Genomic DNA, 71015 nt, shown 5'->3' on the forward strand with positions numbered 1-71015 from the left:
TTCTCTGCCCCTGCTCCCGCTCACAGCCCACGCAGCCAGAGCCATTGCCTCGCCACCAAAAAGCACCCAAGCGGCTCGAGCATTTCAGTCCTCTGCACTTGACAGCTCGCAGAGGGCTGCTGGCCCTTTCTCTCCCCGCCCCTCACCCCAGGACCCAGCCGGGGGAAGCAGCACAGGGAACCTGGTCAATACCTTTGCCTTGGCTCGGCTTTTTTGCCCCCAGAGTAAGCCCCCGGGATTGCTGGATTCATCTGCAGGTGGCATCAGGGGTGGGAGAGTGACACCAGCGAGCCAACAGACCTTGGAGAGATTTTATTAAAAAAAAAAAAAAAAAAAAAAAAAAAAAAAAAAAAAAAACGCGAGGAGATACTGAAAGCTGCCGCCAGCGAGCACGGCGCCTGCGCTTGGCCGCCTGCAGCGCGCCAGACTCGGGAGGCTGGAGGGGCTGGTCCGCCGAGGCGGCGGCTGAGCCGCTCGCTTCCTTCGGCTGCCTCATTTGCCGCCTTCAAACAACCACTTCCACGCTCCCTTTCTTTGTTTCAGACCCCTCTCAACATCTCCTGGCCTGCAAGCCATTTGCAGCAAGCAACACGGCTGAAATACCGTGCTGCTAGAGACCTAGCTGTCATCTTGCTCCCACGTCCAAAGGCTTTGGGAACCTGAACCCCCTGCTTGTTTTGGCATCGAGACTGCGAGGCGAGAAACGCGCCTGGACTCCAACAAGCCAGACGCCTGCCCCGTCGCTCAGCACAGTGCTACGCGGCTGCCCGACCGACACCTTCTGCCGCTAAAACCAGAGCGCGGTTCCCTTCTGAAGAGCCGCCGGCAGCGCGGAGAGTCCCTCGCCTTTCCCTGCACCAGGTCCCCCGGGAACAGCGTCTCGCTCGGACCGGAGCGTGCGGCAGCCTCCGGTCGTCCCAGCCCCTCGCCCGTCCAGAAAGCGCCTGCCTGTAGCAGCGGCAGAACCGCTGCTGCCCAGGGGGGAAAGGAACGGCTCGGGGTGAAGCTCCCCAGGCTGCCCGTGGCCCGTGCGGAGCTGGGGGTCCAGAAGCAAAGGGGTTAGGGGAGGGGTGGAGCAGGGGAGCGGGGGCGCGAGACTGGAGGGCAGGGGACGCGGGGGGCACGGCCCAGGGAAAAAAAAAAAAAAACCCGCACGGGGGGAAAAACCTTGTGTGGGGGGACGTTCGGGTGGAGAGCACTCGGGAGGGCGGAGAGACACGCAGAGGAGGACGGGGGGAGGAGACGGACACGGACGGACGGACGGACGGCGGCCATGTGTGGGTACAAAGGTGCACGGGGGGACACGGGTGGGGATGACCTACACCAGGGGGTCCACCCGGCATAATCCACAGCAGATAACTCACCTGGGATAACCCGCAACGGATATTCCGCTCCGGAGAAGGAATCCACGCCAGATAATCCCCAGCAATGCCCCTCAAACTGCCTGCGGTTCACCCCAGATTTGGCCCAAATTGGTGCGGGTTTTTCGTTTGGGGTTTTTTTGTTTGTTGTTGTTCTTCTTTTTTGTTTTTTTCTTTTACATCATACAAAACTTGGGCGTTTCTGCTTTTCCAAAATATTCAGTTCTGGGGTTCTCCGGCGCTTTTCCACATCATAACAATGGGTCATTTTTGGTTTTCTGCGTTAAAATGCGGGGGGGCGTGGGGGGTGTGAGTGTGTGCGTGTGCGGTGTGGTGTGTTTGTGCTTGCTTTCCAGCTGCACAAATCCAGGCGGATTCAGCTTTCCTGGGAGCCCCAAACTGTGTTGCTCTTGGATATTGGATATTTTGCTCTTGGACTTGCATATTTTGACACTCTGATATCTTCGACTTCTCTCTTTAGACTTCGGTATCTACTTACAATCCTACCTCTTTAGACTTAGTTATCTGTTTACACTTCCATAGAACCTTTCCTTCGATTACACGGGATACCTACTTAGGCTTACTCGGTGACACAGGGTAAGCGTAGGTACCTCTACCTATCCAGACTGACTTCTGGTTTAAATTCCTTCACCTACATCATCTCTTTTTGCATTTTAAACTCCTTTATTTCTTAACATAGAGACAAGTTCTTTTTTATTTTAAAACCCTATCTATCTCCATTGAGATTTTTTAATAATTTCTATAACATAGCAGGTACAGGTTTGTATTTTGAAATCCTTTTACATATGTATATATATACACACATAAAAACGAATATTATTTTTCAATATATATATATATAAAGGCGAGAGATTTTTCTCTACTGCAATGCCTCGCACCCATATTTCCAGTTCTTAACATGGTTAATCACACACACACACGAGTTTTCAGGCATTTTGGGGCTGTGACCCCCCTTCTCTGGGGGGAAACCTCCCCGTGACACCTTCATCCCCCACTCACCTGCTCCTCTGTTTCATCATCACGCCCCCGCCCCCAGTGACGTTGGGGGGCCCCAAATGACATCATCACCCCCCAGGCCCCTCCACATGCCTCCACACTTTTTAATCACCCCCCCAAAAAAGGCACAAAACAAGGAAAACAGCTACTTTAATAATGCCATTTACATATGTAGGCGCCCCCCCGAAAAGGGGAGCTCCACCAGAACAATAAAATGGGGGCAGCCCCCCCAAACGGCTGCAGCCCCCCCCGGCCCCTGTCCCGCAAGCCGGTGGCTGCCCCACGCCGCGGGGGGAGCCTGCCGGGGGACGGTGCCGCACCTCTCGCTCAGGCTCTGCTCTGCCGTGCTCCCCCTCCGTTCCCGCGCTGGGACGGGCTCCCCGGGGCAACGAACCTCCCCGCTCCCTCTTGGCCCGGGACTCGCCCCACCACGCAGCCCTCGCTGCCGCACCCGCGGGGCACCCGCCGGAGACAGAGCCGGGAGCCTCCAGGCACGGGGCCGGCCCCTTACCCTCGGGACGCTTCACGACAGGCAGGCCAACCTGGGCCGGGGGGTACCTAGCGAGCATCACGAGACGCTTGCAACAAGACACCTGAAAAACAAAAAGCCCAAGCGATATTTCAGCATGTGAAAAAAATAGCACAGCAGCGAGTAGAAGAATTCAGTCAGAGCAAGGGAGAGGAGAGCAGTTGAGCTCAAGGAGGATTCGAGGTAAGCAGGTCAGCTCCAAATACAAGACATCCTTTAAAAGCTAGAGCGACCTGAACGCTTCCCATCAGCATTAAGACTAACCGGTACGATTCCAAACACGTTCTTCGCATACAAGCACACGCTCTTGCCGGCGTTGGAAAACGTCTCACCCCTTCCTTACGGCACGGCTGCAGGGAGACGACCCTGCGAGGCTGCAGGGCGAGGGCGTACCGCAATCAGAATCTACGCTTATAGGTCCGCCGCAACAGCTACGGCCCTCGCAGCTGCTGCTGCACATCTTGCTGGCTCGGTCGACAAAGCTGGAAGCGAAGCGTAACGCTTTCGAGGGGAAAAGGAAAAGCAAAGGACAAATCGCAGCAATTCGCTTCATACTAAAAAAGCTGTGCGTGTGTTTATAAACATCCAATAAAAATACTTCTGCTGGAGAAGGACTGGATTTTCCTTTGGCATTAATTTAACTTGCACAGCTGTGAATCGATACCAGTAGATTATCTGTCTCCAAGATACGCAGTTATCATTTGACCAGGGGTTTTTTGCGCCTTACGTCATTAGGAGCGACATCTGGCCAGCCGCGCCGCCCAAGAGAGATGCTGCTGAACTGCCAAGGAAACTGCTGAACTGCCAGGGAAACGCACCCTTGAAAGCCAGACAGAAAGTACTTCAGAGCACTCCGTCAAAAGAGCGGGGGGGAAAACACCCCGTAACGTTCAGTTGCCTCTCCTGGTCAACGTTTAGAACAAATACCTAACTGCTTAAACACACCTAAGCAATTGTACGCCGCAGCTAGTTGGCAGTTACAGCTGAAACAACGCAAGGCAGTTTGTAGATCCAATTTTAACTTTTTTTTCCTAAAGTTACATCTAGGAGAGAAAAATGCATGACAGAAGAGATCCCCCATACGGTTTTACTTTGGGGGCAGAATCCAATCCCCGGGGCTGCAACGCGTAAGGCTACCAAAAAGGACCGGCAGATTTGCTAACGCTTCTGGCTGCGCCGAAGCATGCAGAGGAACGCGTGTTGATGACATCTCGGCTGTTGCAACTGAGAACCAGCGATGCCATCAACTTCTGGAAGACGTGCTGTGCTCGGGTCTTCGGAAGCAAACGGACTTTTTTTTTTTTTTTTTTTTTTTTTTTTAAGAGAGTGGAAAGTCTTGCTGCTGCTGACTTCCACTGCCAAGCGCATCATCTCTGAAGATCCCCACTCTGATGGGGAGCTCATAAAACACAACTTCTTTGAATGAGAAAGATTTCCATTCTGGAAAATCTCTTTCCAGCTGAAGTAAGAAATCACACGCTGTAGGTTAAGAAAAAAGGATGCTGCCGAAGCAGTAACTCACCGAAACCACGTCAGGACTCGCTGTCGCTACTTACAAGGCTGGCAATGCTTCTTGGGAAAGCGACGCCGATTCCTCCTCTTTTGTCCACGTCTCTCCTTGGACCTTGATCGCTTTTAGTACGGACGCTAGTATCGCAGTAAGCTTTTCAAGACCTACTGTAAGATATTTTAAAAACTTTGTGACTGAAAAAGCACACAGCTTTTATGACAAAAACAAAGCCTGTTTCTTCCGAACACCTGAACTCTCACAAACATTGTCTTTCCTCTTTTACGATGCAATTATTTTCCCAATAGCATTTCCTAGTAAGCGCACAGAAACACAAGATTGCGCTTTCAGGAAGGCAAAATAAACGGAGGGAAGCCGACTTTACACAGGCGTTAACACGCTCCAGCGCAGACCTCCTTTGACTTTTAGTATCTGCGTTAAAACAGTTCCTAGAAAAACTACAGAAGGAAGGAGAGCCGGCACATTCTTGACGTTAACTTTGAAGTCCGTACTACAAGCGCCTTAGGAAAAACGCGGACACGCATCGCGGACGTACCTTGTACTCGCAGACCGCTATGGAGCCTTTCCGTCCGTCTTGCACTTTCACGGCAGAAGAAAGGGCGACCACGGTGAAACGGCGGCAGCTGACACTCTGCTGAGAGAGGAAAAAAAAAACCCGTAGCATAAAGCTGGGTAGGAGTCCCAAGCTTCCTGGTTTTGTGAAGTTTTGCAAAGACTACAACCGAGGGAAGGAAAAAATAGCCGTTTGGAACATATTGCCAAACAACATTTGGCCATAAAACTCGGATGCGTTTGACACGCGCCCATGTTTTGGGAACTTGCTATTTGCTTCGTTGCTATCGTTGTTCTTCCTTCAGAACCTCTGCTTGTAGCCAACTTGATTTGCTACCGGTTCAAGCGCTTCCCTTCCCGGTATTACTGGCACACGGACCCAGGCAAGTCACTGAACCGCTCTTCTGAACTTCTCCAAACGACAATTACAGCCACGAAAGAGGAGTTCAAGAGAGGAAAAGGAGAGGTCGGGCAGCAAAAGAGCTCTGCAGGCTGCCACCAGTCAACACTGCGCTCTTTTTTTTCTTTTAAATCCACCCCCCCCCCCGCCCCCAAATACAAACAAAACCAACCCCCACGACCTTGTATTTTTTGCCTTTGGAAGCTCATCCCTGTCTCAGCACGAAGCGCAGACGACCCGTATCCCGATTTGCACGTGACGAATCCGTGTTCGGAAGAAATAGGCCAGATCCGTAAGACTGGTGTTATTTTGCGGGTTTTAACAATCGCAACGCAATCGCATCGACCGACGCGTTTGTGACAAAACTCATTAACTTCTAAACGCAGCACCTCCTTGGGTAAAAAAACGTGTTCGAGACTGAAAACAAAATGATGATTCAGAGCTCCCACTCCTGATGGAGCCGTGGGGAAAGGAAGGAAAGTGAAGACAAACAGCAGCAACATCAAGTGAAATTCGCCTCCAATTCCGAGCACGTGCCTAAGAGACTCTGCAAGTCCACACCTCAATCCTAGGAGCGACTAGCCCTTTTCTGGAAGGACAAACTTCCTTACTTCAAAGTCCTAGACCGAAGGCTCCACGGAACAGAACGTGGACCGAGCCACAGGACACCGTGCCATCCACGCCCGAATGGCAAAGAAAAATCACGGAAAACTAAACTTAAGTATCAGTTCCCATCGAGCTTCATTCCTTACGTTTCCACTGGCACCTAGGTGCTCAAAAACGAACTCTACTGACACCGCGTATTACTAACAATTTACTTCTGCGTATCAAAACAAAAGGCTATTTCCAGCTCGCCCATCCAATTAGCATGACCAACCAGAAGAGAAACACCGGAGCCTAAAGAAGGGAACAGGCAGCTCTTCATTTCTCCTAGAGCAAAGTCTGTTCTTTTGCCTGGAAGGCAAACATCCGTAACTCCCAAGGGAGCACTGCAGGAACGAGGTGCGCTCTCTTACCTGCAGTTTGTCCTCGGCTTTTCTGCACGGGCAGCAGATTTGCCCTTCCTCTGGCTTTGATGTGGCGCACCCGTGGCGTCCTTGAAGCGGCAAGTGTTTCTCCCCGCTCCCGCAGCCCCAGATGCGCCATTACCTGAGCAGCGAGCGGAATCAAGCACGCAGGATTTTCTGCACGGGACGCAGAAGGTGACACTGGAAAGAAGGAGGCAAAAAGAGAAGCGGTTTGCCCGGCAGCCACGGCCGTAGAAACTACACCTCCCGGCATGGCCCGGGGAACCAACGTGGCCGACCAAAAGCCCCGGGCTCCAAAATGCCGCGAGACGCAGCCCTCCCTGCTTTTGGACCCTGCGGGGACACCGTTCCCTACGCCACCGCCGCACGTGGAAGCCCCGCCGAGCCCCCAGCGCGGCTCCGGGCAGCCCCCGCCACCGGCTCCGGCCGGCCCCCACCCACCGCCCGGCCCCGGAGCGGAGCGGCTCGGCGCGGCGCCCCCCCGCCGCGCGGCCCCGGAGCTCAGCGGCTCGGCGCGGCGCCCCCCCGCCGCGCGGCCCCGGAGCTCAGCGGCTCGGCGCGGCGCCCCCCCCGCCGCGCGGCCCCGGAGCTCAGCGGCTCGGCGCGGCGCCCCCCCCGCCGCGCGGCCCCGGAGCTCAGCGGCTCGGCGCGGCGCCCCCCCCGCCGCGCGGCCCCGGAGCTCAGCGGCTCGGCGCGGCGCGGCTCGGCGCCCCCCCGCCGCGCGGCCCCGGAGCTCAGCGGCTCGGCGCGGCGCGGCTCGGCGCCCCCCCGCCGCGCGGCCCCGGAGCGGCGCGGCTCGGCGCGGCGCCCCCCCACCGCCCGGCACAAGCGGCGCGGCTCGGCGCGGCGCGGCTCCCCCCCGCCACCCGGCCCCGGAGCGGCGCGGCTCGGCGCGGCGCGGCGCCCCCCCGCCGCCCGGCCCCGGAGCGGCGCGGCACGGCGCCCCCCCGGACCGGCTCCAGGAAGCTCCGCCCGCCCGGCTCCCACACGGCACCGCACCCTCCCCGCTCCGTGCCTCCCGCCGCCCTCCTCGGGGCTTTCCCCGCTCACCTCCTCGCTGCCTGCAGCCGCAGCCCAACGACCGCTCCGCTCCCCTCCGCCCCGGGCTCACCCCGGCCCCTCCGCGCGGGGAACCTCCGCCCACCGCGCGATTCCCGCCCCCGACGCACCGCGCATGCGCTGGCGAAGCTCCGCCCTCCCCGCGGCAAACCCCGCCCTCTGCAGCAAAGCTCCGCCCTGCACACACCACGCATGCGCCAGCGAAGCTCCGCCCTCCCCGCGGCAAGGCTCCGCCCCACGCGGCAAAGCTCCGCCCTGACACAGCGCGCATGCGCCCGTGGAGCTCCGCCCTCACACGGCAGCGCTCCGTCCCCCGCGGCTAAGCTCCGCCCCTGACACAGCACGCATGCTCGGCCAAAGCTCCGCCCTTCAGGGCAAAGCTCCGCCCTCCCACTGCAAAGCTCCGCCCCCCGTGCACTGCGCATGCGCCGGTGAGGCTCCGCCCTCACGCGGCAAAGCTCCGCCTTACCACCGCAACGCTCCGCCCCCCGCGGCTAAGCTCCGCCCCCGACACAGCGCGCATGCTCGGCCAAAGCTCCGCCCTCACATGGCAAAGCTCCGCCCCCCCGCGGCAAGGCTCCGCCCCCTACACACCGCGCATGCGCCGGTGAAGCTCCGCCCTCACATGGCAAAGCTCCGCCTTACCACCGCACGGCTCCGCCCCCCCGCTGCTAAGCTCCGCCCTGACACACCGCACGGGGTGGTCTCCAGGGGCGGGGCCTGTCGCTAGGGGTGGTGCCCTTCCCCTGCCGGGGAGCTCCAGGGGCGGGGCCCGTCCCTAGGGGCGGGGCCGCTCCACACCAGGACGGGGGCGTTGGCCGGGGCGGGGCTGCAGCGGAGGCCGAGGCGGCCGTGCCAGCAGCAGCCAGCACCTCCCGGGCGGCGAGAGCGGCGCTTCCTTACCGGGAGGCAGCAACGGCTGCGGCGGCATCGCCCCGCGGGCGCCGCGCTGTCGCATGCCCGGTACCGGCCACCGGCACCGGGGATCACGTGCACGCCACCGCCCCTGCGCGGCTCCCGGCCTGCAGTACCCGCTTTTGGACGCCAGGCGGCAGCACCGAGGCACGGCCAAAACGCCCCACCGCCCCCGGGCGCCACCCGAGCTGCAGTACCCGCTTTTGGACGCCAGGCGGCAGCACCACACCGAGCCCCGCGCCCCGAGCGCTCCCCGCGGGGACAAAGGACTCGCACCCCGGCCCGCCTTGGGCCGCCCGCAGCCGCCGCCGCCTTACGGGGGGGGGGGGGGGGCCACAAGCCTCGCCCTTCTCTGCCCCTGCTCCCGCTCACAGCCCACGCAGCCAGAGCCATTGCCTCGCCACCAAAAAGCACCCAAGCGGCTCGAGCATTTCAGTCCTCTGCACTTGACAGCTCGCAGAGGGCTGCTGGCCCTTTCTCTCCCCGCCCCTCACCCCAGGACCCAGCCGGGGGAAGCAGCACAGGGAACCTGGTCAATACCTTTGCCTTGGCTCGGCTTTTTTGCCCCCAGAGTAAGCCCCCGGGATTGCTGGATTCATCTGCAGGTGGCATCAGGGGTGGGAGAGTGACACCAGCGAGCCAACAGACCTTGGAGAGATTTTATTAAAAAAAAAAAAAAAAAAAAACAAAAAAAAAACAAAACGCGAGGAGATACTGAAAGCTGCCGCCAGCGAGCACGGCGCCTGCGCTTGGCCGCCTGCAGCGCGCCAGACTCGGGAGGCTGGAGGGGCTGGTCCGCCGAGGCGGCGGCTGAGCCGCTCGCTTCCTTCGGCTGCCTCATTTGCCGCCTTCAAACAACCACTTCCACGCTCCCTTTCTTTGTTTCAGACCCCTCTCAACATCTCCTGGCCTGCAAGCCATTTGCAGCAAGCAACACGGCTGAAATACCGTGCTGCTAGAGACCTAGCTGTCATCTTGCTCCCACGTCCAAAGGCTTTGGGAACCTGAACCCCCTGCTTGTTTTGGCATCGAGACTGCGAGGCGAGAAACGCGCCTGGACTCCAACAAGCCAGACGCCTGCCCCGTCGCTCAGCACAGTGCTACGCGGCTGCCCGACCGACACCTTCTGCCGCTAAAACCAGAGCGCGGTTCCCTTCTGAAGAGCCGCCGGCAGCGCGGAGAGTCCCTCGCCTTTCCCTGCACCAGGTCCCCCGGGAACAGCGTCTCGCTCGGACCGGAGCGTGCGGCAGCCTCCGGTCGTCCCAGCCCCTCGCCCGTCCAGAAAGCGCCTGCCTGTAGCAGCGGCAGAACCGCTGCTGCCCAGGGGGGAAAGGAACGGCTCGGGGTGAAGCTCCCCAGGCTGCCCGTGGCCCGTGCGGAGCTGGGGGTCCAGAAGCAAAGGGGTTAGGGGAGGGGTGGAGCAGGGGAGCGGGGGCGCGAGACTGGAGGGCAGGGGACGCGGGGGGCACGGCCCAGGGAAAAAAAAAAAAAAACCCGCACGGGGGGAAAAACCTTGTGTGGGGGGACGTTCGGGTGGAGAGCACTCGGGAGGGCGGAGAGACACGCAGAGGAGGACGGGGGGAGGAGACGGACACGGACGGACGGACGGACGGCGGCCATGTGTGGGTACAAAGGTGCACGGGGGGACACGGGTGGGGATGACCTACACCAGGGGGTCCACCCGGCATAATCCACAGCAGATAACTCACCTGGGATAACCCGCAACGGATATTCCGCTCCGGAGAAGGAATCCACGCCAGATAATCCCCAGCAATGCCCCTCAAACTGCCTGCGGTTCACCCCAGATTTGGCCCAAATTGGTGCGGGTTTTTCGTTTGGGGTTTTTTTGTTTGTTGTTGTTCTTCTTTTTTGTTTTTTTCTTTTACATCATACAAAACTTGGGCGTTTCTGCTTTTCCAAAATATTCAGTTCTGGGGTTCTCCGGCGCTTTTCCACATCATAACAATGGGTCATTTTTGGTTTTCTGCGTTAAAATGCGGGGGGGCGTGGGGGGTGTGAGTGTGTGCGTGTGCGGTGTGGTGTGTTTGTGCTTGCTTTCCAGCTGCACAAATCCAGGCGGATTCAGCTTTCCTGGGAGCCCCAAACTGTGTTGCTCTTGGATATTGGATATTTTGCTCTTGGACTTGCATATTTTGACACTCTGATATCTTCGACTTCTCTCTTTAGACTTCGGTATCTACTTACAATCCTACCTCTTTAGACTTAGTTATCTGTTTACACTTCCATAGAACCTTTCCTTCGATTACACGGGATACCTACTTAGGCTTACTCGGTGACACAGGGTAAGCGTAGGTACCTCTACCTATCCAGACTGACTTCTGGTTTAAATTCCTTCACCTACATCATCTCTTTTTGCATTTTAAACTCCTTTATTTCTTAACATAGAGACAAGTTCTTTTTTATTTTAAAACCCTATCTATCTCCATTGAGATTTTTTAATAATTTCTATAACATAGCAGGTACAGGTTTGTATTTTGAAATCCTTTTACATATGTATATATATACACACATAAAAACGAATATTATTTTTCAATATATATATATATAAAGGCGAGAGATTTTTCTCTACTGCAATGCCTCGCACCCATATTTCCAGTTCTTAACATGGTTAATCACACACACACACGAGTTTTCAGGCATTTTGGGGCTGTGACCCCCCTTCTCTGGGGGGAAACCTCCCCGTGACACCTTCATCCCCCACTCACCTGCTCCTCTGTTTCATCATCACGCCCCCGCCCCCAGTGACGTTGGGGGGCCCCAAATGACATCATCACCCCCCAGGCCCCTCCACATGCCTCCACACTTTTTAATCACCCCCCCAAAAAAGGCACAAAACAAGGAAAACAGCTACTTTAATAATGCCATTTACATATGTAGGCGCCCCCCCGAAAAGGGGAGCTCCACCAGAACAATAAAATGGGGGCAGCCCCCCCAAACGGCTGCAGCCCCCCCCGGCCCCTGTCCCGCAAGCCGGTGGCTGCCCCACGCCGCGGGGGGAGCCTGCCGGGGGACGGTGCCGCACCTCTCGCTCAGGCTCTGCTCTGCCGTGCTCCCCCTCCGTTCCCGCGCTGGGACGGGCTCCCCGGGGCAACGAACCTCCCCGCTCCCTCTTGGCCCGGGACTCGCCCCACCACGCAGCCCTCGCTGCCGCACCCGCGGGGCACCCGCCGGAGACAGAGCCGGGAGCCTCCAGGCACGGGGCCGGCCCCTTACCCTCGGGACGCTTCACGACAGGCAGGCCAACCTGGGCCGGGGGGTACCTAGCGAGCATCACGAGACGCTTGCAACAAGACACCTGAAAAACAAAAAGCCCAAGCGATATTTCAGCATGTGAAAAAAATAGCACAGCAGCGAGTAGAAGAATTCAGTCAGAGCAAGGGAGAGGAGAGCAGTTGAGCTCAAGGAGGATTCGAGGTAAGCAGGTCAGCTCCAAATACAAGACATCCTTTAAAAGCTAGAGCGACCTGAACGCTTCCCATCAGCATTAAGACTAACCGGTACGATTCCAAACACGTTCTTCGCATACAAGCACACGCTCTTGCCGGCGTTGGAAAACGTCTCACCCCTTCCTTACGGCACGGCTGCAGGGAGACGACCCTGCGAGGCTGCAGGGCGAGGGCGTACCGCAATCAGAATCTACGCTTATAGGTCCGCCGCAACAGCTACGGCCCTCGCAGCTGCTGCTGCACATCTTGCTGGCTCGGTCGACAAAGCTGGAAGCGAAGCGTAACGCTTTCGAGGGGAAAAGGAAAAGCAAAGGACAAATCGCAGCAATTCGCTTCATACTAAAAAAGCTGTGCGTGTGTTTATAAACATCCAATAAAAATACTTCTGCTGGAGAAGGACTGGATTTTCCTTTGGCATTAATTTAACTTGCACAGCTGTGAATCGATACCAGTAGATTATCTGTCTCCAAGATACGCAGTTATCATTTGACCAGGGGTTTTTTGCGCCTTACGTCATTAGGAGCGACATCTGGCCAGCCGCGCCGCCCAAGAGAGATGCTGCTGAACTGCCAAGGAAACTGCTGAACTGCCAGGGAAACGCACCCTTGAAAGCCAGACAGAAAGTACTTCAGAGCACTCCGTCAAAAGAGCGGGGGGGAAAACACCCCGTAACGTTCAGTTGCCTCTCCTGGTCAACGTTTAGAACAAATACCTAACTGCTTAAACACACCTAAGCAATTGTACGCCGCAGCTAGTTGGCAGTTACAGCTGAAACAACGCAAGGCAGTTTGTAGATCCAATTTTAACTTTTTTTTCCTAAAGTTACATCTAGGAGAGAAAAATGCATGACAGAAGAGATCCCCCATACGGTTTTACTTTGGGGGCAGAATCCAATCCCCGGGGCTGCAACGCGTAAGGCTACCAAAAAGGACCGGCAGATTTGCTAACGCTTCTGGCTGCGCCGAAGCATGCAGAGGAACGCGTGTTGATGACATCTCGGCTGTTGCAACTGAGAACCAGCGATGCCATCAACTTCTGGAAGACGTGCTGTGCTCGGGTCTTCGGAAGCAAACGGACTTTTTTTTTTTTTTTTTTTTTTTTTTTTAAGAGAGTGGAAAGTCTTGCTGCTGCTGACTTCCACTGCCAAGCGCATCATCTCTGAAGATCCCCACTCTGATGGGGAGCTCATAAAACACAACTTCTTTGAATGAGAAAGATTTCCATTCTGGAAAATCTCTTTCCAGCTGAAGTAAGAAATCACACGCTGTAGGTTAAGAAAAAAGGATGCTGCCGAAGCAGTAACTCACCGAAACCACGTCAGGACTCGCTGTCGCTACTTACAAGGCTGGCAATGCTTCTTGGGAAAGCGACGCCGATTCCTCCTCTTTTGTCCACGTCTCTCCTTGGACCTTGATCGCTTTTAGTACGGACGCTAGTATCGCAGTAAGCTTTTCAAGACCTACTGTAAGATATTTTAAAAACTTTGTGACTGAAAAAGCACACAGCTTTTATGACAAAAACAAAGCCTGTTTCTTCCGAACACCTGAACTCTCACAAACATTGTCTTTCCTCTTTTACGATGCAATTATTTTCCCAATAGCATTTCCTAGTAAGCGCACAGAAACACAAGATTGCGCTTTCAGGAAGGCAAAATAAACGGAGGGAAGCCGACTTTACACAGGCGTTAACACGCTCCAGCGCAGACCTCCTTTGACTTTTAGTATCTGCGTTAAAACAGTTCCTAGAAAAACTACAGAAGGAAGGAGAGCCGGCACATTCTTGACGTTAACTTTGAAGTCCGTACTACAAGCGCCTTAGGAAAAACGCGGACACGCATCGCGGACGTACCTTGTACTCGCAGACCGCTATGGAGCCTTTCCGTCCGTCTTGCACTTTCACGGCAGAAGAAAGGGCGACCACGGTGAAACGGCGGCAGCTGACACTCTGCTGAGAGAGGAAAAAAAAAACCCGTAGCATAAAGCTGGGTAGGAGTCCCAAGCTTCCTGGTTTTGTGAAGTTTTGCAAAGACTACAACCGAGGGAAGGAAAAAATAGCCGTTTGGAACATATTGCCAAACAACATTTGGCCATAAAACTCGGATGCGTTTGACACGCGCCCATGTTTTGGGAACTTGCTATTTGCTTCGTTGCTATCGTTGTTCTTCCTTCAGAACCTCTGCTTGTAGCCAACTTGATTTGCTACCGGTTCAAGCGCTTCCCTTCCCGGTATTACTGGCACACGGACCCAGGCAAGTCACTGAACCGCTCTTCTGAACTTCTCCAAACGACAATTACAGCCACGAAAGAGGAGTTCAAGAGAGGAAAAGGAGAGGTCGGGCAGCAAAAGAGCTCTGCAGGCTGCCACCAGTCAACACTGCGCTCTTTTTTTTCTTTTAAATCCACCCCCCCCCCCGCCCCCAAATACAAACAAAACCAACCCCCACGACCTTGTATTTTTTGCCTTTGGAAGCTCATCCCTGTCTCAGCACGAAGCGCAGACGACCCGTATCCCGATTTGCACGTGACGAATCCGTGTTCGGAAGAAATAGGCCAGATCCGTAAGACTGGTGTTATTTTGCGGGTTTTAACAATCGCAACGCAATCGCATCGACCGACGCGTTTGTGACAAAACTCATTAACTTCTAAACGCAGCACCTCCTTGGGTAAAAAAACGTGTTCGAGACTGAAAACAAAATGATGATTCAGAGCTCCCACTCCTGATGGAGCCGTGGGGAAAGGAAGGAAAGTGAAGACAAACAGCAGCAACATCAAGTGAAATTCGCCTCCAATTCCGAGCACGTGCCTAAGAGACTCTGCAAGTCCACACCTCAATCCTAGGAGCGACTAGCCCTTTTCTGGAAGGACAAACTTCCTTACTTCAAAGTCCTAGACCGAAGGCTCCACGGAACAGAACGTGGACCGAGCCACAGGACACCGTGCCATCCACGCCCGAATGGCAAAGAAAAATCACGGAAAACTAAACTTAAGTATCAGTTCCCATCGAGCTTCATTCCTTACGTTTCCACTGGCACCTAGGTGCTCAAAAACGAACTCTACTGACACCACGTATTACTAACAATTTACTTCTGCGTATCAAAACAAAAGGCTATTTCCAGCTCGCCCATCCAATTAGCACGACCAACCAGAAGAGAAACACCGGAGCCTAAAGAAGGGAACAGGCAGCTCTTCATTTCTCCTAGAGCAAAGTCTGTTCTTTTGCCTGGAAGGCAAACATCCGTAACTCCCAAGGGAGCACTGCAGGAACGAGGTGCGCTCTCTTACCTGCAGTTTGTCCTCGGCTTTTCTGCACGGGCAGCAGATTTGCCCTTCCTCTGGCTTTGATGTGGCGCACCCGTGGCGTCCTTGAAGCGGCAAGTGTTTCTCCCCGCTCCCGCAGCCCCAGACGCGCCATTACCTGAGCAGCGAGCGGAATCAAGCACGCAGGATTTTCTGCACGGGACGCAGAAGGTGACACTGGAAAGAAGGAGGCAAAAAGAGAAGCGGTTTGCCCGGCAGCCACGGCCGTAGAAACTACACCTCCCGGCATGGCCCGGGGAACCAACGTGGCCGACCAAAAGCCCCGGGCTCCAAAATGCCGCGAGACGCAGCCCTCCCTGCTTTTGGACCCTGCGGGGACACCGTTCCCTACGCCACCGCCGCACGTGGAAGCCCCGCCGAGCCCCCAGCGCGGCTCCGGGCAGCCCCCGCCACCGGCTCCGGCCGGCCCCCCCCCACCGGCGCCGACCCGGCGCCCACCCACCGCCCGGCCCCGGAGCGGAGCGGCTCGGCGCGGCGCCCCCCCCGCCGCGCGGCCCCGGAGCTCAGCGGCTCGGCGCGGCGCCCCCCCGCCGCGCGGCCCCGGAGCTCAGCGGCTCGGCGCGGCGCCCCCCCGCCGCGCGGCCCCGGAGCTCAGCGGCTCGGCGCGGCGCCCCCCCCGCCGCGCGGCCCCGGAGCTCAGCGGCTCGGCGCGGCGCGGCGCCCCCCCCGCCGCGCGGCCCCGGAGCTCAGCGGCTCGGCGCGGCGCCCCCCCGCCGCGCGGCCCCGGAGCTCAGCGGCTCGGCGCGGCGCCCCCCCCGCCGCGCGGCCCCGGAGCTCAGCGGCTCGGCGCGGCGCGGCGCCCCCCCGCCGCCCGGCCCCGGAGCGGAGCGGCTCGGCGCGGCGCCCCCCCCGCCGCCCGGCCCCGGAGCTCAGCGGCTCGGCGCGGCGCCCCCCCACCGCCCGGCACAAGCGGCGCGGCTCGGCGCGGCGCGGCTCCCCCCCGCCGCCCGCCCCGGAGCGGCGCGGCGCGGCGCCCCCCCCGCCGCGCGGCCCCGGAGCTCAGCGGCTCGGCGCGGCGCGGCTCGGCGCCCCCCCGCCGCGCGGCCCCGGAGCTCAGCGGCTCGGCGCGGCGCGGCTCGGCGCCCCCCCGCCGCGCGGCCCCGGAGCTCAGCGGCTCGGCGCAGCTCGGCGCCCCCCCCACCGCCCGGCCCCGGAGCTCAGCGGCTCGGCGCGGCGCCCCCCCACCGCCCGGCACAAGCGGCGCGGCTCGGCGCGGCGCGGCTCCCCCCCGCCGCCCGGCCCCGGAGCGGCGCGGCTCGGCGCGGCGCGGCGCCCCCCCCGCCGCCCGGCCCCGGAGCGGCGCGGCACGGCGCCCCCCCGGACCGGCTCCAGGAAGCTCCGCCCGCCCGGCTCCCACACGGCACCGCACCCTCCCCGCTCCGTGCCTCCCGCCGCCCTCCTCGGGGCTTTCCCCGCTCACCTCCTCGCTGCCTGCAGCCGCAGCCCAACGACCGCTCCGCTCCCCTCCGCCCCGGGCTCACCCCGGCCCCTCCGCGCGGGGAACCTCCGCCCACCGCGCGATTCCCGCCCCCGACGCACCGCGCATGCGCTGGCGAAGCTCCGCCCTCCCCGCGGCAAACCCCGCCCTCTGCAGCAAAGCTCCGCCCTGCACACACCACGCATGCGCCAGCGAAGCTCCGCCCTCCCCGCGGCAAGGCTCCGCCCCACGCGGCAAAGCTCCGCCCTGACACAGCGCGCATGCGCCCGTGGAGCTCCGCCCTCACACGGCAGCGCTCCGTCCCCCGCGGCTAAGCTCCGCCCCTGACACAGCACGCATGCTCGGCCAAAGCTCCGCCCTTCAGGGCAAAGCTCCGCCCTCCCACTGCAAAGCTCCGCCCCCCGTGCACTGCGCATGCGCCGGTGAGGCTCCGCCCTCACGTGGCAAAGCTCCGCCTTACCACCGCAATGCTCCGCCCCCCGCGGCTAAGCTCCGCCCCCGACACAGCGCGCATGCTCGGCCAAAGCTCCGCCCTCACATGGCAAAGCTCCGCCCCCCCGCGGCAAGGCTCCGCCCCCTACACACCGCGCATGCGCCGGTGAAGCTCCGCCCTCACATGGCAAAGCTCCGCCTTACCACCGCACGGCTCCGCCCCCCACTGCTAAGCTCCGCCCTGACACACCGCACGGGGTGGTCTCCAGGGGCGGGGCCTGTCACTAGGGGTGGTGCCCTTCCCCTGCCGGGGAGCTCCAGGGGCGGGGCCCGTCCCTAGGGGCGGGGCCGCTCCACACCAGGACGGGGGCGTGGGCCGGGGCGGGGCTGCAGCGGAGGCCGAGGCGGCCGTGCCAGCAGCAGCCAGCACCTCCCGGGCGGCGAGAGCGGCGCTTCCTTACCGGGAGGCAGCAACGGCTGCGGCGGCATCGCCCCGCGGGCGCCGCGCTGTCGCATGCCCGGTACCGGCCACCGGCACCGGGGATCACGTGCACGCCACCGCCCCTGCGCGGCTCCCGGCCTGCAGTACCCGCTTTTGGACGCCAGGCGGCAGCACCGAGGCACGGCCAAAACGCCCCACCGCCCCCGGGCGCCACCCGAGCTGCAGTACCCGCTTTTGGACGCCAGGCGGCAGCACCACACCGAGCCCCGCGCCCCGAGCGCTCCCCGCGGGGACAAAGGACTCGCACCCCGGCCCGCCTTGGGCCGCCCGCAGCCGCCGCCGCCTTACGGGGGGGGGGGGGGGGGGCCACAAGCCTCGCCCTTCTCTGCCCCTGCTCCCGCTCACAGCCCACGCAGCCAGAGCCATTGCCTCGCCACCAAAAAGCACCCAAGCGGCTCGAGCATTTCAGTCCACTGCACTTGACAGCTCGCAGAGGGCTGCTGGCCCTATCTCTCCCCGCCCCTCACCCCAGGACCCAGCCGGGGGAAGCAGCGCAGGGAACCTGGTCAATACCTTTGCCTTGGCTCGGCTTTTTTGCCCCCAGAGTAAGCCCCCGGGATTGCTGGATTCATCTGCAGGTGGCATCAGGGGTGGGAGAGTGACACCAGCGAGCCAACAGACCCTGGAGAGATTTTATTAAAAAAAAAGAAAAAAAAAGTGACACTGATGACATCCTGAAGGCACGCGAGGAGATACTGAAAGCTGCTTTGTGTGAGAGGGGCAGCTACGATTATCAGGAAGCGGTGCACGCGAGCAGACCGCCGGCAAGCGCGCGATCTGCGAGCGAGCGATACGCCGGTGACCCTCGGGCTCTGCCGCGGTGCCCTCCGCTCATCCTGCGCACGCCCCGGGCCTCCCGCGCAGGGCTTGCCACTTAAATAAGACCTGCGCGATGTTACTTACCACCCTGCCCTGCGGCACGCAAAGGAATTAGACGTGAAACAGGGAAAGCAAAGAGGCCCGTCGGCTGGCCGCACCAGATGGCCCTAGAGCCCTGCCGGTTCCCTCGCCGCTCTGGACGGCAGCGCAGCTCTGCGCTCCCTGCCGCTCCCGCCAGCGAGCGCGGCGCCTGCGCTTTGACCGCCTGCGGCGCGCCAAACTCGGGAGGCTGAAGGGGCTGGTCCGCCGAGGGGGCGGCTGAGCCGCTCGCTTCCTTCGGCTGCCTCATTTGCCGCCTTCAAACAACCACTTCCACGCTCCCTTTCTTTGTTTCAGACCCCTGGCACGCTCCCTTTCTTTGTTTCAGACATCTCCTGGCCTGCAAGCCATTTGCAGCAAGCAACACGGCTGAAATACCGTGCTGCTAGAGACCTAGCTGTCATCTTGCTCCCACGTCCAAAGGCTTTGGGAACCTGAACCCCCTGCTTGTTTTGGCATCGAGACTGCGAGGCGAGAAACGCGCCTGGACTCCAACAAGCCAGACGCCTGCCCCGTCGCTCAGCACAGTGCTACGCGGCTGCCCGACCGACACCTTCTGCCGCTAAAACCAGAGCGCGGTTCCCTTCTGAAGAGCCGCCGGCAGCGCGGAGAGTCCCTCGCCTTTCCCTGCGCCAGGTCCCCCGGGAACAGCGTCTCGCTCGGACCGGAGCGTGCGGCAGCCTCCGGTCGTCCCAGCCCCTCGCCCGTCCAGAAAGCGCCTGCCTGTAGCAGCGGCAGAACCGCTGCTGCCCAGGGGGGAAAGGAACGGCTCGGGGTGAAGCTCCCCAGGCTGCCCGTGGCCCGTGCGGAGCTGGGGGTCCAGAAGCAAAGGGGTTAGGGGAGGGGTGGAGCAGGGGAGCGGGGGCGCGAGACTGGAGGGCAGGGGACGCGGGGGGCACGGCCCAGGGAAAAAAAAAAAAAAAAACCCGCACGGGGGGAAAAACCTTGTGTGGGGGGACGTTCGGGTGGAGAGCACTCGGGAGGGCGGAGAGACACGCAGAGGAGGACAGGGGGGAGGAGACGGACACGGACGGACGGACGGACGGCAGCCATGTGTGGGTACAAAGGTGCACGGGGGGACACGGGTGGGGATGACCTACACCAGGGGGTCCACCCGGCATAATCCACAGCAGATAACTCACCTGGGATAACCCGCAACGGATATTCCGCTCCGGAGAAGGAATCCACGCCAGATAATCCCCAGCAATGCCCCTCAAACTGCCTGCGGTTCACCCCAGATTTGGCCCAAATTGGTGCGGGTTTTTCGTTTGGGGTTTTTTTGTTTGTTGTTGTTCTTCTTTTTTGTTTTTTCTTTTACATCATACAAAACTTGGGCGTTTCTGCTTTTCCAAAATATTCAGTTCTGGGGTTCTCCGGCGCTTTTCCACATCATAACAATGGGTCATTTTTGGTTTTCTGCGTTAAAATGCGGGGGGGCGGGGGGGGTGTGAGTGTGTGCGTGTGCGGTGTGGTGTGTTTGTGCTTGCTTTCCAGCTGCACAAATCCAGGCGGATTCAGCTTTCCTGGGAGCCCCAAACTGTGTTGCTCTTGGATATTGGATATTTTGCTCTTGGACTTGCATATTTTGCCACTCTGATATCTTCGACTTCTCTCTTTAGACTTCGGTATCTACTTACAATCCTACCTCTTTAGACTTAGTTATCTGTTTACACTTCCATAGAACCTTTCCTTCGATTACACGGGATACCTACTTAGGCTTACTCGGTGACACAGGGTAAGCGTAGGTACCTCTACCTATCCAGACTGACTTCTGGTTTAAATTCCTTCACCTACATCATCTCTTTTTGCATTTTAAACTCCTTTATTTCTTAACATAGAGACAAGTTCTTTTTTATTTTAAAACCCTATCTATCTCCATTGAGATTTTTTAATAATTTCTATAACATAGCAGGTACAGGTTTGTATTTTGAAATCCTTTTACATATATATATACACACACATAAAAACGAATATTATTTTTCAATATATATATATAAAGGCGAGAGATTTTTCTCTACTGCAATGCCTCGCACCCATATTTCCAGTTCTTCACATGGTTAATCACACACACACACGAGTTTTCAGGCATTTTGGGACTGTGATCCCCCCTTCTCTGGGGGGAAACCTCCCCGTGACACCTTCATCCCCCACTCACCTGCTCCTCTGTTTCATCATCACGCCCCCGCCCCCCGTGACGTTGGGGGGCCCCAAATGACATCATCACCCCCCAGGCCCCTCCACACTTTTTAATCACCCCCCCCAAAAAGGCACAGAACAAGGAAAACAGCTACTTTAATAATGCCATTTACATATGTAGGCGCCCCCCCGAAAAGGGGAGCTCCGCCAGAAAAATAAAATGGGGGCAGCCCCCCCAAACGGCTGCAGCCCCCCCCGGCCCCCGGCCCCCGTCCCGCAAGCCGGCGGCTGCCCCACGCCGCGGGGGGGAGCCTGCCGGGGGACGGTGCCGCACCTCTCGCTCAGGCTCTGCTCTGCCGTGCTCCCCCTCCGTTCCCGCGCTGGGACGGGCTCCCCGGGGCAACGAACCTCCCCGCTCCCTCTTGGCCCGGGACTCGCCCCACCACGCAGCCCTCGCTGCCGCACCCGCGGGGCACCCGCCGGAGACAGAGCCGGGAGCCTCCAGGCACGGGGCCGGCCCCTTACCCTCGGGACGCTTCACGACAGGCAGGCCAACCTGGGCCGGGGGGTACCTAGCGAGCATCACGAGACGCTTGCAACAAGACACCTGAAAAACAAAAAGCCCAAGCAATATTTCAGCATGTGAAAAAAATAGCACAGCAGTGAGTAGAGGAATTCAGTCAGAGCAAGGGAGAGGAGAGCAGTTGAGCTCAAGGAGGATTCGAGGTAAGCAGGTCAGCTCCAAATACAAGACATCCTTTAAAAGCTAGAGCGACCTGAACGCTTCCCATCAGCATTAAGACTAACCGGTACGATTCCAAACACGTTCTTCGCATACAAGCACACGCTCTTGCCGGCGTTGGAAAACGTCTCACCCCTTCCTTACGGCACGGCTGCAGGGAGACGACCCTGCGAGGCTGCAGGGCGAGGGCGTACCGCAATCAGAATCTACGCTTATAGGTCCGCCGCAACAGCTACGGCCCTCGCAGCTGCTGCTGCACATCTTGCTGGCTCGGTCGACAAAGCTGGAAGCGAAGCGTAACGCTTTCGAGGGTAAAAGGAAAACCAAAGGACAAATCGCAGCAATTCGCTTCATACTAAAAAAGCTGTGCGTGTGTTTATAAACATCCAATAAAAATACTTCTGCTGGAGAAGGACTGGATTTTCCTTTGGCGTTAATTTAACTTGCACAGCTGTGAATCGATACCAGTAGATTATCTGTCTCCAAGATACGCAGTTATCATTTGACCAGGGGTTTTTTGCGCCTTACGTCATTAGGAGCGACATCTGGCCAGCCGCGCCGCCCAAGAGAGATGCTGCTGAACTGCCAAGGAAACTGCTGAACTGCCAGGGAAACGCACCCTTGAAAGCCAGACAGAAAGTACTTCAGAGCACTCCGTCAAAAGAGCGGGGGGGAAAACACCCCGTAACGTTCAGTTGCCTCTCCTGGTCAACGTTTAGAACAAATACCTAACTGCTTAAACACACCTAAGCAATTGTACGCCGCAGCTAGTTGGCAGTTACAGCTGAAACAACGCAAGGCAGTTTGTAGATCCAATTTTAACTTTTTTTTCCTAAAGTTACATCTAGGAGAGAAAAATGCATGACAGAAGAGATCCCCCATACGGTTTTACTTTGGGGGCAGAATCCAATCCCCGGGGCTGCAACGCGTAAGGCTACCAAAAAGGACCGGCAGATTTGCTAACGCTTCTGGCTGCGCCGAAGCATGCAGAGGAACGCGTGTTGATGACATCTCGGCTGTTGCAACTGAGAACCAGCGATGCCATCAACTTCTGGAAGACGTGCTGTGCTCGGGTCTTTGGAAGCAAACGGACTTTTTTTTTTTTTTTTTCTTTTTTTTTTTTTTTTTAAGAGAGTGGAAAGTCTTGCTGCTGCTGACTTCCACTGCCAAGCGCATCATCTCTGAAGATCCCCACTCTGATGGGGAGCTCATAAAACACAACTTCTTTGAATGAGAAAGATTTCCATTCTGGAAAATCTCTTTCCAGCTGAAGTAAGAAATCACACGCTGTAGGTTAAGAAAAAAGGATGCTGCCGAAGCAGTAACTCACCGAAACCACGTCAGGACTCGCTGTCGCTACTTACAAGGCTGGCAATGCTTCTTGGGAAAGCGACGCCGATTCCTCCTCTTTTGTCCACGTCTCTCCTTGGACCTTGATCGCTTTTAGTACGGACGCTGGTATCGCAGTAAGCTTTTCAAGACCTACTGTAAGATATTTTAAAAACTTTGTGACTGAAAAAGCACACAGCTTTTATGACAAAAACAAAGCCTGTTTCTTCCGAACACCTGAACTCTCACAAACATTGTCTTTCCTCTTTTACGATGCAATTATTTTCCCAATAGCATTTCCTAGTAAGCGCACAGAAACACAAGATTGCGCTTTCAGGAAGGCAAAATAAACGGAGGGAAGCCGACTTTACACAGGCGTTAACACGCTCCAGCGCAGACCTCCTTTGACTTTTAGTATCTGCGTTAAAACAGTTCCTAGAAAAACTACAGAAGGAAGGAGAGCCGGCACATTCTTGACGTTAACTTTGAAGTCCGTACTACAAGCGCCTTAGGAAAAACGCGGACACGCATCGCGGACGTACCTTGTACTCGCAGACCGCTATGGAGCCTTTCCGTCCGTCTTGCACTTTCACGGCAGAAGAAAGGGCGACCACGGTGAAACGGCGGCAGCTGACACTCTGCTGAGAGAGGAAAAAAAAAACCCGTAGCATAAAGCTGGGTAGGAGTCCCAAGCTTCCTGGTTTTGTGAAGTTTTGCAAAGACTACAACCGAGGGAAGGAAAAAATAGCCGTTTGGAACATATTGCCAAACAACATTTGGCCATAAAACTCGGATGCGTTTGACACGCGCCCATGTTTTGGGAACTTGCTATTTGCTTCGTTGCTATCGTTGTTCTTCCTTCAGAACCTCTGCTTGTAGCCAACTTGATTTGCTACCGGTTCAAGCGCTTCCCTTCCCGGTATTACTGGCACACGGACCCAGGCAAGTCACTGAACCGCTCTTCTGAACTTCTCCAAACGACAATTACAGCCACGAAAGAGGAGTTCAAGAGAGGAAAAGGAGAGGTCGGGCAGCAAAAGAGCTCTGCAGGCTGCCACCAGTCAACACTGCGCTCTTTTTTTTCTTTTAAATCCACCCCCCCCCCCGCCCCCAAATACAAACAAAACCAACCCCCACGACCTTGTATTTTTTGCCTTTGGAAGCTCATCCCTGTCTCAGCACGAAGCGCAGACGACCCGTATCCCGATTTGCACGTGACGAATCCGTGTTCGGAAGAAATAGGCCAGATCCGTAAGACTGGTGTTATTTTGCGGGTTTTAACAATCGCAACGCAATCGCATCGACCGACGCGTTTGTGACAAAACTCATTAACTTCTAAACGCAGCACCTCCTTGGGTAAAAAAACGTGTTCGAGACTGAAAACAAAATGATGATTCAGAGCTCCCACTCCTGATGGAGCCGTGGGGAAAGGAAGGAAAGTGAAGACAAACAGCAGCAACATCAAGTGAAATTCGCCTCCAATTCCGAGCACGTGCCTAAGAGACTCTGCAAGTCCACACCTCAATCCTAGGAGCGACTAGCCCTTTTCTGGAAGGACAAACTTCCTTACTTCAAAGTCCTAGACCGAAGGCTCCACGGAACAGAACGTGGACCGAGCCACAGGACACCGTGCCATCCACGCCCGAATGGCAAAGAAAAATCACGGAAAACTAAACTTAAGTATCAGTTCCCATCGAGCTTCATTCCTTACGTTTCCACTGGCACCTAGGTGCTCAAAAACGAACTCTACTGACACCGCGTATTACTAACAATTTACTTCTGCGTATCAAAACAAAAGGCTATTTCCAGCTCGCCCATCCAATTAGCACGACCAACCAGAAGAGAAACACCGGAGCCTAAAGAAGGGAACAGGCAGCTCTTCATTTCTCCTAAGGCAAAGTCTGTTCTTTTGCCTGGAAGGCAAACATCCGTAACTCCCAAGGGAGCACTGCAGGAACGAGGTGCGCTCTCTTACCTGCAGTTTGTCCTCGGCTTTTCTGCACGGGCAGCAGATTTGCCCTTCCTCTGGCTTTCATGTGGCGCACCCGTGGCGTCCTTGAAGCGGCAAGTGTTTCTCCCCGCTCCCGCAGCCCCAGACGCGCCATTACCTGAGCAGCGAGCGGAATCAAGCACGCAGGATTTTCTGCACGGGACGCAGAGGGTGACACTGGAAAGAAGGAGGCAAAAAGAGAAGCGGTTTGCCCGGCAGCCACGGCCGTAGAAACTACACCTGCCGGCATGGCCCGGGGAACCAACGTGGCCGACCAAAAGCCCCGGGCTCCAAAATGCCGCGAGACGCAGCCCTCCCTGCTTTTGGACCCTGCGGGGACACCGTTCCCCACGCCACCGCCGCACGTGGAAGCCCCGCCGAGCCCCCAGCGCGGCTCCGGGCAGCCCCCGCCACCGGCTCCGGCCGGCCCCCCCCCACCGGCGCCGACCCGGCGCCCACCCACCGCGCGGCCCCGGAGCTCAGCGGCTCGGCGCGGCGCCCCCCCGCCGCCCGGCCCCGGAGCTCAGCGGCTCGGCGCGGCGCCCCCCCGCCGCCCGGCCCCGGAGCTCAGCGGCTCGGCGCGGCGCCCCCCCGCCGCCCGGCCCCGGAGCTCAGCGGCTCGGCGCGGCGCCCCCCCGCCGCCCGGCCCCGGAGCTCAGCGGCTCGGCGCGGCGCCCCCCCGCCGCCCGGCCCCGGAGCTCAGCGGCTCGGCGCGGCGCCCCCCCCGCCGCCCGGCCCCGGAGCTCAGCGGCTCGGCGCGGCGCCCCCCCGCCGCCCGGCCCCGGAGCTCAGCGGCTCGGCGCGGCGCCCCCCCGCCGCCCGGCACAAGCGGCGCGGCGCGGCTCCCCCCCGCCGCCCGCCCCGGAGCGGCTCGGCGCGGCGCGGCGCCCCCGCGCCGCGCGGCCCCGGAGCTCAGCGGCTCGGCGCGGCGCGGCTCGGCGCCCCCCCGCCGCGCGGCCCCGGAGCTCAGCGGCTCGGCGCAGCTCGGCGCCTCCCCGCCGCCCGGCCCCGCAGCGGCGCGGCTCGGCGCGGCGCGGCGCCCCCCCGCCGCCCGGCCCCTCAGCGGCGCGGCTCGGCGCGGCGCCCCCCCACCGCCCGGCCCCTCAGCGGCGCGGCTCGGCGCGGCGCCCCCCCCACCGCCCGGCCCCTCAGCGGCGCGGCTCGGCGCGGCGCGGCTCCCCCCCGCCGCCCGGCCCCGGAGCGGCGCGGCTCGACGCGGCGCGGCGCCCCCCCGCCGCCCGGCCCCGGAGCGGCGCGGCTCGGCGCGGCGCGGCTCCCCCCCGCCGCCCGGCCCCGCAGCGGCGCGGCTCGGCGCGGCGCGGCGCCCCCCCGCCGCCCGGCCCCGCAGCGGCGCGGCTCGGCGCCCCCCCGGACCGGCTCCAGGAAGCTCCGCCCGCCCGGCTCCCACACGGCACCGCACCCTCCCCGCTCCGTGCCTCCCGCCGCCTCCTCGGGGCTTTCCCCGCTCACCTCCTCGCTGCCTGCAGCCGCAGCCCAACGACCGCTCCGCTCCCCTCCGCCCCGGGCTCACCCCGGCCCCTCCGCGCGGGGAACCTCCGCCCACCGCGCGATTCCCGCCCCCGACGCACCGCGCATGCGCTGGCGAAGCTCCGCCCTCCCCGCGGCAAACCCCGCCCTCTGCAGCAACGCTCCGCCCTGCACACACCACGCATGCGCCAGCGAAGCTCCGCCCTCCCCGCGGCAAGGCTCCGCCCCACGCGGCAAAGCTCCGCCCTGACACAGCGCGCATGCGCCCGTGGAGCTCCGCCCTCACACGGCAGCGCTCCGCCCCCCGCGGCTAAGCTCCGCCCCTGACACAGCACGCATGCTCGGCCAAAGCTCCGCCCTTCAGGGCAAAGCTCCGCCCTCCCACTGCAAAGCTCCGCCCCCCCGTGCACTGCGCATGCGCCGGTGAGGCTCCGCCCTCACGCGGCAAAGCTCCGCCTTACCACCGCAACGCTCCGCCCCCCGCGGCTAAGCTCCGCCCCCGACACAGCGCGCATGCTCGGCCAAAGCTCCGCCCTTCCGGGCAAAGCTCCGCCCTCCCACTGCAAAGCTCCGCCCCCTACACATCGCGCATGTGCCGGTGAAGCTCCGCCCTCACATGGCAAAGCTCCGCCTTACCACCGCAACGCTCCGCCCCCCGCGGCTAAGCTCCGCCCCCGACACAGCGCACATGCTCGGCCAAAGCTCCGCCCTTCAGGGCAAAGCTCCGCCCTCCCACTGCAAAGCTCCGCCCCTACGCATCGCGCATGTGCCGGTGAAGCTCCGCCCTCACACGGCAAAGCTCCGCCTTACCACCGCAAGGCTCCGCCCCCCGCGGCTAAGCTCCGCCCCCGACACAGCGCGCATGCTCGGCCAAAGCTCCGCCCTTCAGGGCAAAGCTCCGCCCTCCCACTGCAAAGCTCCGCCCCTACGCATCGCGCATGTGCCGGTGAAGCTCCGCCCTCACACGGCAAAGCTCCGCCTTACCACCGCAAGGCTCCGCCCCCCGCGGCTAAGCTCCGCCCCCGACACAGCACGCATGCTCGGCCAAAGCTCCGCCCTTCAGGGCAAAGCTCCGCCCTCCCACTGCAAAGCTCCGCCCCTACGCATCGCCCATGCGCCGGTGAAGCTCCGCCCTCACACGGCAAAGCTCCGCCTTACCACCGCAAGGCTCCGTCCCCTGCGGCTAAGCTCCGCCCTGACACACCGCACGGGGTGGTCTCCAGGGGCGGGGCATGTCGCTAGGGGTGGTGCCCTTCCCCTGCGGGGGGGCTCTAGGGGCGGGGCCCGTCGCTAGGGGCGGGGCCGCTCCACACCAGGACGGGGGCGTGGGCCGGGGCGGGGCTGCAGCGGAGGCGGCCGCGGCATCGGCGGCGGCCGTGCCAGCAGCAGCGAGCACCTCCCGGGCGGCGAGAGCGGCGCTTCCTTACCGGGAGGCAGCAACGGCTGCGGCGGCATCGCCCCGCGGGCGCCGCGCTGTCGCATGCCCGGTACCGGCCACCGGCACCGGGGATCACGTGCACGCCACCGCCCCTGCGCGGCTCCCGGCCTGCAGTACCCGCTTTTGGACGCCAGGCGGCAGCACCGAGGCACGGCCAAAACGCCCCACCGCCCCCGGGCGCCACCCGAGCTGCAGTACCCGCTTTTGGACGCCAGGCGGCAGCACCACACCGAGCCCCGCGCCCCGAGCGCTCCCCGCGGGGACAAAGGACTCGCACCCCGGCCCGCCTTGGGCCGCCCGCAGCCGCCGCCGCCTTACGGGGGGGGGGGCCACAAGCCTCGCCCTTCTCTGCCCCTGCTCCCGCTCACAGCCCACGCAGCCAGAGCCATTGCCTCGCCACCAAAAAGCACCCAAGCGGCTCGAGCATTTCAGTCCTCTGCACTTGACAGCTCGCAGAGGGCTGCTGGCCCTTTCTCTCCCCGCCCCTCACCCCAGGACCCAGCCGGGGGAAGCAGCACAGGGAACCTGGTCAATACCTTTGCCTTGGCTCGGCTTTTTTGCCCCCAGAGTAAGCCCCCGGGAGTGCTGGATTCATCTGCAGGTGGCATCAGGGGTGGGAGAGTGACACCAGCGAGCCAACAGACCCTGGAGAGATTTTATTAAAAAAAAAAGAAAAAAAAAGCGACACTGATGACATCCTGAAGGCACGCGAGGAGATACTGAAAGCTGCTTTGTGTGAGAGGGGCAGCTACCATTATCAGGAAGCGGTGCACGCGAGCAGACCGCCGGCAAGCGCGCGATCTGCGAGCGAGCGAGCGATACGCCGGTGACCCTCGGGCTCTGCCGCGGTGCCCTCCGCTCATCCTGCGCACGCCCCGGGCTTCCCGCGCAGGGCTTGCCACTTAAATAAGACCTGCGTGATGTTACTTACCACCCTGCCCTGCGGCACGCAAAGGAATTAGACGTGAAACAGGGAAAGCAAAGAGGCCCGTCGGCTGGCCGCACCAGATGGCCCTAGAGCCCTGCCGGTTCCCTCGCCGCTCTGGACGGCAGCGCGGCTCTGCGCTCCCTGCCGCTCCCGCCAGCGAGCGCGGCGCCTGCGCTTTGACCGCCTGCGGCGCGCCAGACTCGGGAGGCTGGAGGGGCTGGTCCGCCGAGGCGGCGGCTGAGCCGCTCGCTTCCTTCGGCTGCCTCATTTGCCGCCTTCAAACAACCACTTCCACGCTCCCTTTCTTTGTTTCAGACCCCTCTCAACATCTCCTGGCCTGCAAGCCATTTGCAGCAAGCAACACGGCTGAAATACCGTGCTGCTAGAGACCTAGCTGTCATCTTGCTCCCACGTCCAAAGGCTTTGGGAACCTGAACCCCCTGCTTGTTTTGGCATCGAGACTGCGAGGCGAGAAACGCGCCTGGACTCCAACAAGCCAGACGCCTGCCCCGTCGCTCAGCACAGTGCTACGCGGCTGCCTGACCGACACCTTCTGCCGCTAAAACCAGAGCGCGGTTCCCTTCTGAAGAGCCGCCGGCAGCGCGGAGAGTCCCTCGCCTTTCCCTGCGCCAGGTCCCCCGGGAACAGCGTCTCGCTCGGACCGGAGCGTGCGGCAGCCTCCGGTCGTCCCAGCCCCTCGCCCGTCCAGAAAGCGCCTGCCTGTAGCAGCGGCAGAACCGCTGCTGCCCAGGGGGGAAAGGAACGGCTCGGGGTGAAGCTCCCCAGGCTGCCCGTGGCCCGTGCGGAGCTGGGGGTCCAGAAGCAAAGGGGTTAGGGGAGGGGTGGAGCAGGGGAGCGGGGGCGCGAGACTGGAGGGCAGGGGACGCGGGGGGCACGGCCCAGGGAAAAAAAAAAAAAAAAACCCGCACGGGGGGAAAAACCTTGTGTGGGGGGACGTTCGGGTGGAGAGCACTCGGGAGGGCGGAGAGACACGCAGAGGAGGACAGGGGGGAGGAGACGGACACGGACGGACGGACGGACGGACGGCAGCCATGTGTGGGTACAAAGGTGCACGGGGGGACACGGGTGGGGATGACCTACACCAGGGGGTCCACCCGGCATAATCCACAGCAGATAACTCACCTGGGATAACCCGCAACGGATATTCCGCTCCGGAGAAGGAATCCACGCCAGATAATCCCCAGCAATGCCCCTCAAACTGCCTGCGGTTCACCCCAGATTTGGCCCAAATTGGTGCGGGTTTTTCGTTTGGGGTTTTTTTGTTTGTTGTTGTTCTTCTTTTTTGTTTTTTCTTTTACATCATACAAAACTTGGGCGTTTCTGCTTTTCCAAAATATTCAGTTCTGGGGTTCTCCGGCGCTTTTCCACATCATAACAATGGGTCATTTTTGGTTTTCTGCGTTAAAATGCGGGGGGGCGTGGGGGGTGTGAGTGTGTGCGTGTGCGGTGTGGTGTGTTTGTGCTTGCTTTCCAGCTGCACAAATCCAGGCGGATTCAGCTTTCCTGGGAGCCCCAAACTGTGTTGCTCTTGGATATTGGATATTTTGCTCTTGGACTTGCATATTTTGCCACTCTGATATCTTCGACTTCTCTCTTTAGACTTCGGTATCTACTTACAATCCTACCTCTTTAGACTTAGTTATCTGTTTACACTTCCATAGAACCTTTCCTTCGATTACACGGGATACCTACTTAGGCTTACTCGGTGACACAGGGTAAGCGTAGGTACCTCTACCTATCCAGACTGACTTCTGGTTTAAATTCCTTCACCTACATCATCTCTTTTTGCATTTTAAACTCCTTTATTTCTTAACATAGAGACAAGTTCTTTTTTATTTTAAAACCCTATCTATCTCCATTGAGATTTTTTAATAATTTCTATAACATAGCAGGTACAGGTTTGTATTTTGAAATCCTTTTACATATATATATACACACACATAAAAACGAATATTATTTTTCAATATATATATATAAAGGCGAGAGATTTTTCTCTACTGCAATGCCTCGCACCCATATTTCCAGTTCTTCACATGGTTAATCACACACACACACGAGTTTTCAGGCATTTTGGGACTGTGATCCCCCCTTCTCTGGGGGGAAACCTCCCCGTGACACCTTCATCCCCCACTCACCTGCTCCTCTGTTTCATCATCACGCCCCCGCCCCCCGTGACGTTGGGGGGCCCCAAATGACATCATCACCCCCCAGGCCCCTCCACACTTTTTAATCACCCCCCCCAAAAAGGCACAGAACAAGGAAAACAGCTACTTTAATAATGCCATTTACATATGTAGGCGCCCCCCCGAAAAGGGGAGCTCCGCCAGAAAAATAAAATGGGGGCAGCCCCCCCAAACGGCTGCAGCCCCCCCCGGCCCCCGGCCCCCGTCCCGCAAGCCGGCGGCTGCCCCACGCCGCGGGGGGAGCCTGCCGGGGGACGGTGCCGCACCTCTCGCTCAGGCTCTGCTCTGCCGTGCTCCCCCTCCGTTCCCGCGCTGGGACGGGCTCCCCGGGGCAACGAACCTCCCCGCTCCCTCTTGGCCCGGGACTCGCCCCACCACGCAGCCCTCGCTGCCGCACCCGCGGGGCACCCGCCGGAGACAGAGCCGGGAGCCTCCAGGCACGGGGCCGGCCCCTTACCCTCGGGACGCTTCACGACAGGCAGGCCAACCTGGGCCGGGGGGTACCTAGCGAGCATCACGAGACGCTTGCAACAAGACACCTGAAAAACAAAAAGCCCAAGCGATATTTCAGCATGTGAAAAAAATAGCACAGCAGTGAGTAGAGGAATTCAGTCAGAGCAAGGGAGAGGAGAGCAGTTGAGCTCAAGGAGGATTCGAGGTAAGCAGGTCAGCTCCAAATACAAGACATCCTTTAAAAGCTAGAGCGACCTGAACGCTTCCCAATAGCATTAAGACTAACCGGTACGATTCCAAACACGTTCTTCGCATACAAGCACACGCTCTTGCCGGCGTTGGAAAACGTCTCACCCCTTCCTTACGGCACGGCTGCAGGGAGACGACCCTGCGAGGCTGCAGGGCGAGGGCGTACCGCAATCAGAATCTACGCTTATAGGTCCGCCGCAACAGCTACGGCCCTCGCAGCTGCTGCTGCACATCTTGCTGGCTCGGTCGACAAAGCTGGAAGCGAAGCGTAACGCTTTCGAGGGTAAAAGGAAAACCAAAGGACAAATCGCAGCAATTCGCTTCATACTAAAAAAGCTGTGCGTGTGTTTATAAACATCCAATAAAAATACTTCTGCTGGAGAAGGACTGGATTTTCCTTTGGCGTTAATTTAACTTGCACAGCTGTGAATCGATACCAGTAGATTATCTGTCTCCAAGATACGCAGTTATCATTTGACCAGGGGTTTTTTGCGCCTTACGTCATTAGGAGCGACATCTGGCCAGCCGCGCCGCCCAAGAGAGATGCTGCTGAACTGCCAGGGAAACGCACCCTTGAAAGCCAGACAGAAAGTACTTCAGAGCACTCCGTCAAAAGAGCGGGGGGGAAAACACCCCGTAACGTTCAGTTGCCTCTCCTGGTCAACGTTTAGAACAAATACCTAACTGCTTAAACACACCTAAGCAATTGTACGCCACAGCTAGTTGGCAGTTACAGCTGAAACAACGCAAGGCAGTTTGTAGATCCAATTTTAACTTTTTTTTCCTAAAGTTACATCTCGGAGAGAAAAATGCATGACAGAAGAGATCCCCCATACGGTTTTACTTTGGGGGCAGAATCCAATCCCCGGGGCTGCAACGCGTAAGGCTACCAAAAAGGACCGGCAGATTTGCTAACGCTTCTGGCTGCGCCGAAGCATGCAGAGGAACGCGTGTTGATGACATCTCGGCTGTTGCAACTGAGAACCAGCGATGCCATCAACTTCTGGAAGACGTGCTGTGCTCGGGTCTTTGGAAGCAAACGGACTTTTTTTTTCTTTTTTTTTTTTTTTTTAAGAGAGTGGAAAGTCTTGCTGCTGCTGACTTCCACTGCCAAGCGCATCATCTCTGAAGATCCCCACTCTGATGGGGAGCTCATAAAACACAACTTCTTTGAATGAGAAAGATTTCCATTCTGGAAAATCTCTTTCCAGCTGAAGTAAGAAATCACACGCTGTAGGTTAAGAAAAAAGGATGCTGCCGAAGCAGTAACTCACCGAAACCACGTCAGGACTCGCTGTCGCTACTTACAAGGCTGGCAATGCTTCTTGGGAAAGCGACGCCGATTCCTCCTCTTTTGTCCACGTCTCTCCTTGGACCTTGATCGCTTTTAGTACGGACGCTGGTATCGCAGTAAGCTTTTCAAGACCTACTGTAAGATATTTTAAAAACTTTGTGACTGAAAAAGCACACAGCTTTTATGACAAAAACAAAGCCTGTTTCTTCCGAACACCTGAACTCTCACAAACATTGTCTTTCCTCTTTTACGATGCAATTATTTTCCCAATAGCATTTCCTAGTAAGCGCACAGAAACACAAGATTGCGCTTTCAGGAAGGCAAAATAAACGGAGGGAAGCCGACTTTACACAGGCGTTAACACGCTCCAGCGCAGACCTCCTTTGACTTTTAGTATCTGCGTTAAAACAGTTCCTAGAAAAACTACAGAAGGAAGGAGAGCCGGCACATTCTTGACGTTAACTTTGAAGTCCGTACTACAAGCGCCTTAGGAAAAACGCGGACACGCATCGCGGACGTACCTTGTACTCGCAGACCGCTATGGAGCCTTTCCGTCCGTCTTGCACTTTCACGGCAGAAGAAAGGGCGACCACGGTGAAACGGCGGCAGCTGACACTCTGCTGAGAGAGGAAAAAAAAAACCCGTAGCATAAAGCTGGGTAGGAGTCCCAAGCTTCCTGGTTTTGTGAAGTTTTGCAAAGACTACAACCGAGGGAAGGAAAAAATAGCCGTTTGGAACATATTGCCAAACAACATTTGGCCATAAAACTCGGATGCGTTTGACACGCGCCCATGTTTTGGGAACTTGCTATTTGCTTCGTTGCTATCGTTGTTCTTCCTTCAGAACCTCTGCTTGTAGCCAACTTGATTTGCTACCGGTTCAAGCGCTTCCCTTCCCGGTATTACTGGCACACGGACCCAGGCAAGTCACTGAACCGCTCTTCTGAACTTCTCCAAACGACAATTACAGCCACGAAAGAGGAGTTCAAGAGAGGAAAAGGAGAGGTCGGGCAGCAAAAGAGCCCTGCAGGCTGCCACCAGTCAACACTGCGCTCTTTTTTTTCTTTTAAATCCACCCCCCCCCCGCCCCCAAACACAAACAACAACAACCCCCACGACCTTGTATTTTTTGCCTTTGGAAGCTCATCCCTGTCTCAGCACGAAGCGCAGACGACCCGTATCCCGATTTGCACGTGACGAATCCGTGTTCGGAAGAAATAGGCCAGATCCGTAAGACTGGTGTTATTTTGCGGGTTTTAACAATCGCAACGCAATCGCATCGACCGACGCGTTTGTGACAAAACTCATTAACTTCTAAACGCAGCACCTCCTTGGGTAAAAAAACGTGTTCGAGACTGAAAACAAAATGATGATTCAGAGCTCCCACTCCTGATGGAGCCGTGGGGAAAGGAAGGAAAGTGAAGACAAACAGCAGCAACATCAAGTGAAATTCGCCTCCAATTCCGAGCACGTGCCTAAGAGACTCTGCAAGTCCACACCTCAATCCTAGGAGCGACTAGCCCTTTTCTGGAAGGACAAACTTCCTTACTTCAAAGTCCTAGACCGAAGGCTCCACGGAACAGAACGTGGACCGAGCCACAGGACACCGTGCCATCCACGCCCGAATGGCAAAGAAAAATCACGGAAAACTAAACTTAAGTATCAGTTCCCATCGAGCTTCATTCCTTACGTTTCCACTGTCACCTAGGTGCTCAAAAACGAACTCTACTGACACCGCGTATTACTAACAATTTACTTCTGCGTATCAAAACAAAAGGCTATTTCCAGCTCGCCCATCCAATTAGCACGACCAACCAGAAGAGAAACACCGGAGCCTAAAGAAGGGAACAGGCAGCTCTTCATTTCTCCTAAGGCAAAGTCTGTTCTTTTGCCTGGAAGGCAAACATCCGTAACTCCCAAGGGAGCACTGCAGGAACGAGGTGCGCTCTCTTACCTGCAGTTTGTCCTCGGCTTTTCTGCACGGGCAGCAGATTTGCCCTTCCTCTGGCTTTCATGTGGCGCACCCGTGGCGTCCTTGAACCGGCAAGTGTTTCTCCCCGCTCCCGCAGCCCCAGACGCGCCATTACCTGAGCAGCGAGCGGAATCAAGCACGCAGGATTTTCTGCACGGGACGCAGAGGGTGACACTGGAAAGAAGGAGGCAAAAAGAGAAGCGGTTTGCCCGGCAGCCACGGCCGTAGAAACTACACCTCCCGGCATGGCCCGGGGAACCAACGTGGCCGACCAAAAGCCCCGGGCTCCAAAATGCCGCGAGACGCAGCCCTCCCTGCTTTTGGACCCTGCGGGGACACCGTTCCCCACGCCACCGCCGCACGTGGAAGCCCCGCCGAGCCCCCAGCGCGGCTCCGGGCAGCCCCCGCCACCGGCTCCGGCCGGCCCCCCCCCCCACCGGCGCCGACCCGGCGCCCCCCCGCCGCCCGGCCCCGGAGCTCAGCGGCTCGGCGCGGCGCCCCCCCGCCGCCCGGCCCCGGAGCTCAGCGGCTCGGCGCGGCGCCCCCCCGCCGCCCGGCCCCGGAGCTCAGCGGCTCGGCGCGGCGCCCCCCCGCCGCCCGGCCCCGGAGCTCAGCGGCTCGGCGCGGCGCCCCCCCGCCGCCCGGCCCCGGAGCTCAGCGGCTCGGCGCGGCGCCCCCCCGCCGCCCGGCCCCGGAGCTCAGCGGCTCGGCGCGGCGCCCCCCCGCCGCCCGGCCCCGGAGCTCAGCGGCTCGGCGCGGCGCCCCCCCGCCGCCCGGCCCCGGAGCTCAGCGGCTCGGCGCGGCGCCCCCCCGCCGCCCGGCACAAGCGGCGCGGCGCGGCTCCCCCCCGCCGCCCGCCCCGGAGCGGCTCGGCGCGGCGCGGCGCCCCCGCGCCGCGCGGCCCCGGAGCTCAGCGGCTCGGCGCGGCGCGGCTCGGCGCCCCCCCGCCGCGCGGCCCCGGAGCTCAGCGGCTCGGCGCAGCTCGGCGCCTCCCCGCCGCCCGGCCCCGGAGCTCAGCGGCTCGGCGCAGCTCGGCGCCTCCCCGCCGCCCGGCCCCTCAGCGGCGCGGCTCGGCGCGGCGCCCCCCCCGCCGCCCGGCCCCTCAGCGGCGCGGCTCGGCGCGGCGCCCCCCCACCGCCCGGCACAAGCGGCGCGGCTCGGCGCGGCGCGGCTCCCCCCCGCCGCCCGGCCCCGGAGCGGCGCGGCTCGGCGCGGCGCCCCCCCGCCGCCCGGCCCCGCAGCGGCGCGGCGCGGCGCCCCCCCGCCGCCCGGCCCCGCAGCGGCGCGGCTCGGCGCGGCGCGGCGCCCCCCCGCCGCCCGGCCCCGGAGCGGCGCGGCTCGGCGCCCCCCCGGACCGGCTCCAGGAAGCTCCGCCCGCCCGGCTCCCACACGGCACCGCACCCTCCCCGCTCCGTGCCTCCCGCCGCCCTCCTCGGGGCTTTCCCCGCTCACCTCCTCGCTGCCTGCAGCCGCAGCCCAACGACCGCTCCGCTCCCCTCCGCCCCGGGCTCACCCCGGCCCCTCCGCGCGGGGAACCTCCGCCCACCGCGCGATTCCCGCCCCCGACGCACCGCGCATGCGCTGGCGAAGCTCCGCCCTCCCCGCGGCAAACCCCGCCCTCTGCAGCAACGCTCCGCCCTGCACACACCACGCATGCGCCAGCGAAGCTCCGCCCTCCCCGCGGCAAGGCTCCGCCCCACGCGGCAAAGCTCCGCCCTGACACAGCGCGCATGCGCCCGTGGAGCTCCGCCCTCACACGGCAGCGCTCCGCCCCCCGCGGCTAAGCTCCGCCCCTGACACAGCACGCATGCTCGGCCAAAGCTCCGCCCTTCAGGGCAAAGCTCCGCCCTCCCACTGCAAAGCTCCGCCCCCCGTGCACTGCGCATGCGCCGGTGAGGCTCCGCCCTCACGCGGCAAAGCTCCGCCTTACCACCGCAACGCTCCGCCCCCCGCGGCTAAGCTCCGCCCCCGACACAGCGCGCATGCTCGGCCAAAGCTCCGCCCTTCCGGGCAAAGCTCCGCCCTCCCACTGCAAAGCTCCGCCCCCTACACATCGCGCATGTGCCGGTGAAGCTCCGCCCTCACACGGCAAAGCTCCGCCTTACCACCGCAACGCTCCGCCCCCCGCGGCTAAGCTCCGCCCCCGACACAGCGCACATGCTCGGCCAAAGCTCCGCCCTTCAGGGCAAAGCTCCGCCCTCCCACTGCAAAGCTCCGCCCCTACGCATCGCGCATGTGCTGGTGAAGCTCCGCCCTCACACGGCAAAGCTCCGCCTTACCACCGCAAGGCTCCGCCCCCCGCGGCTAAGCTCCGCCCCCGACACAGCGCGCATGCTCGGCCAAAGCTCCGCCCTTCAGGGCAAAGCTCCGCCCTCCCACTGCAAAGCTCCGCCCCTACGCATCGCGCATGTGCCGGTGAAGCTCCGCCCTCACACGGCAAAGCTCCGCCTTACCACCGCAAGGCTCCGCCCCCCGCGGCTAAGCTCCGCCCCCGACACAGCGCGCATGCTCGGCCAAAGCTCCGCCCTTCAGGGCAAAGCTCCGCCCTCCCACTGCAAAGCTCCGCCCCTACGCATCGCCCATGCGCCGGTGAAGCTCCGCCCTCACACGGCAAAGCTCCGCCTTACCACCGCAAGGCTCCGTCCCCTGCGGCTAAGCTCCGCCCTGACACACCGCACGGGGTGGTCTCCAGGGGTGGGGCATGTCGCTAGGGGTGGTGCCCTTCCCCTGCGGGGGGGCTCTAGGGGCGGGGCCCGTCGCTAGGGGCGGGGCCGCTCCACACCAGGACGGGGGCGTGGGCCGGGGCGGGGCTGCAGCGGAGGCGGCCGCGGCATCGGCGGCGGCCGTGCCAGCAGCAGCGAGCACCTCCCGGGCGGCGAGAGCGGCGCTTCCTTACCGGGAGGCAGCAACGGCTGCGGCGGCATCGCCCCGCGGGCGCCGCGCTGTCGCATGCCCGGTACCGGCCACCGGCACCGGGGATCACGTGCACGCCACCGCCCCTGCGCGGCTCCCGGCCTGCAGTACCCGCTTTTGGACGCCAGGCGGCAGCACCGAGGCACGGCCAAAACGCCCCACCGCCCCCGGGCGCCACCCGAGCTGCAGTACCCGCTTTTGGACGCCAGGCGGCAGCACCACACCGAGCCCCGCGCCCCGAGCGCTCCCCGCGGGGACAAAGGACTCGCACCCCGGCCCGCCTTGGGCCGCCCGCAGCCGCCGCCGCCTTACGGGGGGGGGGGCCACAAGCCTCGCCCTTCTCTGCCCCTGCTCCCGCTCACAGCCCACGCAGCCAGAGCCATTGCCTCGCCACCAAAAAGCACCCAAGCGGCTCGAGCATTTCAGTCCTCTGCACTTGACAGCTCGCAGAGGGCTGCTGGCCCTTTCTCTCCCCGCCCCTCACCCCAGGACCCAGCCGGGGGAAGCAGCGCAGGGAACCTGGTCAATACCTTTGCCTTGGCTCGGCTTTTTTGCCCCCAGAGTAAGCCCCCGGGATTGCTGGATTCATCTGCAGGTGGCATCAGGGGTGGGAGAGTGACACCAGCGAGCCAACAGACCCTGGAGAGATTTTATTAAAAAAAAAAGAAAAAAAAAGCGACACTGATGACATCCTGAAGGCACGCGAGGAGATACTGAAAGCTGCTTTGTGTGAGAGGGGCAGCTACCATTATCAGGAAGCGGTGCACGCGAGCAGACCGCCGGCAAGCGCGCGATCTGCGAGCGAGCGAGCGATACGCCGGTGACCCTCGGGCTCTGCCGCGGTGCCCTCCGCTCATCCTGCGCACGCCCCGGGCTTCCCGCGCAGGGCTTGCCACTTAAATAAGACCTGCGTGATGTTACTTACCACCCTGCCCTGCGGCACGCAAAGGAATTAGACGTGAAACAGGGAAAGCAAAGAGGCCCGTCAGCTGGCCGCACCAGATGGCCCTAGAGCCCTGCCGGTTCCCTCGCCGCTCTGGACGGCAGCGCGGCTCTGCGCTCCCTGCCGCTCCCGCCAGCGAGCGCGGCGCCTGCGCTTTGACCGCCTGCGGCGCGCCAGACTCGGGAGGCTGAAGGGGCTGGTCCGCCGAGGCGGCGGCTGAGCCGCTCGCTTCCTTCGGCTGCCTCATTTGCCGCCTTCAAACAACCACTTCCACGCTCCCTTTCTTTGTTTCAGACCCCTGGCACGCTCCCTTTCTTTGTTTCAGACATCTCCTGGCCTGCAAGCCATTTGCAGCAAGCAACACGGCTGAAATACCGTGCTGCTAGAGACCTAGCTGTCATCTTGCTCCCACGTCCAAAGGCTTTGGGAACCTGAACCCCCTGCTTGTTTTGGCATCGAGACTGCGAGGCGAGAAACGCGCCTGGACTCCAACAAGCCAGACGCCTGCCCCGTCGCTCAGCACAGTGCTACGCGGCTGCCCGACCGACACCTTCTGCCGCTAAAACCAGAGCGCGGTTCCCTTCTGAAGAGCCGCCGGCAGCGCGGAGAGTCCCTCGCCTTTCCCTGCGCCAGGTCCCCCGGGAACAGCGTCTCGCTCGGACCGGAGCGTGCGGCAGCCTCCGGTCGTCCCAGCCCCTCGCCCGTCCAGAAAGCGCCTGCCTGTAGCAGCGGCAGAACCGCTGCTGCCCAGGGGGGAAAGGAACGGCTCGGGGTGAAGCTCCCCAGGCTGCCCGTGGCCCGTGCGGAGCTGGGGGTCCAGAAGCAAAGGGGTTAGGGGAGGGGTGGAGCAGGGGAGCGGGGGCGCGAGACTGGAGGGCAGGGGACGCGGGGGGCACGGCCCAGGGAAAAAAAAAAAAAAAAAACCCGCACGGGGGGAAAAACCTTGTGTGGGGGGACGTTCGGGTGGAGAGCACTCGGGAGGGCGGAGAGACACGCAGAGGAGGACAGGGGGGAGGAGACGGACACGGACGGACGGACGGACGGCGGCCATGTGTGGGTACAAAGGTGCACGGGGGGACACGGGTGGGGATGACCTACACCAGGGGGTCCACCCGGCATAATCCACAGCAGATAACTCACCTGGGATAACCCGCAACGGATATTCCGCTCCGGAGAAGGAATCCACGCCAGATAATCCCCAGCAATGCCCCTCAAACTGCCCGCGGTTCACCCCAGATTTGGCCCAAATTGGTGCGGGTTTTTCGTTTGGGGTTTTTTTGTTTGTTGTTGTTCTTCTTTTTTGTTTTTTCTTTTACATCATACAAAACTTGGGCGTTTCTGCTTTTCCAAAATATTCAGTTCTGGGGTTCTCCGGCGCTTTTCCACATCATAACAATGGGTCATTTTTGGTTTTCTGCGTTAAAATGCGGGGGGGCGTGGGGGGTGTGAGTGTGTGCGTGTGCGGTGTGGTGTGTTTGTGCTTGCTTTCCAGCTGCACAAATCCAGGCGGATTCAGCTTTCCTGGGAGCCCCAAACTGTGTTGCTCTTGGATATTGGATATTTTGCTCTTGGACTTGCATATTTTGCCACTCTGATATCTTCGACTTCTCTCTTTAGACTTCGGTATCTACTTACAATCCTACCTCTTTAGACTTAGTTATCTGTTTACACTTCCATAGAACCTTTCCTTCGATTACACGGGATACCTACTTAGGCTTACTCGGTGACACAGGGTAAGCGTAGGTACCTCTACCTATCCAGACTGACTTCTGGTTTAAATTCCTTCACCTACATCATCTCTTTTTGCATTTTAAACTCCTTTATTTCTTAACATAGAGACAAGTTCTTTTTTATTTTAAAACCCTATCTATCTCCATTGAGATTTTTTAATAATTTCTATAACATAGCAGGTACAGGTTTGTATTTTGAAATCCTTTTACATATATATATACACACACATAAAAACGAATATTATTTTTCAATATATATATATAAAGGCGAGAGATTTTTCTCTACTGCAATGCCTCGCACCCATATTTCCAGTTCTTCACATGGTTAATCACACACACACACGAGTTTTCAGGCATTTTGGGACTGTGATCCCCCCTTCTCTGGGGGGAAACCTCCCCGTGACACCTTCATCCCCCACTCACCTGCTCCTCTGTTTCATCATCACGCCCCCGCCCCCCGTGACGTTGGGGGGCCCCAAATGACATCATCACCCCCCAGGCCCCTCCACACTTTTTAATCACCCCCCCCAAAAAGGCACAGAACAAGGAAAACAGCTACTTTAATAATGCCATTTACATATGTAGGCGCCCCCCCGAAAAGGGGAGCTCCGCCAGAAAAATAAAATGGGGGCAGCCCCCCCAAACGGCTGCAGCCCCCCCCGGCCCCCGGCCCCCGTCCCGCAAGCCGGCGGCTGCCCCACGCCGCGGGGGGAGCCTGCCGGGGGACGGTGCCGCACCTCTCGCTCAGGCTCTGCTCTGCCGTGCTCCCCCTCCGTTCCCGCGCTGGGACGGGCTCCCCGGGGCAACGAACCTCCCCGCTCCCTCTTGGCCCGGGACTCGCCCCACCACGCAGCCCTCGCTGCCGCACCCGCGGGGCACCCGCCGGAGACAGAGCCGGGAGCCTCCAGGCACGGGGCCGGCCCCTTACCCTCGGGACGCTTCACGACAGGCAGGCCAACCTGGGCCGGGGGGTACCTAGCGAACATCACGAGACGCTTGCAACAAGACACCTGAAAAACAAAAAGCCCAAGCGATATTTCAGCATGTGAAAAAAATAGCACAGCAGTGAGTAGAGGAATTCAGTCAGAGCAAGGGAGAGGAGAGCAGTTGAGCTCAAGGAGGATTCGAGGTAAGCAGGTCAGCTCCAAATACAAGACATCCTTTAAAAGCTAGAGCGACCTGAACGCTTCCCAATAGCATTAAGACTAACCGGTACGATTCCAAACATGTTCTTCGCATACAAGCACACGCTCTTGCCGGCGTTGGAAAACGTCTCACCCCTTCCTTACGGCACGGCTGCAGGGAGACGACCCTGCGAGGCTGCAGGGCGAGGGCGTACCGCAATCAGAATCTACGCTTATAGGTCCGCCGCAACAGCTACGGCCCTCGCAGCTGCTGCTGCACATCTTGCTGGCTCGGTCGACAAAGCTGGAAGCGAAGCGTAACGCTTTCGAGGGTAAAAGGAAAACCAAAGGACAAATCGCAGCAATTCGCTTCATACTAAAAAAGCTGTGCGTGTGTTTATAAACATCCAATAAAAATACTTCTGCTGGAGAAGGACTGGATTTTCCTTTGGCGTTAATTTAACTTGCACAGCTGTGAATCGATACCAGTAGATTATCTGTCTCCAAGATACGCAGTTATCATTTGACCAGGGGTTTTTTGCGCCTTACGTCATTAGGAGCGACATCTGGCCAGCCGCGCCGCCCAAGAGAGATGCCGGTGACCCTTGGGCTCTGCCGCGGTGCCCTCCGCTCATCCTGCGCACGCCCCGGGCTTCCCGCGCAGGGCTTGCCGCTTAAATAAGACCTGCGCGATGTTACTTACCACCCTGCCCTGCGGCACGCAAAGGAATTAGACGTGAAACAGGGAAAGCAAAGAGGCACGGCGGCCCGTCCAGACTTTTTTCTATTTTAAATTCCTTCATGGACATCACCTCTTTTTGCATTTATGTCCTTTGTTTCTTAACATATAGACAAGTTCTTTTTTATTTTAAACCCCCATCTATCTCCATTTAGATTTTTTAATAATTTATAAAATACAGCCGATACAGGTTTGTAATTTGAAATCCTTTTTTATACATATATATAAATGACTATTATTTTTCAATATATATATATATAAAGGCGAGAGATTTTTCTCTACTGCAATGCCTCGCACCCATATTTACAGTTTTTAACGTTTTTAATCACACACACATGAGTTTTCAGGCATTTTGGGGCTGTGACCCCCCTTCTCTGGGGGGAAACCTCCCCGTGACACCTTCATCCCCCACTCACCTGCTCCTCTGTTTCATCATCACGCCCCCGCCCCCAGTGACGTTGGGGGGCCCCAAATGACATCATCACCCCCCCAGGCCCCTCCATCTCCCCCCGCCCTTTTTATTCACCCCCCAAAAAAGGCACAAAACCAAGGAAAACAGCCCCAATCGGCAGCTCGCTACTTTAATAATGCCATTTACATACGTACTCGCCCCCCGAAAAGGGGAGCTCCGCTAGAAAAATAAAATGGGGGCAGCCCCCCCAAACGGCTGCAGCCCCCCCAGCCAAAGCATGAAGGTAATGAAACCAGGACCTTCTAGATTATGGGGAGAAGAGGATGCTATCCTGTTAAGTAAATAAATAACCCCTGCAGCTATTGCACAGTGATTGTTGACTCCCCTGTGTCACTTCCGAACTCTGCTCCTCCCTGAAGCTTAACTGTGGTTTTCTGGGGGCAATCCTCACTCTATCTACCTGGAGAATGAATGAACAGGACGGAAATTAACCTTAGTCTGCAACCCCACAGCGCAGAGCTGCAGAGCACATCGATCCATTGGCCCTCAAAGTCCCCTTGACTTTGTAAGCTATTTTAGCCAAAAGCGTGTCACTCCATTTTTAACTTTACATCTTTAAGTGGCTTTTTCTGTTGCCACTTTCTATAGGAAAAATCCCCTAGGACACTCCTCAGAGTCCTCAAAAATTCAGTTTCTCTGTGCAAAGCTAAATGAAGTTACACAATAGGTATCGATGTAATGAACGCACTATGGAGTTTCCTCCTACCTCCACCAAACCTTTCCCCAGCACTAGAAAGTCAATCAAATGTGGGTTTCACCACAGATGACATTACTTCCTTTCCGTGGCAATAGCTTCTGCAAGAAACACCACATGAAAGCAGTACACCTAACATTCACTGCTTGTTTCTCTGACTTCTGTTGACTGACCAAAGAGTTTGCTTGCATTTGTGACTTTGCTCAGTGTAAATTCCCCTAATATTGTGAGGCAAAGTTGTACTATCTTCCAGTTAGTTATGGAATTTCTAAGGCAAGCAAGAGACAGCAGGAGAAAGCCCTGCATTGCGGAATCTCTTCCATAAGCACACGCCTGACTACCTCAGAAGTTAAACATTAATATTCCTATGCAATACTTCTTTGTATATGTCATAATAACATCAGTTTTAGATGTTCTGTTTCAATTCCCTCCACCTGTAAGTAACATCTGAGAGTAAGAATTACTTCAGAGAGCTTTAGTCTAACAATCATAACAATAAATCCCTTTGTCAAAGGAACTGCTGTTTGCCCAAAGCAAACAAGACATCAGTCATATTTAGAGAGTTGAGCAGAAAAGCACTTTTATCACAGAATGCAGTTCAGTATAGGTAGCTTAATGTTGTCGATAGATTGGATGGAATAGAAATTTTGCAGTAGAACAATACATATCAAATAGTATCGTTCATATGTTAACTGCTACCTTCTGCTTTTGTTTTCAACCAGCTGAATTGAATGAACATACTGCTTAACTACTGTGAGCATCCTTGTGGAAGGATACTTCCATCCGGACCTGCAGGGAACTTCATGCTGGCTGAAAGGGCCAGTCATGCTGCAGGTTGTGGTCAGCATCACGAGCCTGGCACTGCTCCACGAGCCAGCTGGCAGAAGCACCGCAGACGCGGGATCTGGTACGAAGACAGCCGTATTCCTGCAGTCACCACACAGCTTTCCACAGAAGTCAACTCTGCAACAGCGGGTTGTTTTAAGAAAACAGGAACCTTTCAATCTGCAGCAGAGTTACAAATAACTGAGGGCAAAGTTTGTTCACAACTGTTAGATAGGAGGTGACTGGGCACAGCCGTGGGTTTGAGAACAGAGTCATCAGAGCTAAAATCCCTAGCAGTCATGAATTTCCATTGTGACAATACTATAATTACCATTTCATTATAGGGGATTACATTTGCATTGCTCTTTCCTTACAGTTAATTGTTCCTGAAAAGGAAGAAATAGAAATGAGGACAAAAGAACCCCAGAAACATTATACTGTCTTACATACAAATGTCTCTTTTGAATGCCTGTGACTGAGCAGGTGAGATAGAACTTCATTCACTTGCGCTGCAGCTTTATTTACATATAACAAATCTACAGAAAAGGAAACGCAGATTCTACTAAATAGCCTTGATTTTTGTCAAGACAGTGAAGGTTACATTATCTCACACTGCACTGCTGTAGTACATTGTGTCTGCATTCAGAGGTGAGGCAGAGACATCTTTGTTGAGAAAGGTCCCATTTGACATGTTCAGTAGCACTCAGGTTTTTGCTACGACTTAAATCAGAATTCCTAGCAAGCAAGGCAGAAATGTGGTAGAAAAGACATAGGTACATTTCCATTAACAGCACATATAAAACCATGTGATGTGGGTTTGCCATGAGGGTTTGTCCTAGAGACTCTATACCTCCATTTCTCATTTTATATATAAAAAAAGCATTACTAGTGTTGAAATCCAGAAGAATGCAAATAATTTTAATATTCCTCACAAACAACTTCAGCATATCTGCATTTGGGAAGGAAAATTTAAAGCCACTCCTCTTCAAAGAACCAATTTTTTCAGCTGAAAGGGGAATCCTGGTCAAAGTTAAAGCAAAAAAAATAATCTTTGCTTAAATTTAAGAAACTGTGATAAAAGATCCTCTCTACAGGAGAAGGCATGGTGTCCATCACTCAGTGTGAAGTTAGAACATCTGGCAGCTCCCCTTCCCTGTCACTGTCTTTCATTTGGAGGCTTAGACCTGCCCCACAACCATGTTCCTGCATCTGAGATAGAGCAGGAACCCCAGGATGGCGCAAGGCGCTGCCAGTAACATCTGGTAGCCTTTGAGCTATACGACTAGCTTCAGACCAGGGACTACCTCCTACCCAGTCCTGGCATAAAAGTTCAAGTTCCTGTTGACCTCAGTCATGATGAAAGCCATCCCAGCTGGTGCTACTGCTGCTCTTTGATGTAGCTACTTGGTCGTTATGAATCGAAGACTCTTCCTCTCATGTCAGCTCAGCTGGGAGAAACTGCCACTTGCAGAAAAGCAAACAAAAGACCAGCATCTTACATGAGATGAAGAGGCACAGTGGTAGTGCAGAGCTGTGCCAGCATGACTCCCACAGGCTGAGAATCCAACCTGACATCCCTGTAGGGTTTCACTGGTATTGATCACTGGCTGGAGCACCGGACAGGGCAGAAGAATAGGCAATATCCCATTAAATAGTTTAAACTTCCTAGTGATGCTCAGGCTGTTGTATTTTGCAGGTTTCTAGCAACCATTGATATCAGCAGGGTGGATGTACTAGTATCTGAGAAAGCTGTTCATTCTAAATGTTTGTGCTATAGAAAAAGGAAAAAGGTGCTAAAATTTGTTCAAATCAGTTTAGGTTTGGGTAGCTTGTGGGAGCTGAAATGGCCATACAGAGATAAGAAGGTCTTTAGATTTCTTTGGAATCAGTTTAAAGTCTTACTATAATTATTAGGAAAACATTAGGCACTCAGCAAGTTGTCTTGATAGATTGGGGGGGTGAGGGGAGGAGAAAAAGAAAGAAAGGAAGAAAATCAGAGAAACAAAGAAGGAAAGAGAAGGGAAGAAAAGTAGAAGCATTTAAAGCACAATTTAAAAATCTGCTTTTGGGGAATCTTAGTGTTAGGGACTTTTAAAAAAACATAGTAATAAAAAGCACTCTTAAGTCCATTTTGCCTGTGGTTCTGGCCTTTCTTGATTAGTTTTGATTAAAAATTCTTCCCAGATTTTTGGATCCCTTTTCTCCATACTGATGGCTTTTCGAGACAATGGAACATCTGGTAAAAAAGAAAATTCCATTTTCCTTCACAATTTCATTGAAAAGAAACCACTTTGAGTTTCAGCAACATTTTCTCTGTCTGAGATGAAAACCTTCTGTTTACTAAAATTGTTTGGAGTGCTCCTTTTTTTTACAAACGTGTTAAAGATGTAAGTATTGTGGTGAAACCACAGAGGGAAAGAGGAACGCCAGGAGCAGGATATTTCCCAGGTAACTCCAACATTTTCGTAGTAAGAAATAGCTGAAAGATGTCTATGGCTTGGAAGTGTAAAAGGTGGCAGTAATAAACGCATGTTGCTGCATGAGGGACCTGTGTGGGGTCTGCATTGTGGATTTGTTCACATGAGACCCCCTCATCAGCACTGCTCTCCCGGGCACCGCCTTGCATCGCGCCAGCAGGAGCCAGTCCTCCCTCCTTCTAATCTCTCGGTGCAGAACACGTAGGAGTCCCCTGCACAGCTGCAATCACATAAAGGCAGAGGCTCGTCTTCCCCTCTGTATCACTACAGATCTAATCAGGGCTTTGCGATTTCTCGGCAGGAAACATCAAGACAACAATTCTGGGAGCAGCCACTGCTTCTTTCTCAGCAGGCCTATTGGTTTAATCAGAGCAAGCACAGATTTTACCCTTTTTCCTGATTTTTTTGCATAGGTTAACAATGACTTTGGCTGACATACTTCTAATGAATGCCCAGAAGCAGCCGTCAGACTTTCCTTTTTTTCCCCGCTTTTTTTCTCATTTACTTGCCATTTTCACAGCGCAGAGTATTCCATGCTCTTCAGTGAAAAAAGGGTATACATGAAAACAGCCATGTAATGACAGAGTGAAATGCCAGTTCCTCAGATTAATTTTATCTTTCTTGGAAACTCTTGTCTTGCAAGAAGTTGGCTGTTTTCACTGGGAGTAATTTCTCTGCCTCAGAAAGTAAAGGAAATATTTTCCTTACAAAGAGCTGTATCAAGCCCAACAAAGCTGAAGCATGTCAAAGGAAAAAAAAACCCAAACAACCCCCAAAAAACAACAGAGAGAGCAAGTCTAAGGAGGCAATCACTGCAGAAGTAGATAGCAATGCTGGCTGGACGTGGGTGTCCCATGTGCGTTCATCACAAGGTGCAGGACAACCCCACTACTCTGGTGGTACGCTTCGGATGCTCCAGCTAATATGCGGGGGCCACAGCCTCCCCCTTCAGCGCATGAGAAAAAAGTCACTATTTTGAAATAGCATTCAGTACATTGCATCTCTGTCCACCGAGAGTACTGTGTGTATTCACTGCAAGTTCCTCCAGCAGCATACTATAGGTTTGTGCTGCTCATGCCCACCTTCTCACTCACCACAAGATGAAAGAGCTTTAGAATAAAACCAGCCATTCAGGACTACCTGTGTGTTATTTGAAGTCATTGCAATGTACTGAATGTTATTTCAAAATAGTGACATTTTCCCATGCATTCACAATTTCTCCCCCCCAACAGTTCTGATTTTCAGTTTTGAAATACTAAGAGTTTTGTTATGTTAAAAACTTTGCTGTTTCCTTCTGAGAGCAGCCAGAGGTGGAGTATGCAGTCACTAATTTGCACAGCCTCCTCGGCTTTAGCAAAGCTTCCAGTTGCTGAGTGGTCATCTAGGGATGTAATAACCAGCTCCAGTCAAAACTGGTTTCATTTACATATTAGGGGAAATAAAACAAAATGATGAGTCAGAAGTGGAGCTCTTTATTATGCAATAAAATAGTAAGCCTTTCAAAGAAGATGTAAGTCTATATTCACTATAGTACTTCCCGCAGAACTGTCTGTAAGACCTAGCCTGACCTCAAAAGCCAGAAGCCTGAAACTGGCTCCTTATTGTCACAGGAAAGTTTGCTGTCGTAGCAGTCATATGAGTACCAAGAGCAGCACAGTCGTTACACTTATCAGCAAAGCGGTGGGTTCACACATGCACACACAGACACACAGGCGCATGTGTGCACACAAATCTTCCCCTGCCCTCCAATATCTCTGATAAAGTCCATGTGATGCAAACTCCCAAACTAAAGGAAGAGCTCAAAGAAACTTGGAAATTCTCACCCTGAACTGTTCCTCTGATATACCTGCCACGTCTCTCGCAGACAGACAGAAATTTTGTTGTACAGGAAAAAGTATGAGGAATTTGCTAGGTTTTCTTACTTGAGTCAGAGGTGTTTCTACTTCCAAGTCACCTCCAGAGCCAGAAGTAACAGGTCTGTAGAAGATCATATCCCAAGAGCATGAAAATTGAGCCATGGACACTGCTGCCACAGCAGGCCAGCTGATGGAGTAAAGGGTATCTCCATATAGCTACCAGCGGGAGGATGGAGAGAAAGAAAGAAATTTCAAGACCTTTAGATCCAGTGAATAAAGGGAAGAAAACACATTTGCTGGGGACAGGAGGGTAATTTGATCCAGTGAAACATAAAGACCAGAAAACCTGTGATTTCAGTGATTAATATCTTCGAAAGTCATCTGGCAGGGGAAGTGTGCCTGCCCGCAAGTTGGCGAAGGGTTTTACCTGTCTCTGCAAGCACAGCTCTACAAATTTCATTTCTCTGCACGTCAGGGGAAGAACCTGTAAGCTCTGATGCAACCTCATGTGCTGAAACTCGGCAGTGCTACCATGTTGTCACTATCTCCTGCCCGTGGAATAGGGTTGTGTGGCATCTGATTTGTATCTCTTTAGTGGGTCTGAAGTTCAAACTCAAAATTCAGTGGAAAAACTAAACAATGTGTAAGAAAAAAACCCTTATGTATTACTTAAAAACAACACAGAAACCCAAGCACCTTCTGACGATATAAATAGATTTAAAGAGATAGCCTCCTTAAAGCACAGAACATGCACTCATTCTCTTTAACTATACCAATATTTTGTACATATCTTGTCCTGCTGACCAGTTGATCACAGTTGCTCTTTAGAGTTTTAATTACAATATTCTACACAGAAAAATCTCACACACTGTGAAAAATCAGCGTCATCATTAAAAATAATGATAAAGCAGCTGATGTTCTTCATTTTCTGAGGAGAATGTTTCAAATATAAATTTCTAATGCTTTTCTTTGACATAAAATCCTACCATGTTATATTGGACATCAATCAATCGATTCTTGTGTCACATATTTTTCATGTCAATACACAGTCCTGTAACTATGAATGGTGACTTTACACTGACTTTTTTGGAGTCGGGATTTGGCTGATGGTTTCTAGGTGCTTAAGAACTGAAGTTATCTCTCTGCTCCATTTAAATAACAGAATATTAAACTCAGAATGAAAAAAAACTTGCATTCATTTCACTGGGTCAGGATTTCACTCCTGGTATTTACAGATGTGACCTGTGAGATGGCAGTAGGAATTAAAGAACTTCAGATCACTCAGTGGAGATTAAATACAAACAAGGAGGATTTTAATTTCATACTCCAGGTGCTGCCAAATAAGAAGAAAAGCTAAATGAACACACCTCAAAAATACTAATCAGTGCTTAGCTGTTGGCAAAATAAAACAGTGGAATAAACTAAGAAGATTATTTTTTCAATAGAATTTCTGATTTGACAGAAGAGCACAGATGCTCTGACACAAGTTTCTTATGCAGCACTTACATCAGCTGTTAGAGGTGTTTGATTTGCATCCTCTCCCATATCCACACCACCACCCTTCTAACGGAAGTTGTTCTTTTGGGCTTTTACACGTATCTTAGTAACTGACTTGGAATTTCAGTAATTTTTTTGTGGCTATTCTGTCAGTACTTTTCAGTACTTACAAAAAACAAAACCAAACTGGAAATGCAGAAGTCCCACCGTGTCATGTCGTGTTGCCACTGTACAGGTCATCAGGAGCCTTTGGACACTCACGAATGAGGTAAAGACAGACACGGTGAGAGCTAGGGAGGACCATCATCTGCGCAAGCAGGATGGGACGAGGCGCATACTTTGAGTCATAGGTTTTGTCCCTGTTTGCTGGCAGTAGAGTCACATTCAGCGCCAGAAGCCCCAAGTCCCTTGTTTACTTCTGCCAAGAACCTGCTCTAACAACTGTTGACCACGGTTGGCATCATTCCCTCTCGGCCTTCTGCCCCACACTCTCCACCCTGTCCCCATCCTCTCTCCTCTGCAGTGCTCCAGCTGCCTTCCTTACCTGCTAGTTCCTATTACTCACTCTCCTCCACATCCTTCTCATCACAGACAAGCTGAGTTTCATTCTCCAGACTTACTGATGAATTTCTGAAATTCCCAACCACATCAAGTCTTATCCCTTTTCATTCCATTCATGCTCACTTCCCTCAAGTGCATTTCAGCAGAACTTCTTCTGCTTTGAAGGTAATAAAGTTGCATGAAATGCTTGACTTGAATCATGTATGTTGACTAGAGTTTATACATTCCAGTTTGCATTTTATACCCAACTTTAACCTTTCCTTGTGTTTAATTCTAGGCTTTGGTTCACGGCCTTTTTTATCAAGGAGTCATCTGCAGTGTTTAAACCAGATCCTGAATTCTCAAAGCTCAGTGATTTTCAAAAAAGCCCAACAGACACTGCAGTTTATTTGAACTTTGTGAACATTTTCACTAAACCAAGACCTCATTAACATTTTTGAAACTGCTGCTGGCATCAGACTTCTGGAATCAGAAACTTCAAATGTATTTGTGACATTCAAATTGGGCAACTAATGTATTTTACAATGTGACTACAAGTCTCACTTCTGGTGTGCCAACGAAGTCTATATGACCAATGCAAGTATGCAATGACATAAGATGATATCAAAACCAAATCTTGCCAATGGTTTTTACAAAGTGATCTGATTATGGGAAATGAAGAATTGTTCAAATTTGAAAGCTTGGCCAGCTTCAGAACAAGAGAACTAATGCAAATTGAACTGGTGTAACAAAAATCAGGAACCTGTCCTGAACAAGTGAATTCGCTTTGGACAACCCTGCAAAGGGCACACAGTAGTCTGTACTAAGAGTTATACTGGTCTCTGCATCACACTGCTTTTTCTCCTACTACTCAGTGACTTTATGCCACCTGTTAGGCAACTTAAGCGTGAAGAACAGAGTCTATTATTAGTGAATGTTATTTTCCTGGAAACAACCACCACATTGTGATTTCATCTCGCATATGTGTTTTTTGGAAGAAAAGGCAAAAGTGATGAAAGGAATGGAGAGGAGAGAAAGAAAAGAAGAAAAGGTAAGGAAAAGGATGACTACAAGGATGTACTTGCACAAGAACCATGTGGCAGGTATTTTAAGTAGAAAAAATACAAGGTAATGTGATTTTGAGCTGTATTAGGCAATGTGAAAGCAAATGACAGTATGGAAGTAATTTTTTTGAAGTGAAATATAGTGCTGTAATCCACATTCTTTAAAAATGGAGTATGACATTCAGGTATGCCCAAAGCAACTGGATTGTCAAAGTTCAATCCACCAAGAACAGTGCCACTAGTTCACAGCAGAAAATGTTACCTGATGCGACTTCCCCTTTCAACTTAGGATTTTGCAACTGCCTTCATTATTTTAATGTTATTATTTAAGCATTTGTACCTTCCCTCCAATAATTTCACATTGATAGTCTTGACTGTTCCTGCGGAACTCACAAGGTCTCAGTGTGGATTACCATGGCATTTGATATTGAGAAATTAATATACTGAAAGATTAAGTTACCTGACTGAAGTAACAAATGCACATGATTTGCTTCTGCCATGTGCCTTAATTACAAGGTCAGTCGTCTGTTTAGGCAAATGACTTAAAAATGGGAAAAAAATTGTATAAAGAATTTCCAACATAGAGGATGACAATGAGTCTTTCACCTATGAATCAGAAATTCACTTCCAACCTTAGTCTACAGTGACTGAAAGCCACTGATCTTTAATGGGTAGCTTCATAGAAAGTTTGAGTAGTTTCAGTCCACTTTCTGACACATAAATCCCCATTAAAGACTCATATCAAGGGTGATCTCACTTGCACGACAATTCACTCGCTTACAATTCATCTCAGAATTAACAAACTCCAAAAAGATTCCTAAAAACGTACAGTCAATTCTTTTCTTTAGTCTACTTCCCTTTTGTTATTTCTCCCTATACCCAGTTCATGTTTTTGGCTGAATCAGACACCTCTGGTCAGCTGTGCCCATTCCCAAGGCACATGTCCCCAAGGCAGGGCTGCACTACCACCCTGGGGCTCCTCCACAGCCCAGGCAATTGCCCAAAGTCAAAAGGCTTCCAGGACCCAGAGCCAAAACATGAGAGAGACTTTGCTTTTCTCCAGGTGGACTTACAAGTCCTGGCTGCTGGAAATATTGCTCCTCCTCGTCCATCAGCCCGCTCCTTTACTTTCAGGAGAGGCTCATTAGGTCCACAACCCAGCACCATGAACATGTGGTTGGGAACCAGCAGCAAACATAGAAAGAAGCAGGACTACTCCATTTAGCAGCGGTGTGCTGCTAGGTGAGCTGAAGCAATCTCACAAATTTACCCTAAGGTTGCAAGAGGAGGCAACGTGGCTTTCCAGCAGAGCCTGGATTGCAACCAGCTTGCAGCCATCCAAATTCCTCACAGTCATTCTGCTACAGAGGTGGCTCCCACTCTACAGTGGAGGAGACCCTCCACTCCACGCCTTAGGGCCCCTCTGGTCCTCTTCAGCCTATTACTGTGTCTCAGCAAACAGAACTTGCAGGGATGAAGCTGATGCCGGAATAACTATGGACATGAGCTCCCCTCCTCACAGGCATGGGGAAAGCACAGTGTTTGGGGGCACACAGCAACGTGAAATGCCATAGCTTCTTCAGTGTCTGTGACCATTTATTCTGTGCTGGTTGTCTGTCTTCATATGCATTCAAACCTCTTGCTTCAATAAGAACAAAATCATAAAGTAATTAAAGAATGGAGTATTTAAGAAAGCAACGTAATTCTTACACGCCAGACTTCCTGTCTCGTGGGTGGGTGGAAATTGTCCCCAGTAGCTTTATTCCCATGACATCAAGAGACCTCTTACAAGACTAATAGGGGTATGAAACAGGGAAACTCACTGGGGCAATCCTCTTTTCTTCCTCTTTCATTTTCCACGTGTGTGAATATAATGCCCTTAATTGGTAGATTCAAGTTTAAAAAAAAAAAATGTAGCTGACACTTTGAAAAGAAAGACCATGTGTTTCAGTAATGGTCAAAGAGTTCATATGTCCACATTTTTTGCCCTGAGGAAGAATGAAAAAAAAAAAAATCAAAGAAATTTATCCCCTTTGAAACATCTCTTTATGAGACATCTTTTCTTTAAAAGGAAATGCCTATTTAAAAAAAAAAAAATTGGAAGAGTCACCTGTATCACCAAGGTCAATTCCCCATCATCACAACTACACAAGAGACATTTACTCCAAAGCATCCCCTGAACAGCCCCTTCCCAAGCCATGAAATGCTCCTCGAACTGCCTTTAAAATTGCAGGTTACAAACCCAGTGTCTCACAGTAACACAGCAGGAAAGACCAAGGACTTTATATTGAGCATAATGAGTCTCTACTTCCAAGGAATTTCTGAGATGAAATACCTGAAAAAAGGGACCACATCTCTTACTGCCAGAAAAAGGCAAAAGAAACTCCCAAAGCCATTTACTGAATCTTACTGAAAACTCCTCTCTGATCCTCATCCCATTAATTGGCTTAACATCAAATATGTGAGAAAAATATATTCTTAACTTAGTTTCTCTATGCTGTGTTTTATAGGGAACAAATCAAAAGGTTAGGCAAAACCAGCATCTCCTTATTCTTCCAGAGACTTTCCTCATTAACTGGGACAGTCCATGGACAGAACAAATACTATATTCTCTCCCCAAAACAGAGGCCTTGGGGGTAGGGTGGGGTGGTTGAAAGCAGGACAGACATTTTGAGGTCAGAAGTAAACTGTTTGGGGCACTCTGCATGCTGGTTGCTGTGGGTGGCTGCCCCCACCGAGGCTGTGAGCTGCCAGGTGGGTTGGCTGGAAGACTGCTCCTGCAGCAGCTCAGACATGCCTCCATGCAGCTCAGGTCCTGGATAAAAAAATTGCAGCCTCAGACCTTTGAGCTATGTCTCCGTGGTGGTAGTCCTGACACTAAATTGAATGAATACAAGTCTTCCCATAATCTTTGATTGTGTTATTTTTCATCTGCTAGGGCTTGTTCTGAAAATGCTTAAGTACTGCATAGCAACGGGGGTGTCTCCTTACGTTTCTGCTACCAGTTCATAGACAATTTATCCTTTTGGTTAAAAAAAAAAAAAGAAAAAATGGAAAAAGAAATATCCAACCTTAATTGCTTTCCAAACCACTGTGTTGCACTGTGTTAGAAGTGGGTGGATTTTTTTTAATCACCCAGGCAACAATAGCAGTGTATCACAAACAAACATACCGCAAGCATATTACAAACTCTACAGTCTTCTTACTGTGAATCGCAGGCTTTATCTCTCATCTTGGCAAACACATACCCACAAGTTTCCCTACAGGTTTCACTGCTGCTAGCAAAGAGCTGTTTGTGGATCCCCTTGTTAAAACACTGTCAGACTATTCCCAAATCAGATTCTCAGTTCTGCAATATTTTCTCTGAAGTCTTTGAGAGTTAGACAGTTCTGACAACAGCAGTGTGGTTTGAGGAAAAAAAATAAAACACACACATGCAAACCCATATTTAGAATTGAGGAATGGTATCATCTTCTTGAGGGGAATAAAAATTCCATATTTGCTTTTAAGTATTATGAGAAAGGTACCCTTTTCATTGAAAAAGGCTTCTTTATTTTTGGGGAGGTTTGTTTCAAATACAGATAGCAAAATAAGCTCTCAGCTTCTTAGCCCTCAGAAGTCAGATTTTGTGCCATAGAATTTCCCACCTTAGAGGTGACTGTCCAATGCACAGTGTGTCCTGAACCACAGTCTTCAGTCTCAATATTTCTTTCTTTGTAGGTCCCACAGGGTTCAGACATTGGCATTACGCATCCTCCCTGCCCCCAGCATCCTTTGATTAGTAGGTGTCATGATCCAAAACAGCTTTAAATTATCAGAATTGTTTATTTAACAGTATTTTGTTAAAATCTAATTTACTTCACCTTATTAGCATGACTATCTTACACGAAGTGGATGAGGGAGGCAAGAGAGCATTGCTGGTATGTAGATCTGCTCCCTTAAATCTTCTCTTGCTTCTTACCATGTTTAAATCCAGCCAGGCTTACCTGTTTGCACATACCCAGTTTGGAAGTACAGCCTAAAAATCAAACTGGGACACTTCCCAAGGGCTGAACAAAACCATGAAAGAAACAAGCCCTACTATTGCCTCTGTTTCTTAAGGACTTCTCAGAGGGTTGAGGGATATTCCCATCTCTAGGCAATACCTTGCTTTCCTGTATTTTTCATAGTAGCTCTAACAATTTAGTCCAAGACTGTCTTAAGCAGAAATGGGAGTATCATGTTCAACACCATTATAGGTAACTCCAAATGTGCCCAACCACCAACTGAGCTAGAAGGTTTTAAATTTTTTTCTGACTTACTAAGATGTTGTTAAGGACTCAACTCTAGAAGGATTTGTACCATGGTTATATTTCATTAGGCACTCAGATACAGCAGCTGGCACAGGAGAATCTCTCTGCAGCTTATACAAGCACTGAATTTTGATCAAGGTGTCAGGCAGGCATGGATGCTTGAATCTGACTTTCTGATTCTCTTCAGACACTGTTGTTGTTTCTGAAGCTACTAAGCAGCAAGAAAATCATCCACATTCTGTCAGGCCTTTGTGCCCAAAAAGAAAAAAAAAATTACTCATACAGTACCCACCTTTCTGAAATTAAGACTCCATCTCTCCTATGTGAGAAGTAGTATCTTGTTCCACCATTCAATGCCTACATTTTAATGAGTTTTAGACTTCATATCAATACATGAAAGTCAGAAAGCCCAAACTTTCCATTCCTGACCCATGTTCCAGTTTAACCTTCTTGGCTGGCTTAACATCCATCAACGATTTCTATGTTGCATTTAGCAAAGCAGAAGACCTGCAAAACCAACATCATATTTTGTGATTAGAGCATGTTGCAGACAGCTGCCCATAGAAATAAGGCCTAAGCAAGCTGGTGTCAGAATGAGGCCCTTGTGAGCAGAAGCAGCCGTAGGGCTGGCACAATCACAGCCTCTCTAGTATGGATACAGTTATACCAATATAAGTATGCTGCCCCAATATAATTCCTTTCTGTATGGAAACAGCTGAGATATCAGCTATCCCAGGGGTTCCCTAGATTATTTTCTTAATATATTTTGTGGCCAAGCAATTCATTAAGAAACATTCATTTCAGCAACGTAGCCCATTTTTCTTGAGAAATCCAAAGCTTCTTTTTTATATCGTATAGGTAAATTCCAAGAAATGCAGGGTGATGGTCAAACAGGGTGCTTTCTTCAGGAAAATAACCAAGATTAGGTCCAACAGGAAGACTTAGTTATACACACAGTTGTAGACAGACCCACTCTTTTTCGGTGCTACGTTACTGGACATGAACGACCAGTCCACACAGCCTTGTAACGAGGAAACAGGAGCCTAGAAATAGGGTTTACAAAACAGCTCCACACACCCCCCCCCCGCTCCTTACCAACTCAGAGCTAAGAGAAAATGCCTAGAAATAAAGTGAATTCTATTTGATGAGACGAAGGGTAAAGAGTAGTATTACCATTTTGGTGGTGAAAGAAAAGCTGCAGGTTTACCTTGTTTTCCGATACTCTCCCTATGAGCCCAAAAAGCAAATCCTCCTTAATTTCTGCTTTTCCTTTCAACAATCTGATTTTTATCATTTTGAAGGATGGATACCACCCCAGTGTTGTTAATCTTGCTGCATTCATATTAAAAAGGGAAAAGAACAGAGCTGACGTGAGGAGTCTCTCCCTCACTCAGCACTATAGTGCTTCAGCTGCTCACCACTACCTGACACATGGGATGCTGGAGCGTGATACCGTTCCAAGCTGGAAGAACGTGCCACTTGGAATATTCACCTGCAGATCTTCCCTTTGAAGTGATTCCATGGGCTGGACCCTCGGACTGTCACAGTCGAGGTTGCCAGCAACATGAAATTAGGCCACTGTATCCATTTAAACAAGTCTAAATCAACTTCATATGAACACACAGACACAAGATGAGTACCAGCTGACAAATTCTGCTTCCAGCTCCACTGCTGTATAATCTGAGAAAACTCAATGGAAGTCAAGGCAGTTTACATCAGCACAGTCCCATTCTCAGCCTCTAAAAAGGCAGCTCAACATAGAAGAGAGCAGCCTTCTGCTTTTCTCTGGGATAGTGGTGACCAGAAGTGACCAAAAGTCATCGTCAAGAGTTCATCACAAGCTCCCACACAAAAACTGCTTTGCAACAGCAGGGCTCCTGGTCACCCCACAAACCCAGGCAAATGGCCAAGGAAATATCTTCAGATCTGTAGTTCAGCCCACAGCCTGGCAGGCTGAAATAACCGGTTGCAGTCTTACTCTGGCATATTAAATATATACACCAGAACAGCTATGATCACAGCTGGCACAAAACATGCTTTGACTGGCATTCTTTTTACAAAGCATCTTGAATCACTCATTTTTACCATTACCCATTCTTTAGCTTTTTAGAGGCTGGATAAGGACAGCAATTACTCTACACATTCACAGTGGCAGACCACGTTACCCTGTCTGGGATGCCCAAGACAGTGCCTTTCATAAACGAAGCACTCAAATTTAGAAAGCAAAACATCGCTTCTGTTAATGTGCCCAAATCTGGCTGCAGCTGACAGGCCATTAAAGCTGAGACCTAACCGCATTTTAAGAGTTTTGATTAAAGACATCCAGGAGACATCATTAGCTTTGTTCCACGTTTGGTTAATCAAGGTGGTCAAAAGTCCACAGGTTCACAAAGCACCATTCAAGTGTTTCTGAAATATCATCTGAAAGACACTTTGCAGCACCCAGTCGAGCGCTGGGACACAAAAGTGTGAATTTGGGTCTTAATGACACAGTAATACCTCAGGAAACAGACCAGAACATCCACATGATTCTCCTTAGGATCCCAAAGGATTACCCTCTCCTCATCTTTGACTAAATTCTGCAGTTTCTAATTATTGAAATTTTGCCTTTGAATTTCATGGGAGTTTGTAATTAAAGATTACAGAATTTGGGACCTTGTAGGAGCATTTTCAAGGAATCAGAAACTTCCTAACTGTAATGATTTCTAGGCTCAAGTAGCAATCTTCTAATTTTTAATTTGTTAGAGTGACAAACTTCGTTATGTATGAATATACACACTAGAGGTTGCAAAAGAAGGTAGGTTGCCAAGAAACAAACATCTATTTCTTTAATTAGCTTAGAAAATTAAAGGGAAGTATAATATCTTCGCACTATTAAAATGTGGTGTGTTGAGGAATAATACTCTGTGAAAACAAGGAAATTGTCTATAAATATGTAGGAACTACTACCACTACCTCAGCCAGAACCAAATTCAGGTGGACCTTAGTGAGACTTTTTACAACATTTGTTAAATTCACTTTAAATCATTATTCCCCCACTTCCCTCATCTCCTAATCCAGGAGCCACTTACAAAAACAAGGCAGCAACATACTGAAAGAAAGGTAATTCTCTCTGTATGTCAAATGTGACTTCAGCTTCAGAGTTGAAAGAACCATGAGAAAGCACTTCCTCCAGGGATTTCTATCCCAAGAAACTACAGATTTTTAGATCAGTTCAAAGATATTTCAGCTTATTTAATTGCTGTATTTTGGGAGGTTCCTACTACATAAGCAGTCACAAAGAGAACCAAGTAGAAAGCTCTGGCTAGAAAGAGATAGCTTTAAATATGGGTCTAAGGAATACCCGATATTCTTGTCTTACCAGAGAGCATCAGAGCAACAACATACATGAGTCTCTGCACATCTGAGAGTCCCAGCAGACCTACAACCAAAACAACCTCTTCTATTCTCTTCTCTCCCCTCCCCCAAATTTTCCTTTGCCCTGCAAAGCTGGGCAGCACAGTAATTTATACCTTCCAACCAAAAGGGTGTGTTTAGGAAGGTGTTTCAACTAGGAATCAGCTGTGAGCACCCGTGTCCTGTTATCTCTGAACCTTGGAAGGAGGCTAGCAAAGCAGAGTCTTCATACAAGACAAAGCAAGGCAAGATAGGATATAATGAGATTAAAAGAGAATGATTTTACTAAAAAATAACTCAGTTTCTAAGAAATATTAGCCTTCACTGAAGTTGCATCAAGGGGATGAAAATGGTCTCATAATCAGAATCTAAACTCAGTGGTCATTAGGGCACCAGATTATATAGCTCTAGAAGATTAGTGGTCATTCCCTCACTGTCTCTAAGGCCGAAACCAGAAGGGATAGTAAAAACAGAGTTCAGGCCTCCTCCGTACTAGCACTGGCTGGCCTTATCGTGGGTGGAAAAGTTTGAGCCTTATGGTGATATTCTCAGCAGTTTCATATTCTCAAGAGCCCTGGAAGTCTGCTGCCTTTAACATACAAAAAGGCTTCAGATATTCCTGTATTCAAAATGTGTTGTGATCATTCTTTGCAATAAGAAATTGAGATACTTTGTTTTCATACAAGCTATCAGCTTGAGCTAAACACCACAGAAAACCTCGTCTTAAGATCCTACTGAGGATGTGACTTTATCTTTATTCTTAACTCAGGAGAATTAATTAATCTCTCATGACACACTGGGAAAACTAAGATGTGAGATAAAGAGGTACGTGAGAAGCTCTATCGTTTATTAGAGTCCTGTACTTAATTTGGTCAGGCACCTGGTTAGGCATGAGGAAGGAGAGGAGGATACAGACAGGAAGCGCTTCATGACTATGTGGCATTTGCCTGGGAAGGGTCACATAAAGCCAGAGACCTCTTTGTTCTCTTGCTTTCGTTCTCCCACACAAGCAACACAATAAAACTACCTAAAATGTAAGAAAGCTTAAGAACTTGCAATTCATAGAGGTAAGTACAACCTATGGCATATAGACACCTTGGAAGATTTGAATCCCTGACATGCAGAGTGTCTCAGGAACTTTGAATGCTGAATCTTGTCTTCAATGGCTAGGCTTAGAGTGTGCATTTCAGTTTTGGAAGATTAGTCTTTGCGTATGTGCACAGGATAGGATGTGCCATCCCACAGGTGTTATAAGAGATGATCTCTGTTTAATTCCAGACCAAGGATGGCACAGCCAGGCTCACCCTAATTTCTCAGCACTTTAACTTGAACCTGGGAGTCTCTGTCAAGGAGGGGATGAACAAGACAAGTTCCTCCTTAACAGTTACACAGCTCTGAATATCACTATGGTTAGCGCAAGTGATGCTAGCAGCATTACTGTCAGATTCAACTCATCTGGAAGTGCTGTATTGCTACCTAGGATTGCTCAGATAGAAAAAACAAGTACACAATGTAGCACTTACTTATTCTTTGAATCTGGATAAATAGCCAGCATTCTGATGTTTGACTAGAAAAATGTGTAGGTTGGTAAAGATAATACATCTGGGGAAATCCAAAGAGTGCATTACCACTACATAAATGCATTTGCAGGTGGGAAGAAACAACAGACCATAGTTATTGCCTGAGGAACATGCCTTGCACCTGGTTCTCTTTGGGCATGGGACCACGCGAAGGTGTGTAGCGTGGGTCCCTGACACATCTGCACCAGGTGACATGGAGCAGCACAGTCCAGAGGGAAGAGGAGAGGCGGTATTGCGGTGTGAATGCAGGGGAGCTCTGTGTCTCCATAGTGGAGGAAGCCTGTGGCACAGAATAAACATGCTCTTTCCATGCTCAGAACATAGGATGTAACTGGTCTGATGTTTGCAGATAGCAAACCCACTGGGGCAAAAAAACCCCAAGAAACTGTGCAGGTTACATTTGTGCTGTGCTGATATTTGGGCGTGATTTCTTTTCTCTCAGGTTTTGCAGTACCTAGCTGTTTGGGACTGCAAGACATAAAACATCCCCAACACTACTCAAGTTCTACTACAGTGAAGTTCCACTGACAGAGAGGATGCTCTCTTGGGCAGCTGCCCTTATTTTGAGAGCAGAAAAAAAAAAAAAGTCCAACAACTTGGTCTTTAGGACCGTTGCATTTACTAGGCCCAAGTGGTGGTGGGAAACATTCTGTACATTTTGTTCCAGTTACAAACAAATGTTGATCTGATCATGTTTTGGGGACTGTTTTTTCATTCATAAACGTTCATATGTGTGGAGTTCCAAGCTTCAATATATCCTGAATGAATTTCTAATAATATTATACATTTATTTGAAAAGCCTTCATGAAGAATGCCTGCTGAGTTTGCTTTGCTATATAATTCCTATGGAAAGATTTGCTACAGGAAAATAGTGCCATTAAATATATAACGTGAAACGTCTTAACTGTTGGGCAGTTATGCAAATTTGATTGAATTGTTTCTGTTAGTTACAACAAACAGTAGAATCACACTGAAACAATGTAATTTCAAATCAAATGTTCTGTTCTTATATTCATTACTAGAATCACGATTATTTACGTAAGTCATTCTGCCAGAACAGAGCTCATATCATATAACTCATTACCACGACAATGCAAAAAGCACATCATGAGTACTCGCTGACCATTTCTATTGTAACCAAAGCCAGAGAAATATGAAATTCAATGTAATTGTTCTGAAGGAAATACGCGTCTGAATTGCTGTATTCCTTTGTAAAGAATAGAAGTGTGAGAAGTTACCTGATAGTCCTGAGATTTATTTTATTGCTTTAACTGGAATTAAGCTAATGAGAGTCTGTTAATTCATTAATAATAATAGACACACTTTTCTGACTCTCTGATAAATTTAGAATGATAATTGAGAATGAACAAACTGAACAATGCAAGACATTTTAGTGATTACATTGGCAAATCCCTTGAGATAAACATATTGATCAATTTAAGTTATATGAATCCCTCCAAACCCTTAAAAGAATTTGAAATTAGAAATAGAAGCTGAAATTTAAAACAGTTTCATTTCCTAGGAACCTTGAATGATTGTTCCTCCATGACAACCACAAGTAAAAATGGGAGTCTTTAATATACCCCTCCTTTCCTAAGTATTTAATATTTAAACTCATTGCCTTTTTGCTTTTCCCATTCCTTACCTAGTCCGGAAAGATGTCAGGAAAGATAAAAATAGACCTTTATCCACTTTTAGTGTCTATTTTTATATTCCTACTGTGGATCTCTACCATTCTCTACCATGTATTGGAAATGTAGAGGTCATGTATGGTCAGTTAAAGAACAATGCATGAAAACCTTCAGTTAACTTCTCGTCTTTACTTCAGATGCTGATGCTCAAGGACTCAGCCACTAGAGGGTAATATAAGAAAAGGAAAAAGGGAACTTAATGCCCTCTATCTTGAGCTATGGCTTTTTTCCAAAACTTAGAAAAAGTTCAAATTTTAGTGACAAAGTTTATTCAGTTATTTTCTAAGACTGCTTGGTCACAGTAAAGAGCTGTTGCTGCCTACACTAAGGTGACATGGTGGAGCCACAGCTAAGGACAAAGACACACTTGTACAAAGGGAGGTGTACGTGCGAGAAGGAGTATGATCTGGCAGTTTCTCTACTTAAAAAGCTACATTGACAAAGGAAATGCTTTGTAAACTCTAATGAATGTGGAGGCCTTGAAGACAATTGCTGAAAGTTAATTTCAATGTTGCTCTCCAGCAGGCGAGCCCCAATCCCCCTGAAGCTGCTGTTTTTCCAAAGTGAAAGTGAAATTTGGCCTAATGGAAATTTGGCCTTATGAATGAGAAATGAGGTTTTCTAATGGAATCACAGAAAGCAGAGTTAGAAAAGACCATCCTATTTGGGCCTAAACAAATGCAACCAAAAGCCCTGGGAACTTTTCAGTGACCTTTACAGGCTGGATGGAAGGGCCACTGAATGCTTCCCAGACCCCAAAGACTAGTTCAGGACTACAGACCACACTACAGGCTTACTTACAGAGTTTATAATCTGAAAGTGCATTGTCCTCTCTACTTTCAAGTGACTTAAGAACAAAGGTTTATGCAAGCTCCTTGGGGATAAATGCCTCTGCACTGACTCATATGGGAAATTGCTGAATGACATGCAATAGCTGTTACATTCTCAAATCTTTATGCACAGGGCCAATACAAAATGTTCTAGGCACTATACTATGCAAGCTGTTTGATTTTGCTAGGATTTAATTTCCCCAGCTTTTACTTCTTTTCATTTATTCAGTGCAAATGAATTTACAGACACTATTTATGTCATTAGGGTCAGTACAGAAAGTTGTGAGCTGATCAAAAATGTTATGAATAGCGCATCTGACTGACCTGTATTGGGTTCAGGTCAAAGGCACTGGCAAGAAAAGAGATGTAGGTATTGTAGCAATACTCTAAGACGTTATGAAAAGAAATGGTGTGATCACAATTACAGGTTAAGTTACCTTTGTTTTTTTCCAGAAAGTAAGGAATTGAGATACAGTGAACTTTGCTGCGTGTATAGGCAGGCTTGGGTCTGCAGTAAGCAGATCTGTAGCCCTATTAACAAATCTAAGCTTGTCATCAATAGTTTGCTTTTCATCCTTGGGAGTCCATGAACCACTTCTCATGCCCAAAAAAGGTCTGTGGACTATCGGTGATCACTTTGTGGTGAGGACAGGAAGAGGTGTGAATACAGGGAAAGGAAGAAGATATTTCATATTGCCTGTCTCTAGGACCCTAACGGCTTCATCTCTGTTTGGGCTGTACACAGGCAGTGCAGTCAGAGTGGGAGAGAGAGTCTGCTCCAGGTGCAGCCAGATCTGATGCTTGCTTTGAATCTTCCCTGATATTCTATCTCCATTTGTACTCTGAAATTTGGCACACAGTTTTTTATTCCAGACTGGAAGGCCTCCACCAGATCCCACTAATGGCCTCCACACCTGGAGCTGTGCACTTGCTGCCTTACCTTGTCATTCCCTGAGATCCAAGGAAAATCCCACAGTTTGGGCCTCCAGAGTCTGTTATGTGAAAGGTGTCCAAGATTTTGCAGTAAAGCTGCTATATACAGCCAGCATTATTTTGTCTAACAGCTCCTGACACTTTACTCCATCGATCATATGGCTTCTTCCGCGGTAAAATCCTAAAAGATTTCCTGTGAGGAAATAAACACAAATTAATAATAAGCTGTTCCTGTTTTGGGAGAATTATGGGTTGATAGACCATATGTAAGAGAGACCCTGAAAAAGCGTGGAATCACACTTCGGTAAGAAATGCATGCTCAAAGCATGTAGATTCTGATCTGCTACACTTGTTTAAAGAAGTTTGGCCAAGTCAAATCACTCCCAAATGTAGACCTTAGCATGTAAGACCAAGAGATGCCTTCATCATATTAAAATATGCCTAGAACTGTACTCAGAGCTTGTAAGTTTAATAAGTATGCATTCTCCTGCGGTAGTCACAGCTCACACATTTCAGCATTGTTCCACCACATACGAACACTTCAATAAAACTAATCAAAAAAAAGAAATGAGAACTTGAAATACACCAGAAGATCAATATCTACTGGGATTTTCAAAGGCACTTAATTGTAAAACTCCCCCTGTCCACCTTATCTGTCTCTATACCAATCTAATAACTACTGAAAATCTCTTTATAACTGGAAAGGAAAACTTTTTTTTATTTTTCAAGCTAAGAAAAATATGGTCAGCACAAGCAGCAGGGTAGAGCCTTTTTAAGCCTTTGATCAAGCATTATTTGGAATTATTTTATTACAGTATAGTCTATGGTTTATATTAAAAATTATATTTTTCAATTTATCCTTTTATTTCATCCCATTTTGGGGTGTTTCAAGTAAAAGGAGAATGTTTTTGGTTTTAACTGAGTTGGTTTGGAGGACAAATTTCTACTGTTGCGTTGTTTCTATTGTTGGGTTTTTCAGTATTGGCTGTTCATTATTACGGAGTCACACAGGATAAATGCTGCTCACTTGACTGCTGACTAAAGCTTTCAAAGCCAAGAATGACAAGTGGCATGCCATGAATAAGGACCACCTGGTGCAGGTATTTTTACATTTATGCTTGTATTTTAATAGCCCTTAGGATTTGTGAATGTGTTCACAAAGGAAGCAGGCTATGTCCTGACTATTCAAACAGTTTTTCTCCATAAATAACAGCAGAGCAGGTTTGTTATGTCCTCTTGTGGGAATTGTGAACCCTTTTAGTATTAGATGGGAAAGGAACTTTGCACCCTGCCTTTGGGAATGCAAAATCTTAAAATCCTGATAAAATCCTGATAAACTACTCAGGGACAGAGTGAGGGCTGCAAAGGTCTGAAAACACTGTAGAGCCATAAGGCCTGCTGTCTTCGTGGGGGACAGAGGGGGACAAGAAGTGAGAAGCTGACTACTCTCTCTAGCTCTTGTAAATATTAATTTTTAACTCTTTTCAACCTCCTCATCCACAAACTTCAAAAAAGGCAACACATTTCTAAATTGAAAACCTCAAAACTGAAAAGCAAGCAACACATTCCTCCCTCCCTCCAGTTTTCTAAGATTAAGGAAAAAACTTCTTGTGCTTAAGAGGCGTGTGAATTATAAAACTGGTGTTTTCTGTTCCAGAGAGCCATCAAACCCAGAGGCAGGCAAAGTAAATTTTTCAGTGCCTTATCTAACTCCCATTAAATTCTCTCTTAGATAACAGGTTTATTAAGTGGGCAGCACGGGAGCAACCCCCGTCATGATTTCTTAGCAGAAGCGTAGAACCCAGTGACAGCTTTGCTTCATGAGGAGAATCACCAGCATGTCTCCCTCATGGTTATATGCTGCTGAAAGTTATGTTGCCACAGAAAATGGGTTTCTGTAGAATATCTCAAAGATACTCTACACCCAAACCATTACTCCTCAGAAACAATGACCTGGAGCAATATCAAAAAAGTTGCAACTCGTCAGCTAAACTTTAATAAACTAAAAGGAAACAATCTTAAAGCTTTGGGATTTTTTTTTTTTTTAACCAGAAAATGATGACAACAACAGAGCAAAACAAAAAGGCCTTTCCTTGTCATAAAGTCAACTCCATATCCTCTGATGTTACTTAGCGAGAAAGCAGACATTGGGTGAGTAGAAGGGAAGAGAAATTTATTCTACATCATGGGTCTGTTTTGGGATGGGCTGAATATCCTGTCTCTTGCGACTTGCTACAGGGAAGCTGAGATAACTTTGTAGTATAGACTCAAGTTAGATTGGATAGATCGTCACAAAATATCTGTTAAAAAAATCAGCTACATTTTACCACAGCAGCATCAAGCAGTGCAGGTCAAATGGGTACTTTGTAATTGTTTTATCCTGATTCCACTCTACTTTGTCCACTAAACATCAAAGTCATTGTGGGGTAAACATCCTCAAAGGTAATGGAGTTGAAGTAGGAACTAACTTGTCCTCAGGCAGCCAGCTAGGAAACTTACTGCAAAAGGTTGTTGCTGTCTGTCTGGGATGATTTGGGGAATGTAATAAACATACTGCTGATCTCATTTGCAGTGCAAGCAAGAAGCAAAATAGATGTATTAACTCTTCAGGGCCTAGCCATTTCTCTTTCATAAACACTGAAAATTAAACAGTTGTCTGCTGCTGTGGACCCTAGAATCCAAATTTAGTTACATAGTTGGCATAAATGCGTCCTTAAACATCAACAAGTTAATATTGCTGAGATTAATCATAGAACAACTCAGAAAGGCTCTGCTGAGGTCATCTACTAAATCATTGAGTCAGCTTACATACCTAAATTTAAGCATATACTTAAGTACCTTGTTAAACTGAGACCCAGGCAAGTAGACTACTTGTCCCTTTTGATTAATTCCTAAGTTGTGAGCCAGACAGGTCACTGAACAGATTTTTTTCCCCCTTATTGTCTGTCTCCAGTGATTCTCTTCAGCTGATTATTTCCTAATTCTGCCAAGAAAATTAACTTATTAGGTCCTCTAAAGGGTTTTGCTTTTACCAGTATAACCACCTCTGGAACTATTTTAAGTCTTATTAGGATTTGGCAAGATTAATGTAACACAAGTCCTTTCTCTTTCTCCACTAAAAAAAGCAAAATTTAAAGATAAATTGCTCTGACTATACTACCTCTTTCCCTCTAGCTTTTCCTTTCTTCCCTGTTTCCAGTCTTGAACTGGCTTTTCCAAGTCTGGCTTGTCTTGATTTTGCTAGTATCTGCAAATCAAAGGGACTGCCTTTCCGTTTCTTTCACAAATTTAGTGGAGTCCTCTTATAACTGTACTGTCTTTTTAGGGGAAATCATAATAAAAGTGAAATCAGACACACAATGTGCCCTTGAGAGCCAGAACTGCGGACCCTTATGAATGCTTAAAAATTAAAAATTAAAGGATTTAGTCATAGGAGAGCTGACATACCAAAACACTTCTACTGCATTTGAAAGTCAAAGAACTCTTATTTAGAATAGAATAGAATAGAATAGAATAGAATAGAATAGAATAGAATAGAATATTTTCAGTTGGAAGGGACCTACAACGATCATCTAGTCCAACTGCTTGACTAATTCAAGGCTGACCCAAGTTAAAGCATGTTATTAAGGGCATTGTCCAAATGCCTCTTAAGCACTGACAGGCTTGCGGCATTGACCACCTCTCTAGGAAGCCTGTTCCAGGGTTTGACCACCCTCTCAGTAAAGAAATGCTTCCCAATGTCCAGTCTAAACCTCCCCTGCTGCAGCTTTGAACCATTCCCACGTGTCCTTTCACTGGATCCCAGGGAGCTCAGCACCTCTCTCTCCACGTCCCCTCCTCAGGAAGCTGTAGAGAGCAATGAGGTCACCCCTCAGCCTCCTTTTCTCCAAACTAGCCAAGCCCAAAGTCCTCAGCCACTCCTCATAAGGAATTCCTTCTAGCCCTTTCACCAGCTTTGTTGCCCTCCTCTGGACGCATCCAAGGACCTTCACATCCTTCTTAAATTGTGGGGCCCAGAACTGCACACAGCACTCAAGGTGAGGCTGCACCAACGCCAAATACAGCGGGATAATCGCCTCTTCTGACCATCTGGTTATGCTGTTTGATGCACCCCAGGAGGCGGTTTGCCCTCTTGGCTGCCAGGGCACACTGCTGGCTCCTACTGAGCCTGCTGTCAGCCAGCACCCCCCCAATCCCTTTCTGCAGGGCTGCTCTCCAGCCACTCCTCTCCCCATTTATACTCGTGCCTGGTGTTACTCTGTCCCAGGTGCAGAATCCAGCATTTGGACTTGTTAAATTGCATCCCATTAATCACTGTCCAATGCTGCAATCTATCCAGATCCCTCCGCAAGGCACCTAGACTCAGCAAGATAGAGGTCATATTGGGGAATTAAGGCAGGGCACACAAGGCTGGAAAACCACAAGGACCAGATCAGGCCCTGTGCTTAGCAAGGTCAGCACAGTTGGGCTTAGAGGCGTGGAACAACCCTGTTCTATGATACCAGCACGGGGATTTCCACTCGTGCTTTTATGACTGCAGGGTCCTTTGCATGGACAGAATTACTTACTAGTAACAAGTCTCCTGGTGAACTGCAATATACATCCTGTACCTCCTTTCTGTGTCAGGCACGTGGCAGATTCCCACCTCCTCCTGCCAGCAGACTTAGCAGAAAATGTTCAGTCTCCTAGCTGGCCACTTCAATTGATTGTCTTAGTCTCCCAGTCTTCGTGGGGCAGAGGAAGTAACTGGATAAGTTTAGGCCCAAATTACCCTACTGGTTCGGCTCCCTGAAGATGCCAATGAAATGTAATACCTGTTCTGTATGGCTTTATAATAAAAATAACAAATAGGATGGCCTTTTCCCAGCTATTCACTTTTGGCACCTTTATGAATTATCTGGTAACACTGCTTCCAGTAGTTTCATATAAAATATACACACCCATCACAAACATTGTGATCCAGGGTTCCTGCAGATCGTCTCCAGAAGCCATCTTCCATCACAGTTCTCTCTCTGAGGGTGGCCTGTGACACCAGTTTCAGCCCTGAGATGGTTTCTGATGGATCATTGATGACTGCTCCTCCATCTGTTGCACTTCCACAAATGGCAGTATGACATTATGATTCACCAATCCTGTGTTAGGAGATTGCATGCAAAAGGTGTGTTTTAAAAGGCACAAAAACGTTATTTTTATATTTGTTCAGGATTGTATCTTCTGTATATGTTTATTACAGCTGCCGGGGGAGGCTATTAGCTATTCCTATAGCTCCTCTTACTGGAGAACTGGTTTGGTTCTAATTTGAATTCCAATACGTATCAGCCACAGACGGACACCAGTTTTATGCTGGCCGCTATAGTCCCTAAATGCCATCATGCCAGGACCTTTGACGTTCGCTGTGTTTTCTCTATTCCATCCTGTCACATTCATACGCTGGAGCTAATAATATAAAGTGAGCATATGGGGAGCCCCTCCTTTCTGTGTCAGCAACAGCAGTGATTGAGTCACTTACCATAGCAAGCTGCTTTTGGCAGCAAAGGGTTTGTAAGCAAATGCAGTTTACAGGTTGTCTTATCCAATGATGAGAAGTGAAGTTTTACTGCCTAATTTTCCCCACATTTTCCTCACATTTTCCCCAAACCATCTCTCCTCTCCCGTGATCTCATTTCTCCCTGACTTCTGCCACTTAACTATCTTTGTCTTCTTCATGGGACAGGAGCAACTCTGGCTCCTCATTCTTGACTGGACAAGGCATAACAGCTTAGAGCAAGGGAAAAAATTCCCTCATGAGGCTGCGATGTCCTTTTGTTGTACGTGGAACAGCTACTGTCAAAGGCCTCTGCCGAGCAGATGGATCATCAGTCTCATTTCCCGTAGTTCCTGCCTTCTTATTTTTTTCATGGCAATTAGCAAAGTGCTATCTCTACCTACAGACTAAGAAAGGAAGCAGATATGCTCATTAAATGGTACCATGTATCTATTTGCAGTATTAGGTATATTCTCCTGCCAGGTGCCCATATTGCCAATCCAACTGATTCAATCATAAGCAGCGACTACCTTCAGCCTAGATTTCTGCCTGATCCCTACTATCCTTCAGCTTTTTCTTTCTTGACTGAAAAGCATAGTAGTTCATTACTGTACCTCAGAAAATGGCCTGGCAGCATTCCTCAGACCTGCACAGCCTGGATAAGTATGCATCAAGAATTATTCTTGTAGGCATTTATAAGCAATAATAACCTTGCCATCAAATGGCAACCTGAAACATTGCTGTTTCAGTGCTCTGCTTGAGTCCTCTCAGCCTTTACTTGCAGTGGGTCTGGCCTGACACTGACCAACATGAAAGAAAGGCTTGCAGAGGTTTCAGTAGGTTGGGATAAATGCAGTGGGGGCTTGTAATAGATTGGTATCTCCATGGCTTTACTTTGTCATGGTCTCCTTGAATATTTGGATTTGTAAGAAATTATATCAAACAGAAATTGCTTAACTCATTCCAGCTCATTCCAGAGCTTCACTCTTCAGCTCCTGAAATTATTTCCCACTTGTACCTCTCTTCAATGAAATGTAATAGAAAAGAGGAGAGAGAAGCCTATTGTGAGTGGTAGGGCTAGTCCCCCTAGAAAGTTCAGTGGGAATTATTCGGGCATCTTGCACTTGTTTTGCTTCAGTTTCCTGCTGATAAATGCATTTGCCAGCCATTCAGTTAAGGAGGAGATAATGCCACCTTATTTAGCTAACAC

At 52.3% G+C, this 71015-nt stretch overlaps 1 protein-coding gene and 1 long non-coding RNA gene across 2 annotated transcripts; both read right to left on the reverse strand.

The window, feature by feature from the left end:
- Nucleotides 1-20786: 20786 nt before the first annotated feature.
- Nucleotides 20787-26205, reverse strand: LOC309596100 (uncharacterized protein). The gene is made up of 5 exons (XM_082323862.1): nucleotides 26131-26205; nucleotides 24646-24837; nucleotides 23213-23311; nucleotides 22706-22826; nucleotides 20787-21206 (listed from the first exon to the last, which is right to left on the reverse strand). Exons 2-5 carry the CDS (start codon nucleotides 24773-24775, stop codon nucleotides 21182-21184), a joined length of 375 nt encoding a protein of 124 aa, XP_082179988.1. The 5' UTR covers nucleotides 24776-24837; nucleotides 26131-26205; the 3' UTR covers nucleotides 20787-21181.
- A 4657-nt stretch (nucleotides 26206-30862) lies between these two features.
- On the reverse strand, nucleotides 30863-33337 carry LOC309596170. Its single transcript, XR_014229457.1, has 3 exons — nucleotides 33236-33337; nucleotides 32729-32849; nucleotides 30863-31257 (listed from the first exon to the last, which is right to left on the reverse strand). It is a non-coding gene; the product is annotated as an uncharacterized lncRNA (long non-coding RNA).
- Nucleotides 33338-71015: the final 37678 nt, after the last annotated feature.

This window comes from Platalea leucorodia (genome assembly GCF_965183815.1).
Source record: "Platalea leucorodia genome assembly, chromosome: 11".
In the NCBI taxonomy this organism is placed as follows: domain Eukaryota; kingdom Metazoa; phylum Chordata; class Aves; order Pelecaniformes; family Threskiornithidae; genus Platalea; species Platalea leucorodia.

Coding starts and splice junctions, on each gene's coding strand:
- LOC309596100 (XM_082323862.1), bottom strand. CDS start 24,775: ATGGCGCGTCTGGGGCTGCGGGAGCGGGGAGAAACACTTGCCGCTTCA. Junction 22,827..23,212: donor TAGCGGTCTGCGAGTACAAG/GTACGTCCGCGA, acceptor AATATCTTACAG/TAGGTCTTGAAAAGCTTACT. Junction 21,207..22,705: donor CAAGAAGCATTGCCAGCCTT/GTAAGTAGCGAC, acceptor TTTGTTTTTCAG/GTGTCTTGTTGCAAGCGTCT.